This window comes from Phaseolus vulgaris, chromosome 10 (genome assembly GCF_000499845.2).
Source record: "Phaseolus vulgaris cultivar G19833 chromosome 10, P. vulgaris v2.0, whole genome shotgun sequence".
Lineage (NCBI taxonomy): Eukaryota > Viridiplantae > Streptophyta > Magnoliopsida > Fabales > Fabaceae > Phaseolus > Phaseolus vulgaris.
The window spans coordinates 10,830,236-10,902,324 of NC_023750.2; the positions used below are offsets into that span (position 1 = coordinate 10,830,236).

At 35.7% G+C, this 72,089-nt stretch overlaps 3 protein-coding genes across 15 annotated transcripts; all 3 read left to right on the top strand.

Annotated features, from left to right (window-relative positions):
- The first annotated feature begins 8,832 nt into the window (after positions 1 to 8,832).
- On the top strand, positions 8,833 to 36,186 carry LOC137818510 (solute carrier family 40 member 2-like). Of its 3 annotated transcripts, XM_068621977.1 has the most exons (9): positions 8,833 to 9,171; positions 9,666 to 9,816; positions 10,402 to 10,598; positions 10,887 to 11,366; positions 11,619 to 11,790; positions 11,986 to 12,123; positions 12,267 to 12,377; positions 28,011 to 28,074; positions 35,670 to 36,186. In XM_068621977.1, the coding sequence occupies exons 1-9, from the start codon at positions 9,056 to 9,058 to the stop codon at positions 35,771 to 35,773; spliced, it is 1,533 nt and encodes a 510-aa protein (XP_068478078.1). In that variant the 5' UTR covers positions 8,833 to 9,055; the 3' UTR covers positions 35,774 to 36,186. The 3 variants fall into 3 exon arrangements, with proteins under 3 accessions (XP_068478078.1, XP_068478080.1, XP_068478081.1); XM_068621979.1 differs by lacking the exon at positions 28,011 to 28,074 and having other exon boundaries at positions 8,890 to 9,171; XM_068621980.1 differs by lacking the exons at positions 8,833 to 9,171; positions 9,666 to 9,816; positions 28,011 to 28,074 and adding an exon at positions 9,985 to 10,305 and having other exon boundaries at positions 10,402 to 10,573.
- Positions 36,187 to 39,772: 3,586 nt separating this feature from the next.
- On the top strand, positions 39,773 to 40,932 carry LOC137814377 (uncharacterized). Its single transcript, XM_068617081.1, has 4 exons — positions 39,773 to 39,953; positions 40,186 to 40,401; positions 40,485 to 40,635; positions 40,770 to 40,932. The coding sequence occupies exons 1-4, from the start codon at positions 39,773 to 39,775 to the stop codon at positions 40,930 to 40,932; spliced, it is 711 nt and encodes a 236-aa protein (XP_068473182.1).
- Positions 40,933 to 53,646: 12,714 nt separating this feature from the next.
- On the top strand, positions 53,647 to 60,983 carry LOC137819375 (solute carrier family 40 member 2-like). Of its 11 annotated transcripts, none has more exons than XM_068623201.1 (10): positions 53,647 to 53,725; positions 56,128 to 56,339; positions 56,603 to 56,753; positions 57,337 to 57,533; positions 57,735 to 58,214; positions 58,988 to 59,159; positions 59,373 to 59,510; positions 59,646 to 59,756; positions 60,140 to 60,217; positions 60,606 to 60,983. In XM_068623201.1, the coding sequence occupies exons 2-10, from the start codon at positions 56,227 to 56,229 to the stop codon at positions 60,657 to 60,659; spliced, it is 1,494 nt and encodes a 497-aa protein (XP_068479302.1). In that variant the 5' UTR covers positions 53,647 to 53,725; positions 56,128 to 56,226; the 3' UTR covers positions 60,660 to 60,983. The 11 variants fall into 11 exon arrangements, with proteins under 11 accessions (XP_068479302.1, XP_068479307.1, XP_068479303.1 ...); XM_068623206.1 differs by having other exon boundaries at positions 56,128 to 56,332; XM_068623202.1 differs by having other exon boundaries at positions 56,137 to 56,339.
- Positions 60,984 to 72,089: the final 11,106 nt, after the last annotated feature.

Consider the following 72,089-nt stretch of genomic DNA (forward strand, 5'->3'; position numbering starts at 1 on the left):
CATCGACGGTGTTACCCCCCGATACCCATGGGTAGGAAAGACCATGGAGGGGGCAACACCGTGAGGAAGTCTCGGGCCCCGATGGCTCAGAACAGCAATGAAGATAAGAGAAAGGTGGCTTCAAGGCCATAAGTTCTAGTACCAGTAGGGGGTAACCTGACTCGTGAAGTACCCACGCCACCGCTGGGAGACCCTGGGACAGATACGACCCATGAGGGGGCCACGCCCAGGGGAGAACCACGTGCATGGTACGAGAGAAAGGTAGATACACTCCCAAGGTGAGTGACTAGAAGTTGGGGCGCATGAGTTGGCACCCAGAAAGTCACCCCCTTGCGCCAAATGCACTTCGAGAAAGGAGGGTTTGCACGATGGATTAACCCTAAGTTGGGTTACAGCGCTGTAGGGCCCTCCACGAAGAGTCACGATCAAGTAAGAAGAACACGTGGCAATAAGCACTGTAAACATCAAGGCTTTCCTAAAAGTTCGTTAAGGTACGCGTTAATTCAGTTAAGATTCGAACGTTCCAAGGAATATTTCTATACGCTTTCAATGCGCTTAACGCGTTTTAAATGCAGAAGGTGTATAAAAAGGGACCTTGGGACATTTGAAGGGGATCCGAGTTTTGACCTAATTCTTGTAGCTTTACACAAAGCACAAACCCTAGTTGTTTTTGCTGCGCACCCACTGTGTGCACAAGACGATTAGGGCCACACAGTTTCAGTCATTCAGTTATTTCTCGACCACCTTCAGAGCATTCTTTACGGTGTTCCGATACGGAGGTGCGTCACCTTTGATGTTTTTCGCTAGCTGACTTGATCGTCGGAGTGCAAACGGCCGCGAGGGCGCCCCTTTGTTCACTTCTTTTCAGGTATTCACAGACGGAGCAGAACGAAGATGCCCTAGCTCGTGAGGACAAGCCTCGCATAAAGACAACCCAGGTCAACCGGCGGGAACAGATTCTGAGTTATTTCTTCTACTATTCTTCAATTGTATAAAGCCCTGGTGTATTCTAATTCATTCTTTTATTATGTATTAAGTTGTAAAATAGTTTCAAATAGTGTTTATGGAATCTGTGTTTTTATTGAGAGTGTTGTGTGTTCTTGAAGGGTTCAAGATTAACACTTTTGGCTGTTTTGTAAGCTGGTTTTGATTACATAGTGAATTCTCAGTGGTGTGGAGAACTGGATGTAGTTCTTGGTTAAGAGTGAACCAATATAAATTTTTCTGTGTGAATTCTCTCTTCCTTAGTATGATAAACTGTTTATATTCTGTATTGTGTATTTTGCATAAAACAATGAGTTGATTTGTTCAAACAACAAGTTTACATTTTTTTATAGAACTATTAATCTGTTAAATAACTAGTTGAATAGGTAAATAGATTGATTGATTTTATTGATCTTTTCAATTTAACACCGGACTTTTCAATTTAACACCAGTCTTTGTTTCATCCATATATTCTAACATATTTAATTAGTATTAATAAATTACAACCACCGCACGACCAAACATGCGTATAATAGTTAAAGATCTACTAACAAGGTTTTTTCTATTAATCAGGGCATGGCATGGATATAGCATACTCATTGGTCGACCCAATGCAAATTATCACAAGCTGATAGTGTTGAACCTAAAGGTTTGTAATTTTCTATCTTCCTCTCTTTATTGTTTGTCAAAATATCAATATTAACTTTTAATCAAATTGTAGTGTAATAAACAATCGAAAGAGTATGAGCGTGACTACTACATTATGCAATGGATGACTACCATTATATAAGGATAAACATTAAAGAAACTGGGAGCATGTAATGATATTTAAATTATTATTTATAATAAAAGTATATGTACTTTAACACTGATTTGAACTTATTTTGTATTGCAGTATTTTACGGATGCTCAACCACTACATTCGGAAGCAATGAACTATGTGAGAAATGCTTAGGCCACATACTTCATAATTTATATAAATTTAGGATAGCTAATTAATAGTATATAGGTTTAAGTAATATACCATGCTTCTAATGCATAGGAAAATAGATAGGTAGGAATATATATTGGTGTTTGTTATTGATTAATCAATATATATATATATATATATATATATATATATAATTTCATTGTTTGAAAATATGTGTATGTGTCTGAATTTGTCTCTAGCTGGAATAGGTTAATAAGAGGAGAAAAGTTATAAAACAATTTAAACTAAAAAAATACCATAATATATTGCGCTTGTGTTCACAACCTATGTCTATAAGATACTATAGACAACGCTTGTGTCCACTATAGTGCCTTATAGATTACAGTTGTGAGTCGTCATCTATAAGTGAAAGGTATAAATGACATACTAATAAACTATGGTTTCAAAACTGTTGTCTAAGGCATTTGTATTAATTAGAAATCAGGGTCAAATAACCAACCTTTGTTTAAATTGATTATATCTTTGTGATAGCCCTTTTTTAGCGAATGTTTTTTTTTTATTATTGCACCCTAAATCTTAACTTATATATTTTCCTACCTATTGACATGTTTAAGGAAGAAGAACATAGATGCAATCTATATATAGAAGAGGGGATGATTGGCTTTAGTTGTTTTAAAAGTTTAAATAATTTATTTTGTTGGAAATAGGAATTGTACCGTCCCGTATCCGGGCGTTGACAAAGTCAAGGTCAAAGTCAACGTCGGGGTCAAAGTCAACATAAGGCGTCGCCTAGGTGAGGAGACGCCAAGTGCAAGCATCGCCGAGGCAGGGCGTCGCCGAGAGGAAGCGTCGCCAAGGTAAGGCGTCGCCTAGGTGAAGGCATCGCCAAGTCAAGACGTCGCCCAGCTAGGGCGTCGCCAAGGTCAAATGTCACAAAAGCAAGTCAATCACAGTGTTGCTCCCCGATACCCATGGGTAGGAAAGACCATGGAGGGAGCGACACTGTGGGAAGGCCTCAAACCCCGGTAACCCGGGGTAGCAATAAAGAGAAGAGAAGGGTGGCTTCAAGGCCATAGTAATAGCGCCAGTGTAAAGCAATCTGACTCGTGAAGTGCCCATGCCGCCCCAGAGACGCCCTTGGGATAGTTACGACTCACGAGAAGGGTCACGCCCGGGGGCAGCCAGGTGCAGGGTACGAGAGGAAGGTAGATACGCTCTCAAAGTGAGTGACTAGAGGTTTGGGGGCATGAGTTGGCACCCAAAAAGTTACCCCTTGCGCAGGTGCACTCCCAGGTAGGAGGACTCACACGAGGAGATACCCCTAGATGGGGTCACGGCGCTGTGAGGCCCTCCACGTGTACAACAGCCAAGTCAGAATAGAAACGTCATTTTGTCAAGTACAAGGTAATTAAAGTTATTTAACACAGTTTACGTTTCGAGCATTTAAGGTACTATAAATGCTCCCAAGCGGTTTGAACGTCTTAAATGCGCTGGACATTTTATAATTAAATGCGCTTTAAGGTGCTTTGAATACAGGAGTAGTTTAAATAGCGCCTTGAATGTTGGAAACGGGGTTCGAACTTTTGGCAGACTTTCCCAGAGTACACTCTAGTTGCTTGCTCAAGTCCTGAGACTACGGACAAGGGACTAGAGAGAGAGAGGTTGTTTGCCAGAGGGAGAAAAGATACACAATACACAGTTTCTTTTGACCACCTTCAGAGTGCCATTCACGGTGCTCCAATACGGAGGGGTAGAGTTTTGGTGTTTCTTGCTAGCTGACTTGAGCGTCGGAGTGCAAACGGCCGCTAGGGCGCCCTTTTGTCCTTCTTTGCAGGAATCCATAGGTAACCAGTGGGAAGGAGTCCCTAGCTGACGGGTGAGGTTGTGCACAAAGACGTCCCAGGTCAACCGGCCGGAACAGGAATAATCTATTTCTATTATCATTGATTAAAAAAAAAGGTTCATGTTGAAATCATGAATAAGTAAAGAAAATGGGGGAAAGTATTAAAGTCATAGAAATTGGTGATTAAATAGCACACATGTATTGTATTTGAATTCTATGTATTTTCTTCTTCTTTTAAGTGTGCATTTTTTTATCTAGAAAACCAATGTTTTTTTGGAAGCCCGGTTTCATTATAACCCTGCAGAAGACCTTAAGATTCATGTTTATGATGTGATTGTTATATAAAAGATGAAATGAAAAACAACTGTGATTTGTTAAATTCAGTGGACATAGAGAGAAACACTTACCTGTGAGAATATGAGAATAAAATCCTTGGTAAATTGTCATTTTATTATTTTAGTTATTATCCTGAAAGTTAATTGTATCTATATCTTGCTATATTTGAAGTTTGAAGCATTAAAAGTTTCTAATTCAATATGTACTTTAGTAAATAAAGTTGTTTTGATATTTGAACTCAAATATGATTTAATTACAAGGACAAACAAGATTCTATGTTGGGGGAAGTTCATAAGTGCCATTTTCAATAATATTTCAAACAAAAAGATAGACACTTATGGACTTTAATTGATAAAATAGTTATAATTCAACCCCTAATTTAGAAATTTGAATTTTTTTACTTATTTTTTTATCATAAGATGAATGTGAACGATTTATTCCGAAATTTGTGATGATTTCAAGATTTTAGGGAAAAATGGAGAAAAAAGAGCTAAAGGAGGATGTACAAGTTAAAGACAAGATGAAAAGACAAAGTTGGAACATTGAAAACTCGTCCAAACTGCTCAAACTCATCTATATTGCTCAAACTCGCCCAAGACTCGCTTAAGCAAGTTCACTCTAGTGAAGTTGGTTTTTTCTCGTGAAACTCATTTAAGCAAATAATATCTCGCTTAAGCGAGATGTCACTTAGCCCAAGCCCAATTAGGTTAAATAAAAGGTGTGAGGCATAACTCTATACACCATTGGGAGGATATGGAGAGATACAAAACTCTAGAGGAGCCAACCTTCAAGGAGAAACACCCTGGATCTTATTTTCTTGTTTTTCATGCTTGTAATGGCCAATATGAGTGCCCAATTCTTTCCTTTGGAATTGAGAGTAATATCTTCAAACTCTTATGTATTGAAGTGATATTTATTTATAACATTCAGTTCTTTTCTCAAAGCTTGAAACTATTCAAGATTTTGATCCTTAGATTTGACTTAAAAGTACTTCTATGTTTCTGACCTAAATGATAATGCTTCACATATTTGAATGCTAGGAATAGATTTGAAATTTTAATTGCTATCAACATCTAATCTTAATGATGAAGAGCTTTTATAAATATGCGAGAAATCAATATTTAGGAGACTCTCTTAATAATTTTATATGCAAGAAATCGATATAAATGAATTTTATATGGGCATCATCATGAATCAAATGATAGAATATTATTATGCTTTTCAAAATACAAAAGAGTAATATGGATTAACGTCAATCCCAATTTTCCCAATTGAATCAACAAACTCTTATGTATGAAGTGATATTTATTTATAATATTCAATTCTTAATTGATGATTGGTATTATCATTTTATTCTCAAAACTCGGAACCATTCATGATTTTGATCCTTAGAGACTAATTCTTTCCTTTGGGATTGAGAGTAAAATGTTCAAACTCTTACGTATTGAAGTGTTATTTATTTAAAACATTTAGCTCTTGATTGATGATTGGTATTATCATTTTATTCTCAAAGCTTGAAACTATTCATGATTTTAATCCTTAAATTTTATTGGAAAGTACTTCTGAATATCTGACCTAAATGATAATGATTAACATATTCAAATGCTAGGAATAAATTTGAAATGTCTAATCGTAATGATGAAGAGATTTTATAAATATTCGAGAAATCAATATCCAGGAGACTCTCTTAATAATTTTATATGTGAGAAATCGATATAAATGAATTTTGTATGGGCATCATCATGAATCAGAGGATAGAATGTTATATGTTTGTAGTCATTGAAACTACAAACGAGTAAGAAGATATTATAGCTTTGTTTTAAAAATTGCATCACCAGCAAGCAATTTCTTTTTTTCTTTCTCTCTTATCTTTTTTCCCTTTCATTATGCTTTTTTCTTAATTTTATTATTTATGTCACGTTTTTAATTCAATTTTTATTTTTCTTATGAGGATCAAATAAATCATAATACTTAACAATCTACTTTTTTTTAATCTCGATAAGAATACGCAAATAAGAAAATAATAAATAAAATTTTAAATTTGTAAAATTAAAAAAATTATGAATGATATGTTTTATACAATTTGATTATTGTTATAATTTAATTAATAAAATATTCGTTAACAATTTTTATTTTTTTTGAATAATACGCATAAAGACATTTCGAATATCATTTTTATTTTTATTTGGTCTTCATTTTAAAGAAGAATTTAATGTTTTTTTCTTCTTTAAAACATATCTATAGATATAGATAAATAGATAGATAGATAATTTGATACTTAAACTATACCAATACAAAAAGACCTATATTTCATTTGAATAAATATAAATACACATATGATAATATACGTATTGTATTGGCCATGAGTGTTGGGGACCTCGGTCCAAGCGTTTAGGTCAGCTCGGTTTTTTGGCCAGTATGGACCTAAAAAGGTGGGTCATGAGCTCAATCCAGATGCTAGAAGACTACTCGAAAAAGATAATTACAATAGAAGGAATATTTTGATTGTTTATAATACATACGCTAATTAAATACCAATACAAGTTATTGAGAATAAAGTAGTTAGCACTCGAGAGTAAATGTGCATGTGAACAAAATGTTTTATTGTAGTTAAGCACCTGAAGATAAAGGTGCACGTAAGCAATATGTTCTTCTGTTATGATTATATGTTTTCTATTGAAATTATATTCTCCCTATTGAAATCTTGCTCAGTTGAGATTGGAGAAAACCGTTGAAGGGATATCTATAAAAGAGCTTGAGACCCCTAATAAAGGTATGTTGTTTATGAATACTTGAGACTGAAACTGATTTGATATTTTGAAATGCTCTCACTGACTTGATTGTCGAGGTGTGATCAACAGGTAGAGCCTCTTTTGTCCCACTAGAACACCAAGTACCTCGAGACACTAATTGGAGACAAATCAGAAAAAGATCTTGTCCATTCAATCCGTCAAAAATCACCGACAAAAACACGTATAATAATAATAATAAAGAAATTGCGAAGATCGCTTGTATTTCCGTAGTTATGATAAAAGAATTTAATGTTAATTTAATGTTAATTTGGATGTATCATATATATTATATATAAATATATTTTTTTTTATGTTAAGTCACTTAAAGTATCTAATTGTCTAACCATTTACTCAATACCTCGATCAGATTAGTGCTTTGAACCAATCTTCACAAACATTGAAGAGTATGGTTAAATCCATCATCTTATATCTAGCATTTTAATTTTAAAATACATTTAAATAATTATAATAATAATAAACTTCTTTTACTTAAGTATCATTCTTTAAATAAAAAGTTTACGACATCTTATAATGTTGACATATGACGTGTAATATTCACTTATTTTCATAAAGGTATTACACATGTTGTTCACTTTGGGTGGCAATGCGGGCTGGCCCGTCCCGTATAGGTCTGTCTCGCATTTGGCCTGCAAAAAGCGGGTCGGGTTGGCCCGTCCCGCATAAAATTTGTGAGTTGATTTTTCTAACCCGTTCCGCATAAGGGTTGACCCGCGGGTCTGCGGGCCAGTCCGCATAAGAAATATTTATTAAAAAACAATTTTTTAAATCAAAATTTTGATTTTTTTTTATTTAGATGCATTAGGTAAATGATGTCATAATATTATTTTCATGAAACATGCATTATAAGATGTTATTAAAAATTTCAGAATGTAAAATATGAGGCTACATGAAGAAAATATGGGAGTGTAGAAAAACAAATATACATTTTAAAGTTATGCGGGCCAACCCGCCCCGCCCGCACTTGGCCCGCGCAGACTGCAGGTTATGTGGGGCGGGCCTAAACGGGCCAGCGGATTGAAATAAACAGGCAATTTCTTCCTGTACCCCTACATTTTTCTTCCTGCACCCCCACAATTTTGTAAATTCCGAATCTGACCCCACAATTTCGGGATCTGGGAGTGTGCTACGGTTCATCAATCTGGAAGTGAATCATGTTGCATTCCGGATAAGGGGGGTGTTCTGGAAGCAAAGTTTGCATAAATTGATTTCCATATTGCTAAATCTGAAAGCCTAATTTCTATTACGGATTGGTAGATCCGGAATGATTTTTTTCAATTATGGATTTCTGAATCTGGAATGCTTATTTTGAATTACGGATTTGCGGATCCGGAATGGTTTTTTCAATTATGGATGTTTTGCATTTTTTTATTTTGGATTAACACTATCATTCATGTACTACCGGAAGCATCAATCCCGGAGATTACCGGATGCGCCAATCCAAAAATTTACCAGAAGCGTGAATCTGAAAATTTACCGGATTTCATAATCCGAAATACAAAAAAAAATATACAATTTATATAGGGATAGTTTTGTCTTTGCACAACCTTATGGGGGTACAGGAAGAAAAATGTAGGTGTGTAGAAAGAAACTGTCAAATAAACAATCCACCCTGCATTTTTTTCAGCGCGCCATGGACCGACCCGCATGGCCCGCTCCACTTTGTCACCCCTACCCAATCCTATACCTCACTTGTTATAGATAAAAACAATTAATTTCATTAAAATATTTTAAAGTTTTAAAACTAAAAATTTCAACACACATAAATACCTCTTTAAAAGATTTGCGTAATTCTAATTTTTCATGTGCTATTCCACGAATATATATTATTCTATTATTATTATTAATATTATTATTATTAATAATAATATTATTATTATTATTATTATCGTTATGGATATTATTATTATTATTGTTGATGATGTATCATTGACTAGCATTATCATCTAGAGACAATTACAACAAAAACTGCATGTTGCTTGCTCAAGAGTTTAATGGTCAAAGGGAGTGAAAGAAAGGGAAGAATCTGTTATGGAAGAAAGCATCACATTGACTATCATTATCATCTAGAGACAATTACAACAAAAATTGCATGTTTCTTGCTCAAGAGTTTAATGGTCTAAGGGAGTGAATGAAAAGGAAGAATCTGATATGGAAGAAAGCATCACATTGACAAGAGAGCCTCTTCTTCCCGAACAACAACAAACTCCATCTTCTCTAATTAATCATTTGTATATTGGTCACTTCTTAGCAAGATGGGATGCCAGGTTTTTCTTTCACCTCTCACCATTGATTTAATTGTTTTAACTCAAATATTATTGATAGGTCACTAATCACTATTGTTTCCGGCGCTTAATTGATTTCACTTTTACAAGAATGCAAAGAAAAATTTCCTTTGTCTTCTTTATAGTTTTTAAAATCTCCCTGAATAGGAGGAGAATGGGTTTCTGCCGTATTACCAAAACGGATTAATTGAAATGGTTGTTTGTCTTATGAAATGAGAAATTTTTTAGTGGGATGTGATATTTAACTGTATCAATTACCCCTAATTGTACCATCCTGGGAAATATACCACATTAGATAAGATATAATATACATGCATGGAAGGTGTCTGGGAGTTAGTTACTTAATGAATTAGGAACATTCTGTCTTGGCTTGAGAGTTGAGATTTTCAAAATCACTGATTCCAAGGGAATGGGTTGCACTATTTTGTTTGGTTTGGGTTTTACTGGTTTAATTCACTGTGCCTCTGTGTTTTCAGGATGTGGGAGTTCTCTGTTGGTTTATATATGGTCAACATATGGCCAGACTCTTTGTTGTATGCAGCAATATATGGTGCCGTTGAATCTGCCTCCATTGCACTGTTTGGCCCCATAATTGGAAGATGGGTTGATAAGTTGTCTTATGTGAAGGTGTGAGACCAAAGTCTTGCTAATTATTTTATCTGCTTTTATGCAAAGGCTACTAGTGCTTCTGACCTGTAAAGCTTTCTGTCCTTTTGCTAAAAGCTAAACGATAACTTCAGATCTTTTCTATTCTACTTGTCTTCATAGAATTATGGGTCCATTATTGACAGGTCTATCTTTTTTCCCCTTTACTTTTATGTGGGTATGAATGAAGAGGCCCAAAAAACGGAAAGAAATGGGTAAAGAGAGGATTATATAAGTGAAACTGCTTATAAATCTGATGCCATAAAATTTTGATCAAGATGTGAAGTCTTTGCTTAAACCGTTGGTTCATTCTGCTTTTGGACTTCCTCTATCCATCAGATTCTTTGTTTAAGTCCTTAGATTCTACCAGCATATGCATGTGAAATGCCAAAATCATTTCAAGAATTATCTAAAGAATAAGAGATGAACAAAATTCAAAGATAAAAAAGTATATAGCAATATCTGACACAGGTAGCTTTAGTTATTTAAATTTGGTTCTTAATTATTTTATTATGAATATCAAGGTGTCTTTGGTGAAGTAACTCTGTCAGCATACTTTATTGGCAGGTTTTGCGGTTGTGGCTGGTGACACAAAATCTCTCTTTTGTTATTGCTGGGACAGCTGTAATTGTTTTACTTGTCAACTCATCTTTGAAGTTTACAAATTTTTCAGCTTTCATATTACTGTCATGGACCATCAATATCTGTGGTGGAATTGGTGTGCTTTCTACTCTTGCTGGTACAATCTTGATTGAAAGAGAATGGTAAAATTAGTTGTTGTCTTTACTATGTCTCAAATTTGCAACTCAGAAGAATATTATTTATTCCAACTTTTTTCTGGTTTTCAAGTAGTTTAATTGTGCACAGTAAAGGAAAAATGGTATTTCAAAGCATGATTAGCACCTCTATTATGTCACTTCAGAATGTAATGCCTTTGCTTATGTTACATAATCTAATGTCTTAAATTTAACTGAATCATGAGGGATGCTTAATTAACTGGAGAAAAATATTTTTGTCAAGAACATGATGTTATTCTTGTTTCTATTATACAGGTTGTTAGTTATAGCAGAAGGTCAACCCCCAGAATTGCTGACAAAGATGAATTCAGTTATAAGACGCATTGATCTAACTTGCAAGCTTCTTGCTCCTGTTATTACTGGGTTTATAATAAGCTTTGTATCACTAAAAGCATCTGCCATAACATTAGTACTGTGGAATACTGTGTCCGTTTGGGTGGAGTATTGGCTTTTTACATCTGCATATAATGGGATTCCAGCATTAGGCCAAAGTAGCCAGAGGAGGATGGCAAGACTTTCACAAAGTGATCAACATAAAAACAATCCAACTTTGGAGGAAGATAGCTTGCTTTCTGTTATTGGTGGTAGCTCAGAAATGGTGGATAGAAAAAGCAGTAAAAAACTTTGTGAGAAGATTTCAGAAATTCCTTATGTTGCTGCGTGGAAAGTTTATCTAAAGCAAGAAGTTGCCCTTCCTGGACTAGCTCTGGCTTTGCTATTTTTCACTGTACTCAGGTGAAAGCCTACAAAAAAAAGTGTAGCAAGTAAATATTACACGAAAAAAAAAAAAGACTAACCAGAATTAGCCTTTCCCACTAATGCTTAAAATATCCAGTTTATTTATGAAGCAGGTCAGAAACATGTCTTGCATTTTATTTTTTTTGCTGTTTGTCGGGCATGAAGAGTTGTTAGAATCAAGATAAATATATTTTTTCTCTTTTAAAATTCTAATAAGAGTCATTGATAAAACTTCAATTTTTGCCTCAGCTTTGGAACTTTGATGACAGCCAACTTAGAATGGGAAGGCATACCTGCATATGTTATTGGAATAGCAAGAGGAATAAGTGCTGCGATTGGAATTGCTGCAACAGTTGCATATCCTGTGCTACAGTCTCAAATATCAACTATTAGAACAGGACTTTGGTCTGTATGGTCTCAGGTATAAATTTAGTAATGAATGGCTCTAGAATGTTCTGTATAAATGACATGAGTACCAGTCAAATACTCAATTTTCTGTGAACTGAAAAAAAATGTATTATTGATATGACATTAGTATATAGGTTGTTTGATTAAATGGGTTATTTCTAACGATCTGTGTTGTCCTTGTTCATGTATGTTGTGCATTCAATTGCAGTGGACTTGCCTCCTTCCATGTATAGCTGCAATATGGATCCAAAGTGGCTGTCTATCATCATATATTCTTATGGGAAGTGTAGCCATTTCTCGGCTTGGATTGTGGATGTTTGATTTGTCTCTGCTTCAACAAATGCAGGCAAGAAATTACCCTTATTACCTGAAGTTACTTAAATTTTCCTAAATCTTTTTTTAACAAAATGTCTATGATCAATCACTGAAGTTATCTTTCTTAATAATCATCTTGGCCTGACTTTTGTTTCATTAACTTTTTTCGTACAGGATCTTGTTCCTGAATCTGATCGTTTGATTGTTGGGGGTGTTCAGAACTCACTTCAGTCTTTGATGGATTTATTGGCCTATGTAATGGGAATCGTAATATCTGATCCACGGGTGAGTTTTTAAACATCCATGTCCTACCCAAAAGATTTTTTTTTATATATATACTTGCTACCTGAAAATTTCCCTTTAGGTCTGTCATAAAAGACTTTGAGTATCTCGTCAAATTTCAACTTCTGACAGAATTATTCTAATTTCACTAACATCAAATTAGATCTAACAAAAGTACCCCTATTTATTATTCTAATTATTACAGTTGAAAATTTACTCTTTAGACAACAAATTTGTCAGAAGCATCTCCATTATTAGAACACTCCCAAACTTTCTTTTGCACCATATAACTGTTGTTTTTTGTTTAAGGATAGAAGAAAAACAATAGAGCCAGGAAACAGTATAAAGTATTTTGAATTGGAAAAAGCCTAAAGCTTTTATTGAATCTGGCTTCTATTCACTGAAATAACTTAATAGAAATCTGGCTCCATGATTTTAGGAGTTGCTACTGATAGCTGAATAATAAAATATGAAACTAGTTATTCTAACAACTAGAAACAAGTAACATATTCTTATAAATTTAATAATTGACTTATTCAAAATTAAAATTAAAACTGCTTTGATAGCATCTAAGGCACGTTACCAACACTCCTCCTTGCATTGGAGGATGCAAACTCTTAGTTTCTCCCTCAAAAATTTAACCTGCTGATTTAGAATGATTTGGTTTCTCCTGTTGAAATACAATCGCTTCCCTTTGATATAATTGGATGTTCGGACTTTCAACTTTTAACTTCTCAATCAACTCTTTAATGTTTTTTATTTTATCAACAAAGAATGAAATTAAATTAAGAGGGATACAAAAGGGGTATCCCAACCCTTTTATATAAACCAAACCACATTAAGAATCTCCAAGAATAAAGATATGAACAGACACCCCAGAAGCAATAGATAGATTTTTTTTTTTATCAACAAAGAATGAAATTAAGTTAAGAGGGATACAAAAGGGGTATCCCAACCCTTTTACATAAACCAAATCACATTAACAATCTCCAAGAAAAAAGAGATGAACAAACACCTCAGAAGCAATAGATAGATAATGTTTGCTGCATAAGCTAGACATCCTATTCCAGCTAGCACCGTGCTCGTATTGGAATGCTATAAGCACAGCAAACTGCAGCTACAAAACCATCAATACACCCTGCCTCTATTGGTCTGTTATAAGACACATCAAAACAGAATCCTCCATCATGTCCTTAACATTCCTTTTGACTCCCTGGCATACAAGCACATATGAACCCAGAAGCAATAGATAGATAATGTTTGCTGCATAAGCTAGACATCCTATTCCAGCTAGCACCGTGCTCGTATTGGAATGCTATAAGCACTGCAAACTGCAGCTACAAAACCATCAAAATACACCAAAATATTGGTTTTCTCCACCACCTCATTGACATTCCTTCTACCCAGCTTGCAGTGGCACGATTGTAGCACTTGTCACAGAATTAATCACTTCAATGCAACATCTTCCATTCGCTCATTTTTGGACTTTGGCTTCCCCCTGTTTGCTCCTTTTAAGCTCACTTTTATCAGAAACCAACTTCCTACTTGCCAGGGTCCATCTCGCACTTAGATTGGTTGGAGTTTTCAACTTCAACTTACACAGAACCCTGAACCAGCATACACCCTGCCTCTATTGGTCTGTTAAAAGACACATCAAAACAGAATCCTCCATCATGTCCTTAAAATTCCTTTTGACTCCCTTGCATACAAGCACATATGTCCTTTCCATCTTGCACCAGCTGCAGGCCGTGACAAACCCACCAACACCTCCAACCAACTATAAATCCAGTATAGGCCGTAGTCTTAAAACTCTTGGCATCTGAGAGTCCTAATTATAACTTCTAATGCAAAGCATTGGATTAAGAATCCATTCTACGAAAGAATAAGTAAAGGAATGCACCTTGTGCTTCATCCAAAGCCAGGATTTGAGTTGAGCCTTCTGAGACACCTCCTCCGCATCTACTAGCCCTTTTTTGAATACAATCAGGTTCCTTTGGTCCCAGATACACCTAATAACAGATGCCCAAACACCTTTCCATACCAGGTTTTGCTTCTTGCTAGCATTGCTCAGAAAAAAACTCATAAAGTGCAACTTTAAATCATTTTGTTGAATAGAAGAGATACCTATCCATTTGAAGCACAAGGACCATACCCTTTGTGCGTATTTACACTCCAAGAAGATATGTTGACAAGACTCCTCCTTAAGCTGACACATTGCACATAGCGTAGATTCCTTCATCACCCCTCTCCTACTCAAACTCACCCTTGTTGGGATTCTATCCAGCAACACTCTCCAAGCTGTCACGATCACATTTGGGAATGCCTTAGTCTTCCAAAGGAGATTAAACACATCGGATTGGGTTCCGCGAGACTGCTTGGCAAGACACTCATAAGCAAAATTCACAGAAAAAAGGCCTGGTTCTTCCTTCCCCCACACCTGCACATCCACGTCATTCCTTCTCATTAGTGCCCCTGATAGCAGTGTAAAGAGGTCTGCTTCCAGTGATGATTCCCACTCAAATCTGGCACGCCTCCATGTCAGCCTCCATCTCCAATCCGAATTAATCCACACGCCATCTTCACCCACTGTTTGCCCCTGGTTTAAGGATAGGGAGAACAGTCTAGGAAACAAGGATTTGAGATCAGAGCTCCCAACCCACACCTCCTCCCAGAACTTTACTTTGTCTCCACACCCTAGTTTCTAGCTTAGTTCTTCTTGAAACCATTATTTTCCTCCTCCCTCCATGCATGCTTTATAGAGATCTTTCCACCACCAAGATTGGAGTTTGACTAGTGTATGGACGCTTCCAGGCTCCAACCCATACTTTGAGTCCAATAACTCCTTCCACCTTCCCTCCTCTTGAGAGATACAACGCCATCTCCATTTAGCAAGGAGAGCATGGTTAAACTTTCGTATTTCTCTTGAACCCAATCCTCCCTCCTCTTTAGGTTTGCACACATCTTCCCAACTAACCCAACAAATTGGCTTGCTTTCTTTCCCCCAACTCCACAAGAATCTCCTTTGGATAGAGGTAATCCTCTTATAGACTAAGTCAGGGGCTTTGAAAAGGGAGAGATAATATAGAGGTATAGCAGATATGACAGAGTTGATAAGACAAATTCTCCCTGCCATGGATAAAAATCTCCCTTTCCACACATTGAGCTTCGCTTTTAACTTGTTAACGACCGGTTCCCAGAACTGCTTCTTCCTGGGGTTACCTCCCACTTCAAGGCCCAGATATTTAAACGGTACTCCCATTTGTTTGCAGTTCAACGTCTTTGTATAACATGCTACATCACTACTTTGAACATTGATGCCTGCAAGCTTTGACTTATGGAAGTTGATCTTCAACCCTGAGGCTAATTCAAACCCCCTTAAGATGGCCTTCAAGGTTACCACGTTGTTGAAGGAGTCTTCACAAAGAAAAATAGTGTCATCCGCAAACTGGAGGATGCACACCTCAATCTCCTTCCTTCCAAACTTGAGGCCTGTCAGCAAAGTGGTTTTCTAGCACTTCTAACTATCCCAACAAGGCCTTCAGCTACAACTAGGAAAAGGAAGGGTGCAAGTGGGTCTCCTTGCCTTAACCCTCTAGTCTGCTTGAATTCCTCCGTAGGGCTCCCATTGATTAACACAGACACAATGGCGGATTCCAGACATCCTTTAATCCATGCGATCCAGAGGTTGTGAAACCCCATCCTGGATAGCATATCATATAAGAACGCCTATCTAACCGAGTCATATGCTTTTTCGAAGTCCACCTTTAGGCTCAACCCTCTTCTCCCACTTCTCCTTAAATCCTCAACAACTTCATTGGCCATAAGAACACTGTCTAAGATCCCTCTTCCTTTCACAAAGGCTGATTGGCATTCATCTATCAAAGAGGGCAACACCTTCTTCATTCTACTAGCTAAAACCTTCGAAATAATCTTGTACATAGCTCCAACTAATGAGATGGGTCTATATTGCTCAAGCTTGGACGGGTCCCTAACTTTAGGAACCAAAGCTATGAAAGAGGCGTTACAGCCCTTCGGGATACTTCCCGTCTCATGAAACAGGGACAGCGCTGCCACAAAATCTTCTTTTAGCAACTCCCTGTTCTTTTTGATGAAGTTGAAGTTATAACCATTTGGGCCCGGACTTTCTGTACCTTCACACTGCCACACTGCATCCCTAATCTCTTTCTCAGAGAAAGATGCTAGGAGACCCTTGTTATCAGTCGAAGATAGCGACTTGAATTCAACTTCATCCAATCTAACCCTTAAATCTTTCGTTGCTTTGAATCTAGCTTCAAAAAGCTTCTTTGCTTCTGAACAGACAGTGCTTGGTTCCTCACACCAATGGTCCCCCACCTGGACGCCTTTCACTTCGTTTCTGAGCCTTCTCCACCTCAAGGAGGAATGAAAGAACCTAGTACAGGAATCACCATTCTTGAACCAGTTAGCTCTCGCCTTCTGGCAACTGAGAGATTCAATTTTCTTATCATTCTCTTTCAAGCGACTAACCAACTCCAATCTTTTCAATCTATCGTTTTCCACTAAACCCCCCGAGCAATCTTGACAATCTAGAGCCTCCAGATCCTGTAATATCCTCTTGGTAGTGTCAAGGTTGCCAAAAACATCCCTGTTCCAGGACTTCAGATCTGATTTGAGGAGTTTTAGCTTTTCTTTAATCTTTGTCAAGCCATACCCCTGCACCGAGTAGGACCGCCATTTGTCTTGCACCATCCTGCTGAAACCTCTCTCCAGGAACCAAGCATCAATGGTTCTGAAGGGTTTGGGACCCCAGTCTTTCTCTACAGACTTAACCACCATAGCACAGTGGTCTGACACGTCCCTTCTTAATGCATATTGCTTACTCATGGGCCAAAGCTGCAACCACTCTTCATTTACAAACACTTTATCAATTCTACTCTTTGCCATTCCATCAGGTTTAAACCACGTAAACTTCTTACCTACTAGAGGTAACTCTAGTAGAAAGATGGAGTCAATGAAACTATTATAGCCAATTAACTCACTTGTCTACTCTCCCCTACCTCTAACGCCTTTCCTTTCACTTCTGCCTCTTACCGCGTTGAAATCCCCACAAAAGCACCAAGCTGGTTCATGGCGAGCCATTTTTACTTTAGTAAGGTCCTCCCACAAACTCTTTTTACCATTCAGTGTGCATGGAGAGTAGACGTTTACCACCACACACCTAGAGGAAGATTTTATGTAATGGCCAAAGATGATAATAAAGCCTGTTCCCATCAAATGATTTTTGTATTCAAAGGCTTCTTTATTCCACATAGACAACAAGCTTCCATTTCCTTTGTCTCCTTTGTTATGCATCCACCCCACCTTATTATCACCCCATAGAGAAAAGCCTCTTGCATCTGAGAGTTCTTTAGATTTAGCACACAGACAAAATCTGCTCCCTCCCTTCCTATAATATGTCTCATATATCGTGCCTTTGTGCCTCTCCCCAAACCTCTAATGTTTAAGTTTACTATAATCATAAAGGCCCATCCTTCTTACCCTCCTCGACAATTCCCATAAACTCCAAGTCTCTTGTTTCCATACACGAGTATTCCTTGACAACCTCATGTTGATCCCCACGACACCTGATCCCTAGCCGATTACTGATCTCCCAGAATTTTGACGGTTCCACCACCGGGTCAGATACAAACAACCATTGGTTACAGTTGTCAATATCCCCATCAGATAAAGACGCAGAGGACATACCTTGCCTGAACAGAATAGAGCTACCAGCCTGCGAGATTTTTGCATGTAGTCTTGCAGAGCGCCTAGGATGAGAGTTTGGTACTCCCAATTCCATCCGACCTTTCAATTTGGGTCGACGTTGATAGGTTCTTGAGAATTTTCCCACTGACGCTTCACCCTCTATTGGGCTTGGCGAGAGAGCTCCTCCTTCGCACATCATCACTGGCCCTATTGCGTCTTCCACGTCTTCGCTGGGTTTCCCGCAGTTTTTTATCATTGTATGTGTCAAGCACTTCTTCACCATCCCACTCACCATTCCAGTGTTACCAGAGTTGCTTCTCTTCTTCATTTCGTTTCGCTCCTCCTATAAGGACTTCACACTCGACCCTCCTTGCGAACCACCATTACCATCCGAACAGTTACCTTCGTCACTCTTCGATTCATAATCCAACAGCTTTGTCCCTGACTCGGATCCACCAGGTCTCGCTTCCGACTGCCCCTCCACTTCATGGGCCTCCAATTTCTTACTTAGGCCCAAAATCGTGTCATTTACTCTGAAAGTATTCATGTTTTCTAAGTCCACCACAACCCATGCCAGGTCAGCATGGGTACAGGGTATGTAAGAGGTAAAACCGCAGGTTTGATAAAAGGAGTTGACAAGCCCAGGTTCCTCATAAGCCTTCTGCTTCTGCATTTCCTCATCCATGACAGATTTATCACCTTTCCGCTAACACACCCTGTTGCAAGAAGAAGTCTCCTCCTTTAAAACCTTTGACTTATTCTTTTCTTCACCAACCCCTTTCCCTTTTCCGACCTCATTTCCGTTTAATCGGAAATCCTCCCCAGCCTTGTGATTGTGCTCTTCCTTACCACTTTCCACAGAAAAGATATATTCTTCAACATAGGTATCTGATGAGGAGATACTATCAGAAGACTCATAGAGGTGATGGCAACCCTTGCAATGGTCTACTGTGGAGAGTGGAAGCTCCTCTACAATAGAAATACTAAGCAACTAATCGTTAATCTTCGTCTTATTTGCCACCCTTATATAACGTTCAATCCCTAAACGAACTTTCAGATGAGCAAACTGTAAATTTTCCCACAACAGTGTGGCATTGTCGATAGAGATGAGAGTGGTTGCATCACCGACCACTCGTGCAAAGCAATCTTTATTCCATAGGGAGATCGGTAACCCATAGCACCTTACCCACACTTCTTTGTCGCCCGCTACCCTTGACATAGTCCAAGGTTCGATACTTTCATAGAGACTATCAAACCACTCTCTATTCACCTTGATTAGCTCCTCCATGTTTTCTCCTTCTCTAGGTGTTAGGAGTGCTAGCTTATCCCCCAAGGATCTCACTCTAACCATATTCAACCCTCCTCTTACAAATTCTTCTTCCAGCTGTTCGAAACCCAAACCCGCAATGCAATGGCCAACTACACTACTCTTCATCCAAGGCAAGGTTAGGGTCTGTGTTTTAAAGCCTACTTCCTTCCAGTCCCTTCGTTCAAGGCCTCGAACAACGTCCGTAAACGATTTTTTCTCCCTGTTATCCACCCAGACCTTCTTCCCTTTCTTACGTATGTTTTCACTTGTAACCGTTGTCTTCATCTGCTCATACTTGGGCCTTTCCATGTTCAGATGACGAGCATCCATTCTCTCCACCCTGGGTCGTACTTGGTGCCGACGATATTTCGGAACATTCACATTGAGTTTTCTATTCCCTACATAAATTTGATCAAGCTCCCTCTCCAGTTTCCCCACATTCCTTACATCAAAGAACCTCACAAATCTGAATCTTCTACCCCACCTATTCAGTCTGCGCGAGATGAAAACATTTTTCACCCTTCATCTTTGGAATATTTTTAGCATATCCATCTCTCCAAATCCGTTGGGGAAGTTGGAGAAGAAAAATGTTGTGAAGTCATTTGACATCCCAGGGGACTTACGGCCAGGGCCATGGCCTCCGCGTCTCACCATGACGTTTGCTCTGCTTCCCTCCATTCTTTAGGTTTCGCGCTTCATTTTCTTTTTAGATTAACTTTGCGTCTTCTATGGAGTGCGCGGAGGTGGTGCGTCTTCTCCGAACGAGTGCGGCGATGGTGGCGATTGAGCAGAGCGGTCGCGCAGTGGTAGCGATTAGGTCGCAGGGTGGTGGCAATCGAGCAGAGCGGTCGCGCGGTGGTAGCGGTTAGGTCACAGGGTGGTGGCGGTTCGTTGGAGAGATATCACAGTAATGGTAGCGGTTAGGTCACATTCACATAGCAAGCTTACCGCAAGGCGAGTGGAATCAATATCTATTTATCCTTTGTCAAGGAAGCCCCAAATGTTCTCGGGCGTGTCGGTGAGGTACTTCAACCGTCCCGCCGTAGATCCAGACTCAGAATTGGGAATGGAGCTTGACTTGAGACTGGGATTGGGAGAGGGAGGGGATTCGACCATGCGCAGAGGCGATGTTGCTGGAGATGTCGTGCACACAGTAGATATGATGATATCAACTCTTTAATGTATTAGTGAAAACATTCTATATCAGAACTTCTTATCCTTGTTTCTGAGCCTTCAACTCTAAATTCAAGTTAGACACTTCTCATCGTACTCTACCTTTTCAACTTTCTCTAAAGCAGATTTTGCTTCTCTAATGACAAAATCATACTTCCTCTTCCACTCCTCCGACTCCTCTTGAGCAGAGTAAGCTTGTTCCTTTACTACTACCAACCTTGCTTCAGTAACACTACTTCTAGAGTTGGGGGCTGCTATTATAGAACCAGCTTGTTTTCTTCTTCTTCATTTTCTTCTTTCTTGTGCCAAAATTTAGTTATATCTTCTTTTATTGAAAAAACAATTTGCTCCTCCTCTAATGGATTTAAAGCAAAAAATTTCTTCATTTTAACTTGAAAAATATCTTTGCCATAGCATTTTTAATTGTGCAGGATTTTGTTTTCAAACAACACTTTATAACCCATTCAACTAGTTGTGCAACACTCAATAAATGTTTATCCATTATAGGAACATAAAACACATCATAAATGAACTTTGTGACTGAGTAGGTTGAGATTGCTATTTTTCCTTTGCAATGCTTAGTTCCTTGAATAGATCCTTGTTATTTGTCATGTGGTTAGTACAACTACAATTAATAAGTCAATTATGACATGATCCATCTTGGAGAACCATGTGGCAGAAAACAAATAATCCTCCTCCTCTTGATCAACAACCTTAGCCTCTTCACATACGGTTGTTTATTGTTGGCAACCTTTGACCCTTCAACATGTGGTTTATCATTGTTTCTATAAATAATAGCTTTGTGCCTCCGACAATGTGGGTAACTTTTCTTTTCACCTTTACCTTTGTTGTAATTATTTGCTCTGCTCTCACTGCTACCTGAAAGATTCTTCTTGTAGTTTTTCTTTTTCCATGTTCTAGCTTGTTGGTTCTTAGCCAGTAGAGCACCTTCCATAGTATGACCCTGTCTCATAAGCCTTTGTTTCTCTTAGGTCTACAAGGCATGTAATTCTTCTACAGAGTGATTTTGGTTAGATCCTTTGTATTCTCCAAAGTGGTTATGGGTGCCTCATATCTTTTTAGCATTGTTTCAAGAATTTTTTGATAATTCTTGAATCATAAAAGTTGGTCTCAAGTAATCTTACCTTGTTAGCAATACCTTGTTTGAGTACTCTTTAATTATTTCAAATCTTTTATCCTTTGGAGATCAAATTCCCTCTTCCATGTTCAGCACTTACATGTCTCGAATATTCTCCCTTTAAATAGTCCCATATTTCTTTTGGTGTTCTTAAAGTCGTGATCTTAGTGAATATGGTTGTTGAAACACCAACAAAGAGACATGATTGTCCATTGCTTTCCAAGTTTTTTTCTCATGGTTTTTATTTGGGCCATGGGTGGGATTAAGTACTTCATAATACTTTTAAAAAAATTCCAAAAGATCCAAAGCCTCTAAATAAACCTCCATTTTACAACCTAGTGATCATAGTTTGCTCTATTAAATTGTTAGAAATTTGATTCAACCTTACAAAACAGGTTCAGTAAGATGAGGTTTTCCCTCACTTAAATACTATAAATTGGTTTTATCTCTAACCAATGTGGGGTTTCCAACACATCCCCTCATACTAAGGACATCATGTGTTCATGCCGAGCACATCGAGCATAGGAATCGAGGGGGTCTGATAGCGGATGATAGGATATGCCCAAATCTTGACTAGAATAGACTCTGAATGTTTGCCATCTTAGTAAGTGTGTTTAGGACTAACTTAACTCACAAAAACAACCTAATAAGTTGAGGTTTGTGTTGGAACAATTGACTCTACAAGGAGGGGTTGCATAAAGCCTTAGACATTTTTTTCGCAGTAAATTAAACTAGACTATCTAGGATCACACAAAGCAAACAACACAACAAAGATTTATACTGATTCACCCAAACCCATGGACAACGTTAAGTTCTCCCTTAAGCAAACAACTTAAGTGGTTCCCACTTGAATGATTACAACGAGTACACCAATCACTTATGGTTTAACTTTCTTAATCTCCCCTTGAGATTAAGAACTCTCAAAAGCAATAAACACTCTAAAAGAGAGTAAAAATTAAGCTCAAAGGATAAACTTTACAAAGTGAAGAATTACAAGGCTATAACTCACACCCACAAAGAACACATAGTTTTCAATAAGCTTGATAAAATTTGTGTAGGTACAATTGGATCCAGAAGGGGAGGGGGTTGTTGAATGGTGCTTGAACTCAATTCACTTATTTTTAACACAATAAAATACAAACTAAAATAAGCAAGATGTTCCATAATTAGGAGATAATTAATTTGTAATTAAGTACAAATTTCATTATATATTTATTAGGACAAATGTGATATCTTTCAGTGATTTGATTTGATCTGTATAGCTTTAGTTACCTATTATTTTTTTTTCTTTTAATTAGGTTGTAAATAGTCTATAAATTTAGATGTAATCACATTTGTAAACACATCTCAAAAATACATTTCATCTATTTCTTCAACTTGGTATCAGAGCTCCCGATCTGTGAGACTCTGCTTTTGGAATTTTTTTTCTAGGCTTCATTGTTGCAATTATTTTTCTCGGCAGCTTTCATTTTTGCAAAGGTTTTGTTTTTTCTCTGTTGACCACCACTTTGTATCATTGACCTCCACTCCCACCGCTGGTAGCCGAGCACCATTGTTGACCGCCAACCACCACTGTCGCTCACCGTTGTCGTCAACCTCCACTGACCACCACCGCTAGAAAAATTTTCCAACGAATGTTTTTTTTGAATAGGACCACCACCAGATTTTTGTCGATCTGCAATCCAGTCGATTTTGTCTCATCATCGTCAACTCTTACTGATGTCGGATAAAAAGACAACCCCTCCTAGCTCCAATGATCTGCAGGTGTTGCAAAGTAACTATCATCTTGATGGAAGCAATTACCTGCAATGGGCCCAATTGGTTCATGTTATCCTCAAGGGAAGGATGATATTGAATCACCTAGAAGGGAACCTTCCAGCAAATAACAATCCTAAATATGAAGATTGGAACGATGAAGACTCTCTATCATGACCTGGTTATGGCCTTCTATGAAACCAGAGATCAGTCGAAATTGTATGTTCCTCTCCAATGCTAAGGAGATTTGGGAAAACCTTTGTCAAACGTACTCTATGAAAAAGGATATTGCAACATGTTACGAGATAGAAAACAAGATCTTCAATACAGGCGAAGGGATCCTTTCAATTACAAACTAATATGGTATGTTGAATGGCTTATGGATCGAATTAGATCAATATTATAATTTGAAAATGAAATGCACAAATGACTCTATCACACTAGCACAGTTCCTTAAAAGGGTATGAATATTTAAATTTCGTTTGGACTAAACTTTGAATTTGATCCAATTCGGATTCAAATTTTGGGTATGGAAAAACTTCCTTCTTTCTTAGAAATTTTTCACATTGTACGAGGGGAAGAAACTTAGAGGTTAACAATGTTGGATAGGGGCAATTCTGTTGATAGTTCAACTTTGTCTACTAGCAATGGTCCTATAAGAGGTCCATTCCCTTCATTTGGAAAGCCTCCCACAAAGGCTAATCTTGATGATCGCTGGTGCAGCTATCGTAAGAAGAAGGATCATACTAAGGAAAGGTGCTTCAAACTTCATGGAAATGACAAGTTCTTTGAACGTACCAGAGGATTCAAAGGTACCATACAAAGGCATGCAAATCAAGCCTAGTATGAATCTGAAAGTGCATCAGCCCTACCTTTCCCTCAAGTAGTAGAGGAGGTCCCAACTCTTAGTAAAGAAGAGTTAGAACGTTTACGAGCTCTCATGAATTCTCTTAGTAAGACTTCTAGCTCTTGTTCTTTAACCATAAGTAGTAAAAGTTCTAGCTTGTTGATGTCAGTTGATTTTAGGATTGTTCATTTAGGTCACACTTTAGATTTATGATTGAGATTTTTAAGGAAATTAAGAGTGAAAACCTAAGGAAAATCCCTACTGGACATTAACTTAACCAAGTGGTTAAGTAGATGTGAATGTTCATTTCACAAAGACAAAAGGAAAACACAATTATAAGGTGAAGATGATGACAAGATATAGTGCGAAATTAATCAATGAAAATAATAACAAAAGGAAATGACCGAATACATATAAGGAAGCAAAACAATAACATATTTATGAATTGAATGGAATGACAATGGAAGGAAAAGATGAAGGAAAAAGGAAGCTTATGAGAAATGGAGTTTGAGATGATGAACACGCCACTTAGATGATGAAATGACTCCAAGATAAGTGTTGGAAGCTGCCACTTGAAAGCTCTCAAATTCTCACAAGATAAGACTAAAAGACTAAGAGGACAAGCCTCACTAGCATCTCACACAAAATGTGCAGAGTAACTTTTCTCTATTTCATTCAACTTGTAAAATACACTAGGTAAGCCTTCTATTTATAGGTAAAGGAGCCTTTGAGAACAAGCTAAAGGGGTAGGATGGAAAAAGGGAAAAAATGGGCAGCCTTAGGGTTTGACTAAGTCAATCCCGCATCCTAGGCTTGTCTTTCTGGAAACAAGGTCAAAATGCTTCCAAAAGGGCTAGGAACAAGCTAAATGGCTAACCACACCCCATATTATGCTAAAGGTACCTTATTCTAGCCTATATTTTCTATTTGGACCCCAAAAGTGAGCCAATTATTTACAACATATTTGTATCTTATAAGAAGACCAAAAGGAAGAATAGTTGGTGGTGTGATGGTTTATGCTCAGCTCCTTTGGTGAGGTTCATGTGATCCTTGGTGGGTTTATGAATTGGTCGCTAAGATGATAGTTCACCATGTGCTTTGTCTTTTGCTTCCTTGGTCATCTTCGTAGCTATTTGGGTTGTATCATGCCCCCCAAGTTCAAGAGAATTCGACCTCGAATTCAGAACTCCTACAGATAACATAGTTAGTTTGTTCACATTGGACATTAACTTAACCAAGTGGTTAAGTAGATGTGAAGGTTCATTTTACAAAGGCAAAAGGAAAAGACAATTATAAGGTAAAATTGATGCTAAAAGGTGCGGAATTAAAGAACAAGGAAAAGAAACCAAAATAGATTTCCCAATGGAAACAAGGAAAACCAAACAAGAACATGATACAAAGAGTACAAATGGAATGACAATGGAAGAAAAGATGAAGGAAGGACAAAACTTATGTGATGGATTTGAGAAGTGGAACACGCCACTTGGAGTGTGATTGGCCTCCAAGATAAGTGAAGATAGTCGCCACTTGAGAGCTCTCAATACTCACAAGATAAGACTTTAATGTTAAGAGGAATTCAAACCTCATTAACACCTCACACAATTTGTGGAAAGTAACTCTTCTTCTATTAATTTCAACTTGTAAAATACACTAGGTAGGCCTCCTATTTATAGGTGAAGGAGCATTGGAGAACAAGCTAAAGGGGTAGGATGGGAAAAGGGAAAAAATGGGCAGCCTTAGGGTTTGACTAAGTCAAACCCGCATCCTAGGCTTGTCCTTCTAAAACCTAGGTCAAAATATCTCCCAAGGAACAAGTTAAAATGCTACCCACACCCCCTATTATGCTAAAGGTACCTTATTCTAGCCTATATTTGCTATTTGGACCCCTAAAGTGAGCCCAAATTATTTACAAACATATTCTATTTTTTAAGAAAACCAAAAGGAAGAACATCTGATATTTTGGTTTATAGCTTCTTCTTCTTTTGTTGATTCTTTCTCGAGGCTTGGTGGGGCATGACTTTGTATCTTGAGATGACTGACCCTTTTGGGAAGTGTTTGTTGTGTCCTTAGTCATCTGTCGGTTTGTCTCAAAGATCAAGTGCAGAGGCAAAATTCAGAGTCATGGCTCAAGGGGTTTCTGAACTATTATGGATGAAGATCATACTCGATGACCTCAAAATAAAATATGAAGCTCCTATGGATTTGGCATGTGATAATAAGTCTACTATCAGTATTGTACACAATCTATTTCAACATGATTGAACAAAACATGTAAAGATAGATCTACATTTCATTATGGAGAAATTGGATAATGGTCTTATAGCCATAAAGTACATCCTTTCAAGACTCCAATTGGCATATATGTTTACTAAGGCAATTCCCATAAAACAGTTCAAAGATCTTACTTGCAAGCTGGAATGATAGATATACATTCACCAACTTTATAGATATACATTCTGTAATTAAGTGTAGATTCCAATCTCTATTTATTAGGACAAATTTGATATCTTTTAGTGATTTGATTTGATTTGTATAGCTTTAATTACCTATTATTTCTTTCCTTAATTAGGTTGTAAATAGTCTATAAATTTAGATTGTAATCACATTTGTAAACACATCAGAAATACATTCCATGTATTTCTTTAAAGAGATAAAGAGAAATGTGCATAGAGTTTTATACTGGTTCATCCAATCACAAGGCTATGTTCAGTCATCTTAAACCCTAAACCCTAAATAAACCATTTAAGACTACATCACTTCAGGTAACAAGTATTCTACACCTCACCAGGAAACAAGTATTTTAAACCTTTAAGACTAATACCTCTCAACAACTGAGAAAACACTCTGGATCAGAGAGTAGCTCACTCCCCAAAATATGAATGCATTAAAAAGCAAATAAGAAATATTCTCTCAGAAAGACTATACACACTCAAAATGTAAATTGGCTTTGTAAGCTTTTTCTCGTGTAATTGTTGTGTGGTCTTCTTCACCTTCAAGGTCTTTATATAAGTTTCAGATTGTGACCATTGAGGCTTTGATTCTTCTTTTTGTTCACATATTCGTTGGATGCTGGATATATAAACTCTTGCTTTGATTGACTTTTATGCGTCTTGGACTTTAATTGTAGTTTGAATTGTTTCTTCTTTAGTCTTTAATGTGAACATTGATACTTCACTATTGTGATCTTGAGTATTTGATGTTATATCCCTCATCATTGTGTATTGTTCATCATCTTCTTCATATCAAACGCGAATATATCAACTTCTGCTTTTATTATATTTTGTGTGTCCTTGAGCATGTGAAATAATTTGAATTGTTTCCTTTAATATGTGTGATTGTTTCTTCAATCATATCTTTATCACGTTGTATCTTCAAAGTGTACTGAACGCTTGATATGGAAACTTTGACCTTATAAATATTTGCACGTCTTTGTACTTGAGATTTCTTTCCATACTTGTATATGTGAGAACGTTGATAGAGTATATATGGCAATGCTTGGATTTTGTTCTTCACTTCATCATCACGTACTTCTTCGTTGGATAATTTCCTTAAACAACTGAATAAGAACGCTGTATTGAATCTTCAGTGTATCAGACGTTGAATTTGGAATGTTCTGTTACAAGCTTTGAATGCTTCTTTGCCTTGTGATAAATCTTTAAATTGGATTTTTTTTGCACGTGCTTTCTCTAGGCAATGATTGGTTGTCGCTGCTTGATTACATTAATCTTGCTTGTCAACTTCGTGGTTTCTCAAGGTAAAACATTAAGTATGTAAAGTCTAGATTTGACTTATGTGCGTTTTTTATGATCCTAAAATACATTTAGAAACATTTTGTGAGACTCATCAATCAATATAATTTCTATATCAAAGCATGTTTACTATTGAAAACAATAACTTAGATTATTTCTGAATTATTACATCTTTCCATTCTCATATACACATTCAGAAATATTATAAACACTTTCTAATCTCAAATTTAGTTTAAGAGCAATAATATATTCAAGTTCATACTCAAATTAAATATTTTCAAGTGTAAGTCCAATTCCTCTTGAATATATTACATAAAATGTTTCGAAACACCTTTAAAGTATTATCATATATACTTTATGTTTTTCTAAAATTTTCTCATACAGATTTTGATTCAATCAATAATAGTACAATTGTATTCAAAATCAATTTGTCTTTTCTAAATCATTAAAGCACAGTATATTCAATGAAAGCAATTGTGTCATATGTTAATACTGAAAACATATTGTATTTTATGTTTCAATTATTCGTTTTGATTAAAAACTGTTGCATAATCAGGAGAATTATGTTATAATTAAGTGCAGATTCCATTTTATATTTATTAGGACAAATTTGTTGGTGATTTAATTTGATTTGATTTGTACAGCTTTAAACACTCATTATTTCTGGCTTTCATTGCCTATTATTTCTTTCTTTAATTAGGTTGTAAAACAGTCTATAAATAGAGACTGTAATCACATTTGTAAGATATCTCAGAAATATATTTCATCTATTTCTTTCCACTTGGTATCAGAGCTCCTGATCTAGGAGACTCTGCTTCCGCAATTTATTTATTTTTAGCCTTCATTGCTTAATCATTTTCCTTGACAGCCTTCATTGCTGTAATCATTTTCCTTGATAGCCTTCATTGCTGCAATTTTTTTTTTTTTTGGACAGCCTTCATTGCTGCAACTTTCTATTTTCCTTATCCTTTCTCCATTGACCACCACCACCACCTTGCACCATTGACCGTTACTGCCACCGCCATTGACCACCGCCGACCACCACTGTCGTCGCTCGCCGGAAACTGCACCGCTCGCCAGAACTGCCACTGCTCGCCGGAAACTGCCGCCGGCCGCCGGAAACCGCCACCGGAAAATTTTTCCGGCGGATTTTTTTTTTTTTTTTTTGTGAACAGGATCAAATTTTGCCAATCTGAAAAACTCAATTGGTTTTGAACTCTCATGGACTCCCGTAGTAAGCCATCTAGCTATTGTTCCTTCACTATGAGTGGTAAGAGTTCTAGTTTTTTATCCTTTAATGCTTCTAGTACTGAAAATATCTGGATTATAGACTCTGGTGCTACTGATCATATGACACCTCATTCCTCTTCTTTTTCATCCTACACTACTTTATCCGGTAAGCCATATATTACTGTTGCTAATGGTTCCACTACCCCCATTAATGGTTGTGGTAACATTCACCTTCAACCTTCATTTCCTTTAAAAAATGTGCTTCATGTTCCCAAACTATCCAATAACCTCTTGTCTATTCAAAAGATTACCCAAGATTTAAATTGTGCAGTGGTATTTTTCCCTTCCCATTGTGTTTTTCAGGATCTTGCCACGGGGAAGACTATTGGAATTGCTAAAGAGTAGGGCGGGTTATATTATTTACAGCATGAAGAAAGTAAAAAGGGTGCTAGACTACAGGCACACACCTCTAATCTTCAGCAAGGTCGTGATTCTTGGTCATCCTCTCAGATATGGCTTCAACACAGACGTCTTGGTCATCCTCCATTTAGTACCCTAAAGTCCTTATTTCCTGTTTTATTTACAAAAGTGTCTGCTGAGTCATTTCATTGTGATGTTTGTCAGTTTGCTAAACACCATCCGACAACTTTTCCTCCCAATGGTAATAAAAGTTCTAAACCTTTTGATCTTATTCATTCAGATGTATGGGGCCCTTCACCTATTCCTAATATCTCGGGTGCAAATGGTTTGTTTCATTTATTGATGATTGTACTCGGGTTACTTGGATATTCCTCATGAAAGATAAGTCTGAAGTTTTTCACTTGTTTGTAAAGTTTTACAGAATGATTCAAATACAATTTGAAAGTCCAATTAAGAGATTGCGTTCTGATAATGGAAGAGAATATGTGAACCAAAACCTTTCCAAGTTCCTTGAGGAAAATGGAGTTGTTCATGAATTAACCTGTGTGGACACTCCTTAACAAAATGGGGTTGCTGAAAGGAAAAATCGTCATCTCCTTGAGGTTACTCGAGCTTTACTTTTCCAAACATCTGTTCCTAGATCTTACTGGGGGGAAGCAGTCCTGACTGCCACTTATTTGATTAATAGATTACCCTCTCGGGTTCTAGAGGGTGTTACTCCTATTCAGGTTATAACCACATTCTATCCTTCTATTCCCATGTTGAATAGTCTTCAGAATCGTGTCTTTGGTTGTCCTGCTTTTGTCCATGCTCATAGTCCTTATTGGGGTAAGTTAGATCCTTGTGCCATCAAATGTGTCTTCATCAGTTATGCCCCCAACAAAAAGGGGTACAAATGTTATCATCCTCAAAGTCGTAAAGTTTATATTTCCAAAGATGTCACCTTCCATGAAACAGAGTCTTTCTTTCCTAGTTCTCAGCTTCAGGGGGAGAGTATTCAAGAAGCTGAGGACCTTGAGTTGCCACCTTTTCCTTTGTTGCAGGATTTCGTTCTTAGGGAGGATGACAAAGACCCTGCACCAACATCATTACCAGAGAAGAATAATGAAGACAAATATTTTGGAAAACAATATCAGCGAAGGCAACAAGAACCCGTCCTGGTCGAACAACAACTTCAATTGTTTAAACCGGAGGTAAGAACTCATACCAGTGAGACTCTTGAGGACACCTTAAATACTGCTTTTGAACCTAACCTAAATGATTTACCTATTGCCTTGAGAAAAGAAGAAAGATCTTGTGCACCAGAGTTTTCTTTCAGCTATTGATTCTATCAAAATCCCTACATCGGTACAAGAAGCCTTAAAAGATGAGAACTGGATTCGAGCCATGAATGAAGAAATGAGCGCGTTAGAAAGGAATGAGACTTGGGAGATTGTAGAGAGACCAAAAGATAAGAAAGCAGTGGGTTGTAGGTGGATATACACAGTTAAGTATAAGTCTGATGGCACACTAGATCGGTATAAAGTAAGGTTGGTTGCAAAAGGGTACACTCAAACCTATGGGATCGATTATGAGGAGACTTTTGCTCCAGTGGCAAAAATGAATACCGTCAGGATTATTCTCTCCCTGGCAGCACACTTTGGTTGGGCAATGCATCAATTTGATGTTAAAAATGCCTTCTTGCATGGAAGCTTGGAGGAAGAAGTATACATGGAGATTCCACCTGGTTATGGTATTGTTAATGAAGGGAATAAGGCGTGCATACTTAAGAAGGCCCTATATGGTCTTAAAAAATCACCTCGTGCTTGGTTTGGAAGGTTTACTCAAGCTATGGTATCTTTGGGGTACCGACAAAGCCAAGGTGACCATACTCTGTTTATAAAACATTCTCAGAATGGTAAACTCACTCTACTTTTGGTCTATGTAGATGATATGATTATTACAGGTGATGATGAGATTGAAAAACAAAATTTGAGGGAGAGACTAGCTGCTCAATTTGAAATGAAGGATCTTGGGAAGCTGAAGTACTTCCTTGGGATAGAGGTTGCTTACTCGAGACAGGGCATCTTTATTTCTCAAAGGAAATACATCCTTGATCTTCTCAAAGAGATTGGTAAGTTGGGTTGTAAGCCCACTGGAGTGCCAATAGAGCAAAATCATAGGATTGAGAATGATGAGGAAAACCCAAAAGTGGAGAAGACACAATATCAAAGACTTGTGGGAAAACTCATTTATCTTTCACACACTAGGCCAGATATAGCCTATGCAGTTAGTGTGGTTAGTCAATTTATGCATGATCTAAGAGAAAGACATTTGCAGGCAGTAGATAAAATTATTCAGTACTTAAAAGCCTCTCCAAGAAAATGATTGTTATTCAAAAAGGGGGAAAACTTATCCATGAAAGTATATACTGATGCTGACTATGCAGGATCGATTGTTGATAGGAGATCCACCACAGGCTACTGCATGTTCTTGGGTGGAAATCTGGTGACATGGAGGAGCAAGAAGCAAAATGTAGTTGCAAGATCAAGTGCAGAGGCAGAATTTAGAGCCATGGCTCAAGGGGTGTGTGAACTCTTATGGATGAAGATCATACTTGATGACCTAAAAGTAAAATATGAAGCTCCTATGGGTTTGGCATGTGATAATAAGTCCGCTATCAGTATTGCACACAATCCGATTCAACATGATCGAACAAAGCATGTAGAGATAGACCGCCACTTTATTAAAGAGAAGTTGGATGATGGTCTTATAGCCACTGAGTACATCCCTTCAAGACTCCAATTGGCAGATATGTTTACTAAGGGACTTCCCACAAAACAATTCGAAGATCTTACTTGCAAGTTGGGAATGATAGATATACATTCACCAACTTGAGGGGGAGTGTTGCATAATCAGGAGAATTATGTTATAATAAAGTGCAGATTCCATTTTATATTTATTAGGACAAATTTGTTAGTAATTTGATTTTATTTGATTTGTACAGCTTTAAACACTCATTATTTCTGGCTTTCATTGCCTATTATTTCTTTCTTTAATTAGGTTGCAAAACAGTCTCAAAAACATTTTCAAAGAATTCATAATATCAAAACGAGTATTGAAAACATATAAGAATCATTTGAACAGTATATAGAATGAGAATTCTTAGTTTGGAAACTTCCTTGTTCATTTGTGCATCATCATCTGCCATGTGTTTGACTTGATCATCATCTGATGTGTTGTTGATTCTCTCATCGTTTGTCAAGTGTTATGCTTGATAACATAGTCTAGTGAGTTCTTCTATAGACATCGTCTACCATCTTTATGAGACCTTTTAATATAGCTCTTGCATGGTATGACCGTCGTTTGTCACTTCCATCTAATGTTAAGTTTATACTTGTTATCATCTGCGTGCATTGTATGGTTTAACGCTTGTATTTTATTACATTGTCTAGCGTCTATGTTCTTTTTTCATCTTCATAACATATCTTATAGTATTTTGTTATCATCAAAACTTTTAGACTCTCAATCTGATGGGTAATAGATTGTCTGGTATCTTTACAACTTGTCTATTGCACTTGTGTGTTCTTCATCTTCTTGATCCCTTTATGTAGATTATTAAAGATGACTGTTGAAGTTATCTACATGTTAATCTTTGATTCTGCTAACTTCAATGTGTATCTTCAACATTATTAGCTTGGATGCTTGATTCAGAAAGTCTTGATTTGATTCTTTCATGCGCTCTTGCCTTTGTTCTGCTTAAGGAAACAAATCAAACAAATTCGTATATATGATAGTTAATTGTGATTAAAATCAAATTGCATACACTTGTTTGTTTCCTTATAAAACTAACTTTTAGACCATTGATCATAAAATCACCTTTAATTATAGATTTTATAGTAGTTGGAAATCATTTCAAACTCTTAATATTTATCTAGAGATAATTTGATTGTTACGACTTTTATTATGACTTAATCCATATTGACATTCCATGTGGTCTATTAGACCGTCGATCGTGATACTTGTTATAGATACAAGATGGTCTACCATATCCATCAGCCGCAACAAAACATATGTTATAATGTTTAGATAAAGTAAATATATTTAAACACATGTAGTGTTTTTTATCATCAAAACTTCATAGATGGTCTATTGACATAAGATTGTCTAGGGTCTCAATAGTTTGGCCTCACTTATATATTATAGTTTGGCATTATCTTTAGTCGATGGATCACGATTAGGCTAAATTCTTAATGATTCTGATACCATATTAAGATAGTGAAATTTAAGTCTAACTCATCTTCACTAAAGTAAGATGAGCTTTGCCCCACTTATATGGTTTAAATTGGTCTTATCTCGAGTTGATGTGAGATCTCCAACAATTTTCAAATGGTCCCTCAAGAAGAGAAACAATTTGATACCAATTATTGGTTTTTGTATAAGGATAAAAGAAAAACAATTAATTGGAGAAACAATATAAAATAGGATTAAATATGTTTTTCGTCCCTGTACTTTCATGAAAAATTGGTTTTCGTTCCTAGTCCAAACTTTAAACCTCGTTCCTAGTCCAAACTTTAAACCTCCTAGGTACTTGTAGTAAGGAAGCCAGTTTTTTTTACGTGATAAACAAATTTTCAATGTGGACTAGGATGTTAAGTTATTTCATGTTGACTCATCGCTGACATGGATGTTATAATATTATAATACAATCCACGTTTGAAATTTGTTTGTTACGTAAAAACAACATTAGTAATGACTTATTCCAATAGTTTCCTTACTACAAGTATCAAGAGGTCTAAAATTTAGACTAGGGACAAAAATATATTCTTGGTACATGGACGGAAAACGTATGTAACCCTATAAAATATTTTTAATTACAAGTATAAAACTTTTATTGAATGAAAATAACTGTTGAGACTCTAAATGATCTCTTGACCAATTAGACAATCTATGACCCATTAAACACTCTGATAACCATAAAATCATACATGAAGTATATGTTTTGATGATAACTAAAACTAATTGAATTTTTTACTTGTATCTTGAGTGTTCTAAACAATATTTCTACAACTACAATATTCAGTAAACTCTTTAAGTGTCTATAGTACGTGTTCATGATAGACGATCTGATAAGACTTGTTCATTGCATAAGAGAATAAAATTCAAGCCGATCATTTTATTTGTGATTTTGATTATTTAATAATGTTGCGTAGCTACAGTATGTAGTAGACCCTGTGAGCATCTACAACTTTTGTTCATGACAAACCGTCTGATAGATTGTTCGTGATAGACAGTTTAATTGCATAATAGAATTTAGATTGAATGTCTTATTTGTGATTTAAATATCATCTAATCTAACAATGATTAATAGAAATTGCACAACATCTAAGGCATATTTCCGACAATAACGATGCAATAGAATCTAGTTCATTTTCTGGATGGATAAACCACAACTCAACACACATGATCTCTTATTTACTAATGTCCCTTTTCAACATTTTATGCTGTGTGAAATATTGTCTTCTAATTGGTCTGCTGCACTGATAAAATGCATGCTTAGCTATGACAAGGCTAAAACAAGCCAAGTTCATTCACATCAATGCCTTTGGTTGAAAATTCATGCCACAAAGTAGCATATTTTCCAAACAAACTTGATTTCCCACAACATCACAATAATATAACTTTGGCTATAATTTATTTCTTTTTAGTAAACTCCGTAGTGTAAACTTAATGAAAAAAATTCATTTATTAAAAGATGGCTATTGTAGCCAACCTCGAATTTCATTTGAAGATTTGATCTGTTACCATACTCAATAGCATCATCTGGTGCTGTAGCCTACTTCAACTAGTCGGATAGAGCTTTTCTTCTTATCATTTTCATCGTCAAAACATGGGTATTACTTTGAATCTAATGCTTATCAAAATCTCAAATATGTTGATCATGCTTCTTTCTATCTGTTTGACTTTTCAGGAATTTTGGAAGTTGACTTTGTTATCCTTTCTAGCAGTCACATTAGCTGCACTCCTCTACTGCATCCATGTGTACCATGTGCGGAAGCACATCTTTCACTTTGATCGTCTAAAGTTAAGGTTTGGAAGGGCATCTTAGGCTACAAAGGTTTTGAGATTGGGATAAAGTTCTGTGCCGTTTTGAAGAAATATATACAATTGTGATCTCTAATGAGTGGAATTGTTCACATAAATGAAGGTTTTAAGCCTAAAGAACAACTTCTCTTCTTGTAAATAATGTCTGTATCATATTTGCACCTCATAGATAATAAGATTATTATCATTGTCATCATCTAAAATACTTCAGTTGATTCACCTTTTCAAGCAAATCTCATGCCAAATGCAACGTAAGTGATGCAATACAGATTGTTTGATATTGTGATCACGTTCAGAAGAATGAGTCTTGTAAGAGTCAAACACTGTACAATTCAGCTCATAAGGAAGCATTTACAAAACTTGAAAGGAAATTTCTTCATTCACGTAGTTTCTTTCTGCACCTCCTTAAATATTTTAATTTTAAAATTACCCTTTGGCATAAGATGCAGGATTTTTATTTTTATTTTCATTTTAGAATTTGGAATACATTTTTTTTTTAATTCAAGAATTCGGAAATTATTTTCAAATCCAAAAAATATATTTCAGTCTCTTGAATTCATAATACAATTTTGTATTCCAAATTTTAGAATTTTAAATGTATTTTGAAATTTGAAAAATATCTTTCAAACTTTACAATAATACAATTTTAGAGTTTGAAATTTTAGAATTAAAAATGAAAAAAAAAAATGACAAATACGTTTTCTACGTACGGAGGTGCAAGAAGCTGGAGAGTGGTCCTTTTCCATTGTGGCTGTTGGATATTTTGAACAATTCACACCCAAACGCTTCCTTTGGTTCGGTTCAAAAGTTTATAGTAACGTCAACTGAGAGAACTCCAGCTATTGAAATCAGCAAAAGGGTTGAGTCAAAAGTTAATATTTGAATGAAATGAGTGATCAATCATTTTAGTCCCTAACATTGTGTTTGAATTGGGAGTGACACTATAGCCGCAAACGGATGAGAGGTGTCACCCCGTTTAGATATGTGGAGGGTGAGGGTGAGAGAAAAGTTGGCCAAAATGAGGGATCTTTGAGAAGTGAAGAGAAAAAAGAGAGGGTGAGGGAGTGAATGTCAGGTAGGATGAGTGCAAAGTCATTTGTGCCCTCAGTATTGTGTGAATTGTGGACGTATATGGGATGGCTTTTCAGCAACGTGGAAACATGCATGCACGGTGGTCTATGAGAAAGCTTTTCAGCAAGCGCATGAGATTCTTGACCATGGTTCAAGAATCTCTTTGACCAACTTCAATGCTCAATGAATGCATAGCTAAGTTGGTGAGAGAGTGGATGACCGTAATAAAGAGAGTGATGCAGCACTATATAGTTGGTTCCCAACCTCACAAAGCACAAGCAGTTCTTCACAAAGCACAGACAACATTATAGAGAGCTTGGAGAGGGGTCGTGAGTAAGCATAGTGGTAGGAGAGTGCGCTTGGTTCTTCGTCTCTGACCTCATGTGAACTTTGTGTCAATTTTGTTTTATGCATAACCGATTAGCACTAAAAATGAATGTATCACATAATCGATTATTTTAAAAAAATAGTTGATAATGACATAATCGATTATCTGTAAATATTTTCGTGACATAATCGATTACTGGGACTATGCAAAATTGAACTTAATCGATTATGTATGACCATAATCGATTATGTTGGTTTTTGAACTGCATGCATAATCGATTATGTGGCATAAATTTTTGGATAATCGATTATGTGTTGTTTTAAACGGAAGTGATAATCGGTTATGTTTATTAATTTTCCAGATTTTTTATTTTGAGTTTTTTTATTTAATTTTTGAATGATTTTTTGTTCAGGCACAGTTTCATCTTCTTAGACTTGTATTGTGTTGTGGTTTCGTCCTGCTCTATTGAGGTATGTGTGTTTTTTTTAAATTGTGTTTTGATGTTTATTTTTATTTTGAATTTAATTTGTTTAAATTATTTTAAAATACTTGTTAATTAGATTTTAATTAGATGTGAATGTTTAGGAAAACTAAAATAGTTATATTAGTAATAAATTAAATATTGTGTTAAGTTGATTATCTGAAATTAAAATTGTATATTGTTAATGGAAAAATTTCATTAAATTTGAATATTTTATTTTTGTGACATGAGTTGAATTGAATTTATAGATTGAAATTAGAGATCTGAATCTGTTTTTTTAAATATTATTATTAAAAAGATTATAAAATTTGTTACAGTAATTTAAAAACAGAAAAACCAAATATACAGAAGATTTTTTTAACATTTAACAATGTTAATAAATAAATTTATGAATGTGTACATAGTAATTATTTTTTTTTTAACTTTGAAGCTGTTAATAAATAAATTTTTTGATTTATATTTACAGAATAGATTATTTTTTTGAAATTATTATTTTTACAGAATGTAAATATAAATTTTTAATGTTATTTTTTAAAACAAATGTTGTATTAATTAAAAAAAACAGAAAAAAAATTACATAATAAATTATAATTTTTAATAATATGTGTACATGGTTAATATTTTTTGAACATTTAATTCTTTATAAAAAAATAGATTTATTTATTTGAAATGATTATTTTTACTGGAAATAGAAATTTTAAATGCTATATTTTATATTTTTGGACATTTTACATACACATACCATAATGTATATGAAATACATATAATTTATTTCTCATAATTTACATAAATTTTTAATGTTATTATGAAAAAATTAAAACAAATATTGTAGTAATTAAAAAGAATAGAAAAAGATTACATAATAAATTTGATTTTTTAATAATAATATGTGTAGATAGTTAATATTTTTTTAACATTTAATGCTTTATAAAAAAATATTTATTTATTTGAAAATTATTATTTTTATTGAATGGAAATACAAATTTTTAATGTTATATTTTTTATTTTTTTACATTTTACATAGATATACCATAATGTTATGAAATATATATAATTTATTTTTCATCATTTACATAAATTGTTAATATTATTATTAAAAAATGAAATCAAATATTTTAGTGATTTAAAAAACAAAAACAGAAAAAGGTTACATAATAAATTAGAATTTTTAATAATATGTGTACATAGTTAATATTTTTTTAACATGAAATTTTTTATAAAAAATAGATTTATTTATTTGAAATTATTATTTTTACAGAATACAAATAAAAATTTGAAATGTTATTTTTATATTTTTAAAAATTTAATTCTTTATAAATAATACATTTATTTATTTATAGCTAATATTTTGACAGAATGCATAAATGCAAATTTGACATGTTATAAATAATAAATGTTAATGTTACAGAAGTTTTTATAGAAATTAATAATGTTATAGAAAGTTTTATTGTTACATAATGGAAATATAATTAAAAAAATTAATGATATTATAGAATTTTTTATTGTTACTGAATGTAAATGTAATTTAAAATATTATAAATATTATTGTACTAAAACCCTAAAAAAAAAAGTTAAGTGAAGATATATTTATTTGTTGATTGATTAAATTATAATTTTGTTATTCTATATTTATTTTGTTATATTAGATAAATTAAATGATAGAGTCATTTACAATAGAATGTTTATCATAATTATTTAAAATTAGATATTAGGGTCACTATATTGGTGTAGTTTTACATCGAAACGGTAACCGCATTCAATATGTTGTATTGACACTTATCCATAATCATGGTTCTGGATCAAAGTTCAAGATTACGTGGATAACATTATGAATTCGGGTAGCCATTACGATGAGGCAGAGATGGTACATTTTGAGGAAACGGTTGCAATTTATGATGACCTTGTTGTGGCGAACATGAATTTAATTTCACAAATACAAGAACAAATTAAAAAACAAAATACTGAAGGGGCTTCAATGATGATCCTTTGTATGATTGGTTTTGGATTGAATTTGTTACGTACGGTGCGTACTAGAAGGAACTGTATGAGTCAGTTCTAACCACAAAAAGAGCGTCGTAGACAAGAATTAATGGAGTACTTGGTTCACACTGAACAATGTCGTAATATTATTCGCATGGGACCAGAAGCTTTCCTTCAATTATGTCAACGAATACGGGGAATTGGACTTGTTAAAGATGCATACCGATCAACCGTGGAAGAACAAGTTGCGAAATTTCTGCACATTATTGGGCAAAATGTGAAGAATCGAAGTGTGTCATTCTTATCTCATCGGTCTGGAAAAACAGTTTCTCGTCACTTTCATAATGTTTTGAGTGCAATATTAATGGAACGGTTGTAGAACCGCACATCCTTAACAACAGTCGATTTTACACCTACTTTAAGGTTTGTTTATGATAATATTATTTTAAATCACGTATAATGTTTAATTTATTTTGTGTTTAATAAAACTTATGAAATTTGGTTTACATTGGGATTGTTTAGGAGCAATAGATGGAACTCATGTACGTGTTAAGGTTTCACGTGTTGATGCACCTCATTTTCGAGGGAGAAAAGATTGGCCAACTCAAAACATATTTGCAGCTTGTGACTTTAACATGAAGTTCACATATGTCCTGGCTGGTTGGGAAGGAATAGCCTCGGATTCAAGGATATTAAAAGGCGCTTTGGTACGAGACGATCCTTTGGTTATTCTAGAAGGTTAGTTTTAGGGGATTGGGTGTGCAGAACAATAAATAGGTTATAGTAGTATATACTAACGCAACTTTCCACTATCTTTGTAGGAAAATACTATCTTGGTGATGCATGTTTTATGTTAAAACCAAATATAATAACACCTTATTGTGGAGTTAGATACCATTTGAAAGAATATTCGCGAAGAGGGCCAAAAAATGCTAAAGAGTTGTTTAATCTTCGACATCATCACTTAGAAATGTAATTGAGAGAACATTTGGGGTGTTGAAAAAACGATTTTCAATTATAGCCAATGGGACTGAGCCACATTATGATGTCGATACTATGACAAAAATTGTTTTAGGTTGTTGTATTCTGCATAACTTTCTTTGCAGGGTCGACAATGATGAGTCTCTAATTGAAGAAGTAGATCATGAATTGTTAGAAGAAGATGTACAACCAACCCCTAGCCATGCCCATGAGCATGATTATAGGGTAGGGTGTCATATTAGGGACACTATAGCAAACAAAATGTGGGAAGATTATGTAAACAATTAATTTGATGAAATAATATATTTTTTGTTTTCTTCCAATGTTTGTCATCCTAACTTTATTTAAGTAAATTAGATGGATCGTGGGAAGAATGTTGCTCCAAATTCATCAGGTGGTTATAGAGAGTTCACTAAGTGGACATGATGGAAGAGACCCAAGCACAAGCCCACATGCAAGCCCACCAAAGAGTAGATTTGGGCCAACCCTAGAGTTATGGCTAAGAGGATCCAAGAAGTCGTTTTTTTACATGTTCAAATGTCATAAACTCTAGTGTAGAGTAGACTTTTGTCAAAATTAGCATAGGAACTTTGTTTGTAATTTTTCTTAGAATTAATTTTGGCACCTAAAACACCAACCTAGGTAAACTTAGATTTTCTAAAAAAACCTCTAAATTTACCAAGGCCTATCTAGAAAGCTCATGGAGGGGGTGAGCATACAAACTAGACACACCCCTCCCCATGTGCTCATTTAGGCTCCACTTTTGGGAGGGAATTCATTTGAATTTCCCTCCACTTTCTTTTGAATTTCCAGCCCTCTAAACACTATAAATTGAGGTGTTTGGCTCTCATTTTGTAAGATTAAATTAAGTATTGTTATGCTGCCAAACTTGAGCCATACTTTTCTCCCTTGCCTAGAATTTAGGTCTTAATCTTCAATCCTTTCACCTTCCAAAGGGGCTGGCCGAACCTCCCTAAATTCCCTAATCTTCATGCACCTTCAAGGCAGCCACACCTCCTAGGAGGGCCTTGTTCCATCAACAAACCACAAAGCTTCCGCAAACCATCCAAAATTCACAAAAGAGAAGAGCTCAATACCATCATTTGGTATCAGAGTTATGGTCTTCAAGAGATAAGTATTTCTTCGTATTTTTCTTCTTGAGTTCTTCTTATATTCATATTGTTCATCTTGTCTTGCTGTTTTTTATATTTTAATATGATTTGAATGCTTTTCTATGCATTTCAATCGGTAGTTTTTGTTCAAATTGTGCTTGAGCATCTTATTTCAATTTTGTGTAGGATTCTTGGTACATTGTGTTGTTGTTTTTGATTTTTTTTAGGTTGCTTGAGTCTTGATTTAAATTCTATTCGGTTCATATTAATGTGTTTGAGTCATTTTATTTTCTGAATCTATAAGTTTTGTCAAGTCATGTGATTCCAAAGTTTGTCAACAAATCTTTGTAGTACTTTTCTTGATTTATTTGTTTCTTGTTTTGTTTTGAGTGCCTAATCTGAATTCTGTTTTGATTTGATCCTTTGGTGCATTTTTCTTTTTAGTTTGAGTTCATATTTGTGTAAAAGATCCACACAAATTCCATCACATTAATTCCATTGTGTTTTTGAAGTATATCTTTTTGTTTTGATTCCAGATTTCAGAATCCTCTGTTTTCACAAATCTGTTTTGGCTGTTTTGCTTTATGAAAATTAAATACGTCATAAGAAAATTATGAGCCTCTGGATTTCAATAGTTTGAGGTGTTAGCACAAAAAGAAAAAAAGAATCAGTTGAAAAAACAAAATAGAAAAAAAAAGATAAATCATACAAAAGAAGTGTGCATTCTGGCACTATACCTGACGGTAATTGGACACTGTTTTGGGAAATATTATCATAATTAATTGGCGCATGTGATTGGAGTGAAACCAACGCCAATAGTTTGTTAAGAAACTGAATTGATTGTGTTTAAATTTTCAGAAACAAATACAAAATATCCAACTCAACATAAATCATTTAAGTCACGCTTTCTGGACCACAATATTTTCAATGGTGCTGTTTTGGTTTTTCAAATCAATTCTAGTGCCAATCTTTAGGTTCCTTTTGTGTGCCATCCATTATTTGAGTGCCTATTTTTATTTGCTTGTCCAATTCATTCTGAACTCCTTCTAGTTGTGTCACAATATTAAATCCAATTGCAGTGGTGCTGTTTTTAAATTTTAATTGTTTCTTGCTTTCTTTTCTTGACCTCTAAATTTGTTGGTGGATAAATATCAATTGGTGCTTGTTGAGTGGGATTTGACTTGAGGAGAGTCTAGCTTTACTTAATAGGTATTGTATTGAAGAATTTAATTCCTTAAATCAAAGAGGATCAAGGCAAGGGGCAGCAACAAACACAATACCAAAATACACCATACACCTTGAAGGGCACAACCAATAAGAGTAACAACAAGTCAAAAGAGTGCCTTGCTGAAATTTAATTTTTGCAATTTAATTTATTTGCATTTCTTGAATTGTAATTACATTTCACTCTTGTTAATTAGTGGATTAATCACGCAATTAGACGGTGAGTGTGTCTTCAAGGCTCAAAGTGTCTAAGAAGCCTCACCTAGGATCGACTAGTTTAAGCTTTCTAGTTTAGCATTTGTTAATTGCTTTAACTTACGCCAACTGTTTTGCTTAGTTTCGCTTAATTGCTTTTGCTTAGCCTTGTTTAAAGCTTTGATAAATTGCTTTAGTTGTTAGATAGCTTTGCATTGTTTTCTTGCATAAAATTTGATTTCTCCATCCTCATTGTGTTCTAAGTGATTTACCTAAAGAAAGAATTGTGTGAAGATTTTGAGGGATAGTTTTTGGCTAAGGCAAGACTTGGTATTTAAGTAGTCCTTTGTGACTCACCTCTCTTACCTGGGAAGCTACCTTCATTAACTTTCCTCTTCTTTCTTAAAGTAAAGCATTTCTAAACACAAAGTTTTAGTCATGTCTTCTCACTCCTCTAAATCTCTTAAAAGTGATGTGAAATCCTTGAAATCTCTTTTAAAACAACTTTCCAAGGATATTCAATCAATTTCATCTAAACAATTGGAGAATGAGGCCAAAACTAATGAATTAACTAAAGCAAAGGATGAGAAATCTCAAATTTCAAAAAAATTACATTCTCATGCATATAACTCTCAAGTTTATGATTCTTTTGGGGAAGAAAGTCTTAGGATTAATGAATATCATCAACCATCCCCTAGGAGAGCTAGAAAAGAGAGACAAGAAAACCTAAAGGAGGTTAAGGTAGAGCTACCTCATTTCTATGGAAAAGATTATGTAGAAACATATCTATATTGGGAAATGAGGGTAGAGCAATTGTTTGCTTACAACCATGTGAGTGAAGAAAAGAAAGTACCTTTAGCTACCTTAAGTTTTCAAGGTGATGCTATGTATTGGTGGAATGCCCTAAAAAGAGAGAGACATCTCCACGAGGACCCTCCCATTACATATTGGAATGACCTTAGGGGAGCCTTGAGATGTCGCCATATTCCCTCACTTTACAATAGGAAGTTGATGGACAAGCTCCAAAGACTTCATCAAAGAGATATGAGTGTAGAAGAATATTGGCAGAAGATGATGTCATATATTAAGAGGGCAAGGATTAACGAAGACAACCATACCACCATAGCTAGGTTTTTAAGTGGTCTCAAACTTGAGATAAGAAACAAAGTTGAACTTTTACCTTATAGAGATTTAAATGACTTGATTCAACTTAGCATTAAAGTTGAAAAACAAATTTTGAGAAAACAATCAAGTCGAAAACAAAGTTCATACTATGTATCTTATAACAAGGATGAGTTCCATAGAGGGGAAGAACATATAAAAGAAACATCTCTAGAACTTTCCCAAAACCTATCCAAGCATATCTCACACACTCAAGTTAGAAAAATTCCATGTTTTACATACCTTGGTAATGATCAATTAGCATCTCATTGTTCCAATGAAAGATCTATGATCTTAAGGAACAAAGATGAATATAGTAGCCAAGAAAAAGAAACTAGTGAGAGTGAAGAAAATGAGAAAAGGAAGAAGAAAGAAATAGAAAAGCCAAGTGAGGGGTTGTGTCAATCTAGAAAGAATGAGGAATATTTTACAACATCCCTTACAAGGATAGTAAAAAAAGAACCCTTAAAAGGGGAATGCATATGTAAATATATAGTAGTTTATGATTACCTAAGCCACCTTAGGGAAGTTTTCTTAGTGTTTAGAACTAATAGTTTGTTTGCTAATAGTGATAAATGTACCTTCTATGTTGATAGTGTAGTGTCTTTGGGTTTTATAGCTAACAAAAATGGGGTACATGTTGACCCCGAGAAAATCAAAGCCATCCAAGAATGGCCAACACAACAAAATGTAGGAGATGTTAGGAGTTGTCATGGTCTAGCAAGTTATTATAGGAGAATTGATCCTAACTTCTCAAGTCTAGCTTCACCATTCAATGAGTTAGTGAAGAAAGACACTCCATTTTGTTGGATGGAGAAGCATGAGCAAGCCTTTCAAAGGTTGAAAGCTCAACTCACCAATGCACCCATTCTAGTTTTACCAAACTTTGTAAAAACTTTTGAGCTAGAGTGTGATGCATTGGGAGTAGGAATAGGTGTTGGGTTTTTGCAAGGTGGGCACCCAATTGCATATTTTATTGAAAAAATTCATGGTTCAACCCTCAACTACCCCATCTATAACAAAGAGCTCTATACACTTGTGAGGGCCCTGCATGAGTCTTTAAAATCTTTAAAGAGTCAACACAAGTTAAAAATACATGCAAAGTGGATGGGATTTCTTGACCAAATTCCATATGTTATCAAATACAAGAAGGACAAAACAAATATTTTGGTGGATGCTCTATCAAGGAAACATGCCCTATTTTTAAAACTTGGAGCCCAAATTCTTGGATTTGATAACATACCTAAACTTTATCAAGATTTTGCAACCACTTTTGCTAAGTATCAACATAGAGCACATGGAGGGTTTTATGTTTATGAGGGGTACTTATTTAAAGAAGAAAAACTTTGCATACCCCAAATAACACATAGAAAACTCCTTGTGAATGAGTCACATGAAGGAGGATTCATAAGTCATTTTGGAGTTAATCAAACTCTTGAGCTTTTGAAAGAAAAGAAAATTATGAACTCCTCCCTAAAGAAATATCGTAAAAAGTTGCCAATAGAAAAACAAAAAGAATAGCAACTTCATAAAATTGATTTTTATACAACTGCTCAAACTAACTCATTTGCTTTGTTTGATGATTCCCATAAATGGACGTTTGATCCAGGAGGACGAGCATAGTTGTCAAAGCAAGAGGCTGCTATTCGAGATTGACCCTGTAGATCTGAGGATAGATCTTCTCAAGAAGGAGGAGATGATGGACACCATCCAGCCACATTCATCCCCCTAACATTGAAGAAGAAGAAGCATTGGATTTGAGGACAAATCCTTTTCAAGAGGGAGGGGATGATGGAAGAGGCCCAAGCACAAGCCCACATGCAAGCCCACCAAAGGGTAGATTTGGGCCAACCCTAGAGTTATGGCCAAGAGGATCCAAGAAGTCGTTCTTTTACATGTTCAAATGCCATAAACTCTAGTGTAGAGTAGACTTTAATTTCTTGTCAAAATTAGCATAGGAACTTTATTTGTAATTTTTCTTCGAATTAATTTTGGCACCTAAAACACCAACCTAGGTAAACTTAGAGTTTCTAAAAAAACCTCTAAATTTACCAAGGCCGGTCTAGAAAGCCCATGGAGGGGGTGAGCATACAAACTAGACACACCCCTCCCCATGTGCTCATTTAGGCTCCATTTTTGGGAGGGAATTCATTTGAATTTCCCTCCACTTTCTTTTGAATTTCCTAGGAGGGCCTTGTTCCATCAACAAACCACAAAGCTTCCGCAAACCACCCAAAATTCACAAAAGAGAAGAGCTCAATACCATCAGGACAACAGACATGGATATAATTATGCTAAATTCAATGATTGAAGAGGTAAGTCGAGGATGCAGAATTGACGGTAGCTGGACCAGTCAGGGTTATACTAACATTGTTATGGCTCTACATGAGGCTAGATTATCGGGTCTTAAGAAAAGCCATGTAAATAATCGTCAAAAAAGTCTGAAGGACGGGTGGAGGGAAGTCAATGATTTGTTTGGTGGATTGAGTGGTTTCGCATGGAACCAAACCACCAAACGTTTTGAAGCGGAGGACGAAGTTTGGAATGACTTGATCAAGGTATGATCATAAGTATATGTTAAATGTAATAGATTTCACTACACATTCGACCATAATGTACTAATATGTGACATCTATATAAGTCAAATGAACATGTGTTTATCTCTTTCCGGATAAAATATAATAACTTTATATTATATTTTGAGAACTCCTTAATATTAATGTTATGTTCTAAATAACCATTTACTTTTTATAATATATTTATTTTGATAATGATAATAATGAAAATCCTTATTAATAATAATTTTGTATATAAATATATATATATATATATATATATATAAATATATATATATATATATAACATAACATGTTTTCAAGAAACATAAATAATATTAAAATTATCTAAATAAATTAACTTAATTAACAAAATTAATTTAAATTAATAAAATGGAAAATAATAAAATTATATTTAAATATATAAAATTATTTATTTATTTCTTTGAATTTTAAAATATTTTTTCTTTTATTTATAATTAAAAATTTAATTTCTTTTAATTAAATATAATGCGCACAAAATTAATTATAATTTATTTCTTCTTCTTTTATATACAAGGGTAAATTTGTAATCTTACAATCTACACAATTCAAAATAATTCAAAATATCCTTGCAACCATCACATCACTCACATATTTGAATAAACTTTCCTCACACATCCACTCTAGCATACCTCAATCCAAACACCCTCAACTTTCTTCACAAATCTCCACACTTCCACTCCTCGCACCCTCTAATCCAAACAAAACATAAATGTGATTCTAGTATATGAAATTAAAAAATATTAAATAATTTTTTAAAATGTCAAATAAGTTTTTTAAATGTTAATTTACTTGGGAAAAGCATTAGTCTCGTGTCTTCCTTTTTTTACTTTTGGATTAATATGGTTGGAAATTTACACTTTCAGGATATGATTTGTATAAGGTGCTGAATTTTTTTATATAATACTTTGAGTTGGCTTCATAAAGCCTAGTGCGAAACAATATCTAAAATACACATTTTTTCTTTTCTTCACCTATATTCTCTCAAAATGTAATCATGTTTAAAACAAACAAAAAATCAAAATGTAATCATGTTTAAAACAAACAAAAAAATATGAACAGTTATATTCAACTGTATTTGATAATATTACGAAAATTTGTTCTTCCATAAAATGCTAAAAGAAAATTCCCAAGCTGGGTTGTTTTGTCATATCACAATTTTTTAGTTTAATAAATTAAAAACTGTACCGGTATAATCGGATGACTCAGTGAGTCGGCCATCACTCATACCAACTAACCATCTACCCATGGCGTAAAGGTCACATGACGACACGTGACTGACGGACCCTTGGCAACGAGTCAAGGGTTGACTAAGTCAGCAGGGTTAATCCATAGTTAAGAGTTGTTTAGTGCAACCCTAAACATGAACCAACTTCCTAATCCGGCCCACCAATGAAGGCTCATCAAGGTAATATAAATAGCACGCATTTCAAGGAGAAAGGTACGTCATTATCTACAGTACTTTGACACCTGAGTGCTAACACCCCGACTGACTTGAGCGTTGGAGTGCCTTCTGCAGGTACCACCCTCGCATGTGGAGCCAAACGATCGAAAGAAGGAAAGTGAAGCAGAGAGCTTGGAGCATCAGTGACCGACCGAAGGTAGAGGCAGGAGCAATTGTTCTCTAGGCCCCAAACCCGTTTGAGAACAATTGGCGCCCACCGTGGGGCCGAGAGAATAGTGTGAATAAGCAGTAGTAGATGGTATCAACCCGCAATATGGCTAGAGAGAGAATGTCCGAAGCAGACCAAGCAGCAATGATGTTGGCTCTCTAAAAGGAACTGGCAGAGATGAAGAAGATATCAAAACCCTTGAAAGGAGAACCAAGAAATGAAGAAGTTGGTAGAAGGAGGATCGTCCCTTGTCCCGACCAACCAGGTTGGCAGGTCCTTCGCCACTACTGTTGGCCCTCAGATCGAGAGGGAGTCGAAGAACAAGTACCTCACCCTAGAGATGGATGGTGAGTCCCATCCCAACAAGATGATGAACACAACCAATACTTCTGCAACCGACCGTCGTCATCCTTTCACTGACTTTGTCATGGAGGCTCCTCTACCAGACAAGTGGAAGGGATTCAATAGAGATCGATATGATGGGACGACTGATCCTGATGAGCACATGGATGTGTATACCACTCATATGAGTTTGTATAAAGCGGTCTTATGTTGAGTCTTCCCAACTTCTTTGAAGGGAGGAGCTTTGAGCTGGTTCATAAAGCTCCCTCCAAACTCAGTGGATTGTTTTGAAACGCTAGTGGCCAAGTTCGATGTCCAATTTGCAACGAGCCGACCCCATCACCTAACGTCCATTGCCCTAGTCAGCATCCGCCAGGAGAAGGGAGAATCTCTGATAAAGTTCATCGACCAGTTCGAAAAGGTCGCCATGAGCATTCGGAACCTCAGTCCTGAGGTGGCAATGCATCATATGCTGACTGTCCTTCGACCGGGTCCTTTCGCAGACAGCTTGTGCATGCAGCCTACGAAAAGCTTGGACAAACTTAGGCGCCGAGCCGCCAAGTCTATGCAGTTGGAAGAGCTACGCCAGTTCAAGAACCAGGCTCGAGCAGAGGCGAGTGGCAAGAAGAAGGATGAGAAGGAGCGGCAGGGAAGGTTCGGGTCTGGACGAGGTGATCCCAAATGAGACAATTTTGGGCCTCGGTTCTCACGATACACACCCCTCAACACCGATAGAGGGAAAATATTGTAAGAAGCCCTTAGCGCGAGCTGATCCTGTCACCCATAAGGGCTTTGAGCCCTGATAATGCCGACCGTAGCAAGAAGTGTTGGTACCATAAGAACACCGGTCATTCGACCAAGGAGTACCAGGCCTTGAAGGAAAAAATAGAGGAGTTGATTTAGGCAGGGCACTTGCGTCGCTTTGTGAAAGTCGGTCGCACCACCAGGTGTTCCCCTTGTAGAGAGGAAGCACCAAGGAAGAGAGACCGCACCCCTCCAAGGCCGAGGGAGGATGATCGTTTCCGGGAACGCCGCGGGAGGAGGGACGATCCTCCCAAAGACGACCGTAGATGAGGCCGCGAGGTCAGAAACACCATCGCCGACGGGTTTGCCGGGGGTGGGAGCACGAATAGTGTGCGGAAGAAGCACCTGCGTGTTGTCCATCAAGTGAACTTCGTGGCCATCCAACCAAGGATGCCACCCATAACATTTACAGATGATGACTTCAAAGGGATAGACCCCTCCCAAGACGATCTGATGGTGATATCGGTCGACATCGATAACTTCACCATCATGAAGACCCTGGTAGATCGGGGAAGCTCAGTCGACATTCTTTACTAGAAGACCTTCAAAGCAATGAGGATTCAAATAGAAGAAATGATGCCCTATGACGACCACGTGGTCGGTTTCTCGGGAGAACGAGTCGGCACGAAGGGGTACATCGAGTTGTACACCACCTTCGGCCTCAACAAACTCGGGGCGATCGTCTCCACCCCACACCTCGCGATGAAGTTCCCCTCCCTGTCGGGCCATATTTTGACCATTCACGTGGATCAAAAGATAGCAAGGGAGTGTTATGCCTGCAAGTGGAACCCACTTTGCAGAAGGTCACCAACAGTCACTCACCCAGGCGCAAAATGCCTGGACGAGGAAGGTCCCTCGAAGACATGCGCAACCGGCCGAGCATGCGGTCGCTATGGTCGACTTCGACCCGTGAGAGGTTGAGCCGAGACTCGAAGCAAAGGACGAGCTACGTAGCGTCCCCCTCATTGATGAGGGGCGGTACACGAGTATCGGCACAACAATGGCAACCGCTGATGCCGAACTCATCCATCAAGCCCTAAAGAGAAATGTGGATCTTTTCGTGTGGACGGCCGCTGACGTCCCAGGCGTCAATCCCGAGATCATCACACATCGAATTTCAGTATACAAGGAAACACGTCCTGTCGCGCAAATGAAAAGAAACCACAGTGAAGAGAAGAGACTCGCGACCAGAGTCAAGGCCGAGAAGTGCCTGAAGGTCGGGTTCATTCGTGAGGCCCGATACTCTACCTGGTTAGCCAATGTGGTAATGGTGACCAAGTCGAACGACAAATGGTGAATGTGCGTCGACTATAAAGATCTAAACAAGGCATGCCCTAAAGACTCATACCCACTGCTTAACATCGACCGGCTCGTCGATGGGGTGACAGGACACAAGGTATTAACCAGATAAGCATGCACCCGAGAGAGAAGGAGAAAACAATCTTCACAAATGATGGTGGAAACTACTTCTACGAGGTAATGTCGTTTGGCCTGAAGAACGTTGGGGCAACGTATAAGAGGTTGATGGAAAAGATTTTCAAGGGAATGATCGGCAGAAGCGTGGAGGTCTACATGGACGACATCGTTGTCAAATCCGACTCGTGCGACCAACACATTAAGGACTTGCAAGAAGTCTTTGATACTCTTCAGAGGACCAACATGCACCTCAATCCCGAGAAGTGCGCGTTCGGGGTTGAGGGGGGAAAGTTTTTGGGATTCATGCTGACTCATAGAGGAATCGTGGCCAACCCTGACAAATGCAAGACGATAACTGAGATGAGAAGCCCAAAGAATTTGAAGGAGATTCAGCAGCTACTCGGTCGGTTGAGAGCGTTGTCTAGGTTCGTCCCCCGCCTAGCCAGAGGTATGAGACCCATGGCGCAAATGCTTTGCAAAACTGCAAAGTTTAGCTGGAATGAGGCATGCAAAAGCATCTTCACCCAGCTCAAGGAATTTTTGTCATCACCGACCGTCATTCAGAAGCCAATACCCGATCTGTCGATCATGGTCTACCTAGTCGTATCAGAAGAGGCGGTCAACGCCGCCCTCGTATAGGACATCAATTATGAAGAACATCCAGTGTACTTTGTTAGCCGCACGCTCCACGCGACCGAAACTAGATACCAGTTGATAGAAAAGATGGCACTAGCACTGGTCCTAATGCCGAAGAGGATGCGACCATACATTCAAAATCACGCCATCATGGTAAAGACCAACTATCCAATATATAGAATATTGTATAAACCCGATCTTGTAGGGCAAATGATAAGATGGTCGGTCGAACTCTCAGAATTCGACATTTGGTACGAACCGAGAGGCGCCATCAAATCCCAGTGTTTAGCGAACTTCTCGGCAGAGCTGCCACCACAGCTTGACGCCCCTACGACATGGACGATATATGTTGATGGGTCATCCAACAAAACCTCGTGCGACACAAGTGTCGTCTTGGAGGGACCGGGCGACCTGCTGATTGAGCAAGCATTGCAATTTGCCTTCAAGGCAACAAACAACCAGGCCAAATATGAAGTCATCCTGGCCGACCTCAGTTTAGCTCATGACCTCGGGGCGCGCAAGGTCACATGTAAAAGCGACTCCCAATTGGTAGTCGCCCAAGTCAGAGGCAAATTCGAGGTGAGGGAGCCCCTCCTCTAGCGCTATTACCATACGATCAACAACTTCATTGCCAAATTCGATAAAGTCACTATCGAGCATATATCCCGACAAGACAGCGAACGGGCAATGCGGTGTCTCGCCTTGCATCCACTTAGAAGCAAAGCCACTACCGAGCGTAGGAGAGGCCGAATGCCTGACCATCATCACTCGGACCAACTAACCACCTAACCATGACGAAAAGGTCACATGAGACACGTGACCGACCAACCCTTGGCAACGAGCCAAGGGTTGACTAAGTAAACAGGGTTAATCCATAGTTAAGAGTTGTTTAGTGCAACCCTAAACATGAACCAACTTCCTAATCTGGCCCACCAATGAAGGCCCATCAAGGTAATATAAATAGCACGCATTTCAAGGAGAAAGGTACGTCATTATCTACAGTACTTTGACACCCGAATGCTAACATCCCAACTGACTTGAGCGTTGGAGTGCCTTCTGCAGGTACCACCCCCGTCTGTGGAGTCAGACGATCGAAAGAAGGTAGGTGAAGCATTAGTGACTAATCGAAAGTAGAAGCAGGAACAATCTTTCTCTAGGCCCCAAACTCGTTCGAGAACAAAAACTAATTCCATTTATAACACAATAAGTATTAATGACTTTAATGAATTTTTATATATAATAAAAATTAAAAAAATGTATGTTAATCACATTGAATTGTCATTTATCTCCAAATAACTATAATATAAATAAGACAAACATTTGAAACAAAAGAACAAACTATTCACATATAATTTGTCACAATCGATTCGAAAGATAATCACACTGAAGTCGGCAAATTAATTTTTTTAATTGAAAAGTTTGGAGAGGCAACATATTATTCTCTACTAAATTAAAACTGTCCAAATATAAACACATGTCAGCATTGTACAAAATTTATCGTCCTTGCACATTATTTTTGCATTCTACTACATATTTATCTTTCTTTCTATTAAATTTGGCTTTCTTTTTCACTTGTCTACTCTTATCTTGCATTATGCAAAACAGGACCATTCTGGTTGTATTAAGAAGTAGAATGACGTGGTTGGATACCTTAGAAGAATATGCATTATAACAATAATTAATGACATATTAATCTAAAGTGACATCGAAACATTTTGGTTCTCTGTATATATTTTATTTCCAAACCTGGGACCATGAAATAGTTTATGTCTACATCTCTATTGCACCACCATCATCAAGAGCAACTCTGACAAGCTAACAAAAACTACTCTTCTGTTCACTTCATCAGCCAATTTACTACACAAATTGGGCTATAAATACTACACAAAAAAACAGATTCATAACCTGGAAATCATAAGAGAAGCATAAAAAATTCTAAAGGTTGGAGAGAGTTCGTGCATTTCACATCTGAAAAGAGATTGTAAGTTCCAATTTTATTCATTCTCAAATGAAGACCATTTGTTGATATATATCTACATATCTTTTTTTTTCCAAAGTAAATGTAACTTTTCCTTTAAATATTCTTTTTTTATTTTTATATATCACATGTATATTTTGTTGGAGGCAAGCATGCTCAAAAAATTTTTCATGAGTATTAAACACAATTGAATGTTCATGAATTTAAGAAATCCTTCATCTATTAATCTATAAAGTTAAAAGCATTTTCAAATATATTTTTTTATCAAGAGATTCTCTTACTTGCCAAAAAAAGATGTGGCATGAAAAGAAAAATAGAAAGAACAAATCAAAGAATAAAATAAAGGAGCATTCGGGTGAAAAGTAGTGCTATATTATATGAATGAGTGGAAATAAATAAGTGAGGTTGCTCGATAAAAGTGTATGAACTAGTTTATATCAAGTCAAACATTTTTGTTAATAAAATTTGGCAAAAAAGTCTTTTATATTAAATAGGTTGATCTGTTTACCTTAAAAATCCTCGTTGGACCTCTTTTAAAAAATATATATAATAGGTTAATCTGTTTAAATAAATTATAATTTCTCGAGTGTTGTCATACTAAATTTTATAATTTATTAAAATCATACATTTATTTATTTTTCAATATTGAATTGCATTTAGATTCAAGTTAAATAGGTTGATCTATTTAAATAAATTATAATTTCTTAAGAGTTATATTTTAAATTTTATAATTTATTAAAATCATAATTTATTTTTCAATATTGAAACAAATTGACCTGCATATAGATTCAAGTTAAAAAAATTTATTGAAATATAAATTTATCTCTTATTTTTAAGTCTTTCTATCATATAGAAATTTAAATAAATTACCAGTATATCTTAAAAATATGTTAATATCATATGAATAAATAAAGTACATTTGCTCCTGCATAATTTTATCCCTTCAATAATAATTACTTTAAATTTTATTATTTTCAATGTGTTTAATATAACTTTTTATTTCTTTATTTGCAAATAGGTTAAGTCTATTTTTAAACCTAAATATGGACCAAACTAAATTTTAGAAAGGTAAAGTTAGCCTAAAAATTAAATTAAGGTTATGAAAAAATACTGATTCTGAATATTTTAGGCAGATCAAGCAATTCTTCTCATCCCATTTTCATCCATGAATATTAATTTATTAATGCTTTTGCTATTAATTAGTTGGATAGAAAGTAGTTACATTGATACGTCCTCAAAAATTAAAAGATTTGATTAAACTTTTTACTAATAATAAAATAAATAAATAATAAGAATTAAAAGATAATGAAACCTAATTTACATCTATACTCTTAACAAAAAGATATACAATTTTGGTATACATGATTTTTTCTACGATTTTATCCTTCCACTAATTCTAAAACCTATGTCACAGTCACAACCTGTCATTATAAAAAAATTAAGCAATTTTTCAAACAGTCATTTATAATTAAATTTAACTCTAATTTTTAAATACATAAATAAGGGACTGAGTGCCCTTTTTCAAATATTTATTATAATGAAAATATTTCATTTTTGTGTAAATCCTCCCATACTTTAACTCAGTCCATTATATATATATATATGTGTGTGTGAAGAAGTAACAATAGATTCACAAGCAACATGTAGAGGTATGTGTGGAAAGAATATTACAAAAGCTTGAGAAGAATTTAAGAATTATTCAAAAAATTACTTAATTATATATAAAAAAAAGTAATTAGATTTCAAAACATTTTTTTAACTAAGCTTTTGAAGTTGTATTTGTTGTATAATTAAACATATCAAGACATTAACTTTTCTTAATGAGGGTTAGACGAAGAAAATCAGCTAAAAAACAAATACATTTAAAAGTCTATTGAAAAATAATAATTTATTAAGCTAATTAAAAATTGTCATATTGGTATAATTTAAAATGTGGAGACATTCATGCTGCTACTGTATAGACACGTGGACTTCTAGCTTGCCTAATCCTAGCTGAGATTCTAGCCGCAATTCAGTGAAACTGTTACTACATATAGATTTGACTTTGAATTTGTTTCATAATTTTCATTATTCTTAAAATATCTCTTTTAAAAGTTGAAAATGAACTAAAAATGGATACATCTTTAGGATTAATTTCTATAGACTGTAATCCAATAAAAAATCTTAATAAGTGGTTATTATCTATACATATGCAAGAGAGATGAAGTTATTTTTAAAGTAGTTTTAGTAAAGATATTTTTCATCTTCTCCATTCATTTTTAAAAATATCTTATGGTTAATATTAATTACTCTTATGGAAAGAAATATTATAAATAGACATTTATTGAATTTAATTGGGTTTTAAACAGTAAAGAATAACTTGGGGTAATTCGTGTAACCTCATTTAATACACAAGACTTTTGAAGTTGCAACAGAGGGATTGATATCTGCATGCAACTTACTTGATCAAGATAACAATTGTGATGGATGGTAATGGTCAAACGGAGTGAGGGTAAGAATCTGAAATGGAAGAAAGTGTGAAACTGAGGGTGCCTCCACTCACTGGACAACAAGAAAACCCATTAGCTCTCATCACTTATCTTTACATTGGCCACTTCTTAGCAAGATGGGGTACCAGGTTCTCCTTTTACTTCTCAACAATGACTTAACTTTTGGTTTCATTGTCACAAAAATTGGATAATGGGTTTAAACATTGTTATCATTTTAAAGGACTATGATATAAAAACTTTATCAGTGTGATGTGAACTATAGACTACCTAAGATACGATTTGTTTGGCTTGTGATATTCCAAATCGATGGTGCATCAGTAAATGTGTTGCACTATTTTGTTGTTTTGTTTTTTCTATAACAATCAAATTGACTGAGGATCTATGTTTGCAGAATGTGGGAATTCTCTGTTGCTTTATACATGATCAATATTTGGCCAGAGTCCTTGCTGTATGCAGCAATATATGGTGCCTCTGATTCTGCCTCCATTGCAGTGTTTGGTCCCATAATTGGAAGATGGGTTGATAAGTTGTCATGCCTTAAGGTGACAACAAGTATTGCTTATCCAAACTTAGTCAATTTTGTAATTTTGTGTCTGATGAAGCCATGTTCTCCTTTTGCAATTAGTGACCATATTCTACTATCTGGTAGAATACAAAGTAAATTTTGTAAAAGTTATAAAAGAGTATATAAATATCTTTAGACTACATGTGAAGGTTGTTGCTTCTTTCAAGGAAATTCACCGGAAAGATCTGACACCAGTATATAAGTCATAAGAAAACTCGTAAGAGATTACAAAATCACCACCAACCTAAAATATTAAGATAATGAGTTTGAGTTTTTCTTTTTTTTTGTATTGATTAACTTTTCAATTTTACTCAATATATGATTCAGCGCTTGGATTTTTAACATAGAATTTTTACTCAATATACTTTAATTAATTGTATGGAGTTTAAATCTTAAGACTGTAACTTTGTTAAATACTTAAAGAAAAGTTGTATCGTCCACAGTGGTTCTACCTTTTGTTAGAAAATATTGCTTTTAGTTGATGACGCCTATAGTATATACCAAAAAAAATGTGAAGATGCCTTTTGAGAAATAACTCTATCTGCTTTTTTTATTGGCAGGTTTTACAATTATGGTTGGTGACACAAAATCTCTCTTTTGTTATTGCTGGGGCCTCTGTAGTTACCTTACTCATCCACTCATCTTTAAAGTTTACACATTTCTCCATTTTCATGTTGCTCATGTTGCTAATCAATGTCTGTGGTGGCATTGGTGTGCTTTCAACTCTTGCCGGTACAATCATGATTGAAAGAGAATGGTAATATCTTTTAGTCTTTGCTGAGAAAATATAGATATATGATCAAGTATATAAAGTAAATTGTCAATTGCTTGAAACAAATATTAATGCTAAGGATTAAAGATTTAGCTCTCAGTTTTTCACCATAGTATCTTAGCAATTTCTCAAGCTTTCGGAAGTCAGATAAATTGTGTAAAAAATGCTTTAGTTTCCATTGTTCAGGTTGTTAGTTATATCTGAAGGTCAACCCCAAGAATTTCTTACAAGGATGAATTCAGTTACAAGACGAATTGATCTATGTTGCAAACTTCTTGCTCCTGTCGTAACAGGGTTCATAGTAAGCTTTGTATCACTAAAAGCATCTGCTATAACTTTGGCACTGTGGAATACTGTCTCTGTTTGGGTTGAGTATTGGCTTTTCACATCTGTATATCATGGGATTCCAGCTTTGGACCAAAGTAGCCAGAGAAGGATGGCAAGACTTTTACAGTGTGATCAGGAAATGAACACCTTAACTTCAGAGGAAGATAGCTTGCTTCCTGTTACTGGATGTAGCTCAGAATTGGCAGATAGAAAATGGAATAAAAAAATTTCTGAGAAGATTTCAGAGATTCCTTACATTGCTGCATGGAGAGTTTACTTACAGCAAGAAGTTGCTCTTCCAGGACTAGCTCTGGCTTCGCTATTTTTCACAGTACTAAGGTGAAAGCTTACAAACAACCATAGCATAGTACTTTGCACAAACTTTGTTTTTGAGGTCAGTGTACGGCTTGTACTGGCTGACTCTCATAATAATATTTCATTACTTTTCAAAAAAGAGTAACAAAAAACCACAGAAATTTAATATTACATGAAGAAAGAATCTGGTCTGAATGATCCTTTTTCCTCAAAATGTTTAAAATGTCCAATTTATATATGAATAAAGAAAGTGAGTCATGACACATTAATTTATGAGGGATTTTCCCTGATATTAACATTTTTAACTCTTCATAAGCTGTTTAGTACTATTCTATAAGATATAAGAATTGTTCAAATTAAAGAAAGGAATTAAAAACACTTCAAAATTGTAGATGTATCTTTGTCAAACACTTCTTAGTCCTATCTACTCTTATCATTTTTTACTTCTTTTAACTTTTAACCTTGATATTAATGCTGTATTCTTTTTATATGTTGTTTTATAATAATACCATCTCTTATATAACTGTTTTACTTCTATTATACTTGTGCTCCTTATTGTATTCATACTTTCTTAGTTTCAGCAACCTGAGCATTTGTTGCTGTTGTGCATCCATGTTTAGTGAAATTACTGTTTTATTCTTGATAAAAAAAAATATTCCTAGCTACCAATAGTTGCTGATTATATACTATAGTCATTAAGAAAATTCCATTCTAAGCACAGCTTAAGAAAGCTGTCTCAAATATCTTCTCAGTTGAGTATGAAAAGTCATTGATGGAACTCCAATTACTTGCCTCAGTTTTGGAACTTTGATGACAGCTACCTTAGAATGGAAAGGAATACCTACATATGTTATTGGACTAGGAAGAGGAATAAGTGCTGTGATTGGAATAGCTGCAACAGTTGCATACCCTGTGCTACAGTCTCGTATATCAACAATTAGAACTGGACTTTGGTCTATATGGTCTCAGGTATAAACATAGTAATAGACCTAAAATCTAAAGTGTTCTGTGTGAATAACATGTATGAATGGTAGTCAAATCTTCAATTTCCTTCCTTTCTAAACCAATATGCAAAGATGTGCTGCTGATAATATTCAGCATAAAGTTTGTTTTCTTTAAGGGTTACTTACTGTTATTCCTATTGATCATTGTTGCCCTTGTTTATGTATCTTGTGCATGCAGTGGACTTGCCTCCTTCCATGTATAGCTTCAATATGGATCCAAAGTGGCTTTCTATCATCGTATATTCTGATGGGAAGTGTAGCCATTTCTCGGCTTGGATTGTGGATGTTTGATTTGTCAGTACTTCAACACATGCAGGCAATAAATAGCCCTTATTGTCTGAAATTGTTTAATCTTTTCTGTGTCTAGCTTTTAGTGTCTTTGATGAATCTTTGGAGTTATTTTCTTTTCCAACTATCTTGGCTTGATTTCTCTTTACAACTTTTTAAATAGGATCTTGTCACTGAATCCGATCGTTTGATTGTTGGAGGTGTTCAAAATTCACTTCAGTCTTTGATGGAATTATTGGTCTATGTTATGGGAATCATAATATCTGATCCAAGGGTTAGTTTTAAAACTAATGCATTCATTTTTCACATTTTGAGTGCCCCTTACAGCATTCAAATCTTATTGAACTATTTAATGCATGTCTAGGTTTGGCAAGGCCAAAACAACCTATATCTACTAGTTCATTTGCAGCAACAATTTTGGTTACAAATGTACACCATAGAAATTTCCATTAGTCCTTACCTTTCAAACAAAAACCATCTACAAACAACAGTGCAACATCAACTTTATTCTACAGTTTATTTCATAACAGTACCTTCATAATTTGTGCTTACGAAAAATTTTCATCTGCTATCAAAAGAAGACTATTGCATTGAGTTGATGCTTAACAAAATGAAAATTGTGTTAAACCTGTTGTTTACTGTTATCTTTTTGTTCAGGATTTCTGGAAGTTGGCTGTAATATCTTTTGAAGCAGTCACATTAGCTGCGTTCCTCTTCTGTATCCATGCATACCATGTAAGAAAGCACCTCTTCCACTTTGACAGGGTGTTATGGGGTAAATTTTTTGTAAGAGCATCTTAAGTTGTGAAGATATCTGGGAACAAGTTTTGTATTCTCTTTTCATACCATTAGAAAGATTTTTTATAATCAGAAAATATTCAGGCTTTTATTTGAAAAGTAATTAATTGTCTTTCTAATTAGGTGAACCAACTTTTGAGACAAAAGTGATACTTTTAGACTTCACATGAGGAACGAAACAATCTTAGTTAACAACAAAACATGTTACGCATGTGTAACTTTATTCTCAGGGTTATTTCTTTTATTTGTATTTAATTAACATATATACTATAACCAATATAAATGTTTCATCTATTTTAATTATCTTTTTCGAGTTGACCACCAGCGTCTGGGCCGAGCTCACGACCCGTCTTTTGGGCTCATACTCGTGCAAAACTGAGCTGACCATATGTAACACTTGGATAGAGTTCCCAAGCACTCCTGGCCAATACATACATATATATATATATGTAGATTTTTTTTCCGATTTAAAGTCTGTTGATATAGTATTACTAGGGTCAATCATCGCATCCGAATTATTGTCTACTTTGGAGGTGTATATAAAATGTCCTTAGTCCTCAATGGGAGGCTTAGGAGTCGAGGTCAAAGACAATTTATATACATTTTTCTATCTTAACCCACCAAGATGTCTTTTGAGGAAAAAATTGTGAAAGAGCTTCAAATTCCAAAATGGACAATACAAAATAAGGTGATTGATCCTCATGATGCATCTCAACATACTTGACTTGAAGTCAAAACTTTTTTCTTATAAATTTTATGTCTTGAATCCCATTACTATTATTTTTACTAGCGGGAACACAAACGCTCTCACTTGTGTATCTGGATTTATCATTTTTATCATTTTTATCATTTTTATCATTTATATATATATATATATATATATTTATTTTTAATATTAAAATTTGAATAAAGAATATTATTATTTGCACACTTATATTAACCATATAAATTTATAATACATTTTAATAAATATAAATATACATGAGAAGACACACAAATTATCTAAGTGTACCTACTGATATATTGTGAAGGAAACATAGCCAACATAATAGTTATGTATGGTAAATTTACAAATATCTTTAATTTTAAAAATAGAAAAGAAAATTAATTTAAAACAGAAAAGTAGTTTCCATAACAAACGGGTCAAAACTCAAAATCAAATTGTTTCGTGATTAATTTGAACCAAATTGAAAAACGTAAAGCCAATAACAAATTTCATAAATTCAGACCAACATAGTAATTGAAAAAGATGAGTCTAAAACAGTAGCGTACCAATTTCTCCACTCTTTCAAAATAAAGTGGTCCACATGTAGTAACCTTTAAATGACAATAAATAAAATAATTTTTAAAACTAAAAAACTGATTTGTTAACTACTGAAATTACAAAATGACAAAATAACCAAAATAAATTAATAAAATAAAATATTAATAAAGATAAAATATGAAGAAAAAAAATTGTGTACACCAAAAACAGTTATAATAGGTAATCTCCTTTATATATAGGTATAGATTATAACCATAATTATACACTATTTTATTTGAAATTTTTTCTTTCCTATTTAAATCTCATTGTACATCCACATAGGAACTACCATAATTACATTTTTTTTTCAAAAGTTTTGTTTGTTCCGTTAGTTATTGTCAAAATCATGTAGTACGAAGAAACTTCTAAAAAATTTCTCAAGTAGAAGACAAACTTACAATTGTTTTATATTTGTTACTTATAATAAAACCATTTTGATTAAATTTTAAATAAGAATTTGTTCCTTCCGGTTGACTCCCTTCGTCGATTGACTGAAACAACAGCTTTGGCCCTTCAATCTTGCCTGAGAATCGTACCTTCTCGATCAAGAAACCTCTCTTTCTTCAAAGACAAAGGGGCACCCTAGCGGCCGTTTGCACTCCGACGCTCAAGTCAGTATTAGGGCAAAGAAACACCAAGAGTGTGTACTAGCTTCAGTCTTAGAAACTGCGTACCTTACTAGGGCTTTGGCACCCTTTATATAGGCTGAAACTAGGGTTTCCCTTTGCGTTGTTACCCTCGACTAGGGTTCCTTGGAGAATGTCCTTGTGCCGCTATTCATAGAATCTTAGCGTATCTGGAACATGAACTTCCTTTAACTGGAGTGCAACGAATGACAGAGTGGCCGCTTGGGTACCAACTAGTGCACCTAATCTCTAATGGCATTTGCTTCGTGGGTGCCCTAAGTATTCACGTGTTATGCATGTAGCTATCCCTGGAGACCCTAACCCTAATGGGCCTTAACGCCTCCTAGGAATATCCACACGTGTTGCGCCTTCATGCGTCATACACACCACATGCATGGATCCCTCGTGACTTAGGCTTCCCACATATCTCTTGTCTTTAACTGTTATTTTAACCAAACTATAGGGCCCACCTTACGTGGCCCTTTACAACATTCTGACGACCGATGTTCGATCTTCTCCCTCTACTGGTGAGGTTCGATATCGATCTCCATCATCGGGCTTAGAATACCAATGTCCAAAGACTAACCAATCTCTGGTGGGTGCGTCTGAGGTCCACCTCATGGCCCCCCTTCCATCACCAAGCATCGGTGCGCGATGTCTGAGGTCAGTCTCTGGGTCGATGATCGAGGACTGGTCGGGACACAAGCCCCAGTCTCGAACTGTAACTTGTTCTAGTGAAGAGGCTAAGTGATCGTGCTGGGTGACCTACGTGGCACTGGGTAACGGGTGTGAACAGTACACCGACGCGACATCTCATCATTTTTCGTTAATCAACGTACGCGTGTCAAGATCGATGGCTGGGACTTGTTGGCGCTCAAACTTCTTCGTGCACTGTTCAAACACTTTAACCCTTACGCTCCCACCACTGTTTCATTACTTTCACTTACGCGAACCTTCACTTAGCATTCTGCGAAAAAAAACGCTCTCTTCTCTTTCTTCCAAAACTCAAACCCTCGAACCTCAATACTCAAAAGGTATGATTTTTATTCACCGACGACTTTGCAATTCATGATTTCGTTGCTCATAACATGCTTTTAACTGCCTGGGACTGCTTATAATTTTTGCATTTCCCTACACATTCATTTCTACTGTTCATGCTTCGAGTCTCTGTTTTCTGGGCTTCTCTGGTTCTGTCGAGTTAAGCCACTTTCCACCTCTAAAGTTTCTATTTTTCTTCTCCTTTTTAGCTTTCTCCTTCAGACTCCAATTCCACTTCGACTTCATCCCCTGTTCCAACCTCTTCACCGGTTCCCCCTCCTCTAGCCTCATTCTACAAGTCCCTGTATCGCTGGGCACCGGTAGAAGAAACGTCCACCTTCACATCCCTTAAAAGCATAGCGACCTATAGGAAAAAGCAAAACTGCCATCCTTCGCGCGTTTTTGGCAAAGACCATGATAAGTTCGTGCGGATCATGGCTTATCGTGAGGGCGAACCGGTATGTTTTGATGAAGCTTCTGATCCGGAGGGCCCCTTCTGCTTCATTTATTCCACTATTTTCGAAGACTGGGGCTTCGTTTACCCTTTACTCCCTTCGAATGTACACTTCTGACCGAGGTGAACGTAGCCCCTGCCCAACTACATCCCAACAGTTGGGCATTCGTAAGAGCTTTCGCCATCCTCTGCTACCGCCTCGACCTTACGCTGTCTATAGACACCTTTCTTTTCTTCTTCGAAGTTAAGGACCCTGGGAAGAAATTGTGGGTCAGCTTCAATGGGGTGGCTGGGAGAGTTCTCTTAACGCTCTTCCAACAATCATATAAGGGGTTCAAGAAGAACTTCTTCAAAATTAGGAGCAATCGGAGGGACCCTTCTCTCCTCGATGGGTTTCCCTTGTATTGGACGGAGAAACCCATCCTTCAAAGACCCCGAAGTCTTGAGGACCTAGCCCCTTAAGAGCGGGGGGTATGCGAGTTCCTCTCTGGATTCCCTGCTCCCTTCAGCACTTTGGAGCTGCTCAAACATGAGTTTAGCCCAAAAAGTCTTAAGACATATATTGGTATTTCCTGGTTCCCATACTCCTTCTTTCATCTTACTTTCACTTGCAGTCTCTCCTCGTTGTTTATTCCCTATGTTAACTTGTTGTCTATGTGTAGATATGGGCTTTAACAATGACAAGAAAAAGAAACTGGCTAATTTGCTGACCAAGCGAAGGACAGTTGCGGCCAGTGAGGGCACGCCAACTCCCGTAGCCCCCTCGACCTCGGCCACGTCTGCTCCCCAACCCATCAATCCAGTCCCTGCCGTTGTTGAGCTAAGAGGGGTGGTGGCTGTTGAGTTTGATGACGAAGACACATGCACCGATATCGTCTTCAAACGACCAAGGGTGGGCGAGACCGCGACGCCTTCTGTTTCTGTCTCCGGGGGGACCCCGGCCTTCGTAGACCATCCCTCGAGCGCCTTCTCCCCACTCCAAGTTGTTTCTCATGAGGGTGGAGGAGAGAGTGCCCCCGAAGGCCAAGAGACGCCCTCCACCTCCCAGCTTCCCCTGCTGCTCCAACAGCTTTTCAACCATTTCCAAGACAAGAAGGTGGTGGAAAGCTTAAGCGGCAACTTCACTTAGGATCGTGTGTTTGACGGTCTAGGGGACCTCTTGGTCACATCCAACCTTGTGCTTAATAGGGCCCAAGAGGCCGAAGATCTCAAGGCTGGGATGGCGAAGATTGAGGAAGAGAACCAATGAGGAACTGTGCAGAACCAATGAGGAACTACGCAGAAGTTTGCAGAATGTAGGAGAACGCACAGTGGATGAGCGAGCCCCACCTATGCCGGTTAGGGCTCGCCCCATGTCGTTCTCTCAAGCGATCATGGACACTGTGATACCAGCCACCTTCATGGGTCCAAAGATCACCTTCACGGGTGTGGAGGAACGAAAGGCTCATATCACCGCGTTCTATACCTAAATGATGCATTCGGGAGGCACTGACGCCATGCACTGTAAGTTGTTCATGAGTACACTTTTAGGCACATCATTGGATTGGTTCGTCAGTCTTCCTCCAGTCTCTTACGATCTCTTTGACGTAAGGCAATACCAGGAAGAGTCGTTGAAAGATTTCCTAAACCGGTTAGGGGCACAGGTGGTGAAGTTGCACACCAAGGATGAAGACATGACGGTGCATTCCTTCAGGAAGGGGATGCTGCCAGGACCCTTCAGTGATTCTGATCAGATGCCGCCCCAAGACCTTCTGCGAGATCAGACGTCGAGTTTTGGCCCACATCATCGCGAAAGGAGAGGTCACCAAAAAGCGTGGTAGCGTCGGCCCTATCCGACCTCGGGGAACTGGTCGTCCTTAGCCTATGAGGGTACGAGGTACCCATTCATGTAGAAATCAACACCATCGCCGGAGGATTCTCGGAAGGAGGGTGCACCGCCTCCCAGCGTAAGAAGTACGCCAAAGGAGTGATGACAATAGAAGTATAGAAGTTGAACCAGACACCCAAGCTCGACCTTGTCTTCACCAAGACCGACTTGCAGGATGTGGTCTCACACGACAATGACCCAGTAGTGATCTCAGTGATCACAGTGGGTAGAAAGGTACATCGCGTCCTTGTCGATCAGGGAAGCTCGTCCGACGTGATGTTCTGGTCGACCTTCAACAAACTACAATTGTCTCCTGACCAGCTAAGGCCTTACACTGGTTGTTTGTATGGTTTCGCGGGAGACCAAGTAGAAGTGCAGGGGCACATAGAGTTGAGGACAACCGGCAAGAACAGTGATGACAAAAAAAATCAGAAAACCAGATTGGAAGTAACTTTTCCATAAAACATGAGGAGATGATAATATATTTTAGTCATTGTTATGTATGATTTTATTTAAATCCATAAAATTGTTCCCAACAAACGCTAATGATCAAGGACTTTCATCATGTAACATTTGCCTCTTCTTGTCGAGTCCTTATTATTCCTTTAGTCACATGTTTCAATCACAATTTCATAAGAAAAATGTCAAATTAGTGTTTCACAAATTGAAATGCACATAAAGAGAATTATCGATTTTTGTGATGGTGCCCACAACTTCTATTTTTAAGTCTTTTCCCTCTATCTAGTCACAAACTTCAATTACAATTTTATAGGACAAAGGTCAAATTAAGGTTTCACAAAGATTAATCAAAACATAGAAAGAGAAAGAGAAGTGAGAATCAAAGTATGCTTTTACATGAAAGATGAAAGGAAAGAGAATGGGAAATAAGGTTCAAAAACGAAAGTGGGGAGTAGGGTCACCCATTTTTCAAGTATGACTTTTAAGAAAGATAAAAATATGGGAAAACAAAATGTTTCATGTCGTACAAAACGTTTAATAAACTGCTCCACATTCAAAATTTAAAATTGGTAACTGCTTTTTATAAAATGATAGAACATTAGTTTTAAAAAGAATAAAGAAAAACACTTTCTAATTAATTATAAGAATATTTAGTTATTTATTAAATACTTAAAAAATAATGAAATGACTGAAATGTCCAAAATAAAACAATAAAATAAATATTAATATAAAAATAAAATTGATAAACACCAAAAAAGCAGTTAGGGAATCTTATTTATATATAGGTATTGATATTTCATTCAAAAACTACTCAACAAATAATATTAGAGTCATTCCTTCATCTTAAAACTATGACAATATGAGTGTGGGTTGTGGGTTACAAATCTGTGATCCATGACTCAAAAGTGAACATGCAAAATATTGCGAATTAAATTAAATTGAATTATTCTTTTATTAGATTAAACAAGTTTGATTAAAAAATAATTATTTTGTTTTATACTCTGAAAGTTGTAAGGATCGAGAAAAATAGTCTTAGAGTAGAAGTGGTACAATTAAAATGACACCTGAATATTTTATTATTAAATTTTAAAGAGCATATAAATAGAAATTCAGTTATTTAGGTTTCATTTTACAAAGAACCACCATCTCTCTAGAAGTTTCCTTTTCCTTTCCTATCTCTTCTCTCTAAGATTCTAACCTCCTCTCTCATCAGTTCGACGATCGCAGTCCGTCATCAGACTCTTGGCAGTGAATACTACAAAACTGCACGATCAGAATCTCTGATAGAGTAAGTTCATTTTTTCTCTTCTCTATGAGTCAAATTTTGAACTTGTTAGGTTGTTTCTGTCTCTTCTTTGCATGTGACCCTTTTAGCTTCAGGGTTAATCTTTATTAGCTCAAGGTCCTAGTGATATAGTTAGATTTTTAATTAGGACTCTATGGTGAAGGTTAAGGACACCTTCGCCTACTTGAGAAGAATGCTCATCTGAAATGAGAGTCGTTGCAGTGGAGCGATTTGAGCATCATTGCTCGGTGTCACGGATTCCCCATGGTTGGCTTCCGGCTTTGAGCTCTTGGTGAATATATGTTAAATTTTAGGTAAGGGAAGCTAGCTTTAATTTCCAATAGAACACTAGGCTAGAAGATCTGGATGTGGGGGTGACGTGGTCACCAGTCTCAAACTTTCTTGCGAGATTGTCTGTTTTAACTATATTAGAAGTTGATTGAGATTTGAATGTGAAATTATGTAAAATTATATTGTTTTTTTAATAAATAAATGAATGTATTTAAATAGTTTGATGAATCACTTAAAGGATAATATTGTTGAGTATTGATTGTTTGATGTTGATTTAGAGTAATTATTCAACTATAGTAGGGACATTGTTATTTTGGTGCACACTGGTGTATTTTAGTTTACACTAAATTTTTTTGTTCAAGCCAAAAGTTTTGGATGCACTCTGGTTTATTTTAGCTCACTAATTTTTTTTTAGCTCAAGCCAATTAATATATATATATATATATATATATATATATATATATAGTTTACTATTATTATTTTAGCATAGTTTATTTTGGATTATTATTGTTAATTGACTTTTTGGATATATTTGGATTGTTTAGAAAGTTTAAAATATATTTGGTGATTGAATGATGTATTGATGTGTTAAATTAAGTGTGCAATGATATGAAAGTGTGATCAAAACATAGTATTTTCAGGAAAGGAAATACCTTGTTGAGATTGTTGTTAGGGTGTATTGATCTATCAGGTCTTGATCCAGTGAGACGATTCTGACTCTACTTATATAATGGAATCACATAGATGAAGTTATTCAGTTGGTGAGAGACGATGGAGGTTCATATGACTTTGTCTGCGGTTTGAAATATAATCTAGTCTTTCAGATTATATGAATTTACCCTATCATAGAGATGATGAAATAATAAGATATTGAGATGTTTATGCGCATGACTGTGTGGATTCACAAAGAGTAGTATGACATGTGCAGGTCTTAGGATCTAATTTCAATACACGAGTCTTTCGGAAGTAAAGTCAAGTGTCTAGGTGTTGTCAATCAGTAGAATTCTGACATGAGAAATATGAATATAGAATTTCTATAGACACTTGATGGTTATGTGAAATGCATGAGAATTGATGGCTTTATGTGGATGTTTAAAGTTATGTTTATATTATCAATTTTACAAGTACCTAGCTTACTCCTTTTATTTATTTTGTGGTTGTTTTCTTTGTGATGATCGTGTATTTACACGAGAGCAAATAATGTTACAGGTGATATAGCTCCGTAGTGAGAAGCTGGATGATGAAAATATTTTATTTCCTTTTGAATATTTGTTTTAATTTTATGTAAATATTTAAAGTATTATGAAGAAAGATATGTTTTGAAATATTTTAAGAAAGAGTCGTAGACATATTTGTATTATGTTTATATTTTTATTTTAATATTTTATATAGATTATAGTTATTAGATGTGGGAAAATATAGGAATGATACAAAAGTTAAATTAATAAATCTTTTTTAAAAATTAAGATTATATTTTACTAAAACATATATTATAATTTATATATAATTGTTATGTATAAAATTTAAATTTAATTTTATTAATAGTACTGAAATTTTAAAATATATTTTAGTAAGCATACGGTAGAATGCAATAAATAGATATAAACTTTATATTCATTTTTATTAACTTATTCTAGCTAATATAGTTCATACTACTCCCTAATTCTAACTACTAGTTAATTTGGTTTTTCTTTAAAAAAAAACTATATAAAAAAGTAAATTTTAGTTCTAGAGTTTGATAACTATTTAGATTCTGAAATTAGCACGACCAGTCAATTCGATTCCTAATGCTACAAATCAACTATTATCAATTTAATTCTTGTATTTGACAGTCGTCAATTCATTCAGTTGGATTAGAGGTTGTGGGTGAGTGAAAAGTTGAGGTTGTGGGTGAGTGGAAAGTTGAAGGTGTGGGTGAGTGGAAGTGTGAAGAAAGTGCGGAGAAAGTTGAGGGTATTTGGATTGAGAGATGTTAGAGTGGATGTGTGAAGAAAGTTTATTGAAAAGTGTGAATGATGTGATAGTTGTGAGAAGTTGAGGGTGTGGGTGAGTGGAAGTGTGAAAAAAGTGTGGAGAAAATTGAGGGTGTTTGGATTGGGAGATGTTAGAGTGGATGTGTGAAGAAAGTTTATTGAAAAGTGTGAATGATATGATAGTTGTGAGAGTATTTTAATATATTTTGAATAGTGTAAATTGTAAGATTACAAATTTACCCTTGTATATAAATAAATAGGAAAATGAAATCTTAATTAGTTTAAAGATATTTCAGTTAATTAAAATAATTAGTATTATATTATTTAATTTCTATTACATTATATATAATAATAAAGTATACTTTTGTCCATGTGTTAAAAAATAATAAAGAAATGATTATTATTTTCGTGCATAATTTTCATAATTAAAATAATTGTAAGTTTGAATTATAACTTAAAAAATAATATAAAATTGAAATGAATTAAAAAAATAGAATATAGAAATGAAATATGAATTCTTCGTTTATAATTTTATTAATTAAAAATATTTGTATTAGTAAAAATTTTGTTTGTAGATAATTATAATATTATTAATGATTATTTAATAAATGTTATGTTATATAAATGTATAAATATAAAATTATTATTAATTATGATTTTGATTACTATTAATAATAACATGAATATAATTTAAGAAAAGATGTCATGAACATTAATTAGTTGCAAAAAATATAAAGTCATTACATTTGATGTAGAGAGAGATAAATACATGTTAATTTGAAATTATAGAAAACTTAAAAACATAATAATGTTAAGTATAAAAATAAATGACATCCCAGTAATAACATTTTAACCCTTCTTGTGGAAACCTTCAAACGTGTTTCTAGAAGACATATCTTATTTCGTTGTCTGATAATGATTGCATCTTTGTCATCGGCAACGTCTTCATTGTACCATTTAAAAAAATTACAGCCTAGAACAATGCCACTTGTAATCTGTTTTGAGAAAAGAATAAAATTCAACAATGAAAAAATTTAAATCACCAAAGTTAAGTTTGCATGAAACTGAATTGAATTAAATTTACCTTGTACTTGGGACAACCCCAAAATCGTTTTTCGGCATTTTTTTTTCAGTTGTTGTTCTCAAAACAACAAAGTGTCCACAATCACAAATGGGAGCAACGAACGCACTTGTGCTCCCAGCAGCATGGGTAAAAGTACCACGTGATTTTGCACCACAACCAGTGCAACTAGAGGATGATGTCATGCGCAGACATTGAAGGCTACGTAATGAATGTTATTAATTTTCCAATTTAGATAATGGACCCGAAAGATTTACTTTAATCATAATAGAATTCAAATCTTAAAGAACTTGCATTTAAAATAAAATGAAGCTTAATGTTAAATATGAATTTCTCAATGTTCAAGGTGAAAACTAACAAAAACAACAAAAATAGCAATAATAATGTTCAACCCGAAAAATAGAAATAAAATAAAAGACAATAACATAATGCAAATAGACAAGCAATGGCCTTGTTGACGATGAATCTGATTCAGAGTATCCTCCAATCTGTCCATCCTTTGATCATTCCGCTCCATCCTTTCATCAAGCCTGTCAAAACGAATGTTAACGTTCCTCATGCTTTCTCTCATGTCTTGCATCCCCGTCCAAATTTGGGTTAACATTTCAGTTTGACTGGGATTGTTGGTTGAGATTGACCACCTTCAACATCTTGTGCTGGCAATTCATCCTCTTCATCATCTTCTTCGTGTGCATGGTGAGGTCTACCAAGTTGCCATACGCCATTAACCTGGAATATATTTAATTTTGTCATACTTTTTTTGCCAAAGTAATGATTCTAGCCTAGCATTATTGGTTGCTCATTCGACAAGTCGAAGCCATACACCTGCAAGATCCTCGTGATCAAATTTGCATATGGGAGAGGCATCTTGTTATCCCGACATTTGATGATGTGTTGCATGATGTAATGAGGCCAATTAATGCGTACATTATTTTTGATTAACCACAATATGAAAATATCTTCATTCAGCAGTTGTGCAAAGTTGCTTTCACGAGGGCACAAGATATGCACCCATGTGTAATGCAACAATCGGTCATTCAATTTCAGACTACCGACATTTTTGAGATTTTCACCTTCAACATCTTCACGAATCATGGACGATAATGCTAGTGCTCGATCAAAATTTAGATCCTCAGGGATCGTCCCAGGGATTAACTTAAGACCGTCATACTGTAGATGAGCAATGGTCATCCAATCCATTTCTTTAATGTGTATCATTCTTCCGCAAATCTCAATGGCAAGGTGACCAACAGGTGTGATATTTACATTTGTATAAAATACTCTTACCAAATCCTCATAATACGAAAGATTAATTCCAAGGAAAGGTTGTAAACCTTGCCAATTCAGAAGATTTTGGAATTCAAATAATGGAGCAGCAAACAATGGAGTATGCATCACTTTTGGTGGTAATACTGGTCTTAAGTGAAACTTT

Bases quoted from the DNA above. Each gene is read 5' to 3' on its own strand.
- LOC137818510 (XM_068621977.1), top strand. From the start codon at position 9,056: ATGGAAGAAAGCATCACATTGACAAGAGAGCCTCTTCTTCCCGAACAA. The intron at 11,791-11,985 runs GTATAAATTTAG...ATTCAATTGCAG, and splicing joins TTTGGTCTGTATGGTCTCAG to TGGACTTGCCTCCTTCCATG. The intron at 28,075-35,669 runs GTAAAACATTAA...TTGACTTTTCAG, and splicing joins CAACTTCGTGGTTTCTCAAG to GAATTTTGGAAGTTGACTTT.
- LOC137819375 (XM_068623197.1), top strand. From the start codon at position 56,227: ATGGAAGAAAGTGTGAAACTGAGGGTGCCTCCACTCACTGGACAACAA. The intron at 59,160-59,372 runs GTATAAACATAG...TTGTGCATGCAG, and splicing joins TTTGGTCTATATGGTCTCAG to TGGACTTGCCTCCTTCCATG. The intron at 59,511-59,645 runs GCAATAAATAGC...CTTTTTAAATAG, and splicing joins CAGTACTTCAACACATGCAG to GATCTTGTCACTGAATCCGA.
- LOC137814377 (XM_068617081.1), top strand. From the start codon at position 39,773: ATGGAGTACTTGGTTCACACTGAACAATGTCGTAATATTATTCGCATG. The intron at 40,402-40,484 runs GTTAGTTTTAGG...CTATCTTTGTAG, and splicing joins TCCTTTGGTTATTCTAGAAG to GAAAATACTATCTTGGTGAT. The intron at 40,636-40,769 runs GTAATTGAGAGA...CTTTCTTTGCAG, and splicing joins CGACATCATCACTTAGAAAT to GGTCGACAATGATGAGTCTC.